The sequence below is a fragment of the Athene cunicularia genome, assembly GCF_003259725.1.
Source record: "Athene cunicularia isolate RWA chromosome 1 unlocalized genomic scaffold, athCun1 chr1_part1, whole genome shotgun sequence".
Taxonomy (NCBI): domain Eukaryota; kingdom Metazoa; phylum Chordata; class Aves; order Strigiformes; family Strigidae; genus Athene; species Athene cunicularia.
This window is the reverse complement of record NW_020799091.1, coordinates 55,688,235-55,748,132: the sequence shown is the minus strand read 5'-3', so window position 1 is coordinate 55,748,132 and position 59,898 is coordinate 55,688,235. Positions and strand designations below refer to the sequence as shown.

The following is a 59,898-nucleotide window of genomic DNA, read 5'->3' as shown; positions in this document are numbered from 1 at the left end:
CCCCCGCCACACCTACCCGGAGCCGCCCTCCGCTCCCCCAGCTGCGAGGCTGCAGCCTGCCTTAACCCTTCCCTTCCGCCGCGGCCACCTGGGCGCTGCTCGCCCCTTCTGGTGCCCGGGAGGAGGAGGAGGAGAAGGGCGGGTGTCTGGACCCCCCCCAGCACCGCGGCGGCGCAGGGCGGTGGTCGCTGCCCCTCCTTCCCTCCCCCGGACGGGCTGCCGGGTACCTGCGGCCGGGCGGCGCCGCCGAGGCGGGCACCTCGCTTGAGGGTTGTCCCCTGCTGCCCTTGGAGAAGGAGCTGGTTCCCTGGCCGGCAGCTGGGAGGCTGTGAAACTAGGTGGCTAGGTCGGGAGGAACCAGAGCATTGCCTGAGGGGGTCTGGGCAAACCCATTATTAATACCCCAGCTTTTCTGCTTTAGGGGGAGGCTCCAGGAATTAACGGCGAACAGATCGATGCTTGGTTTACCGAGAGGTAGCCCTCCACGCTCAAGTGTTTGCCCTAGAGGCCAAAGGACTAGGTGTATGGGTAGCATATTCACATTTACGATTATTAGTTTGTAACCTGTATTTTCTTCCTAGTTAGACAACCACAGCACTAAAATTTAACAAGTAGTAGCAATCTGGGCTTCAAGGGCATACTCTCCAGTATGTAAGTAGAAAGGAGACCACCAGGCAAAGGCGGGGGCTGGGGCTGCGCCTTTTCCAGAGACCCTGTACATTGCCTCAGAGAAGATTTGGAGCTATAGCAAAAAGGCTGTCACACCTAGCACCAGCATAGCTGCCTGCATACAGCAGCACCTAAAACACCACTGTCTATTTGCATAACTGAAGTGTTGATGTGTGCATCTCTTCGAGCCTTTTCCAGTCTTTTACCCAATGTTTTCTTCAGGAAGAAGGCTGGGCGGTGCACACAAATAAGTGACGCAGGGGAGACACTTCAGATCTTTGAAGTTCTCTCAGTGACCCAGGAGGGAGCAGTAAACTAAGTGTGTATTTATCAAGTAACCCTTCTGAGCACCTAGCATTTAAATACCATTTAAGGAGTCCAATTACTATCTCTAGTTTTTAATCACTGGAGGAAAAAGAAATTACATGTGAACGCTATAAATATTTTTTTGTCTAAGCCTTGGCCTTGCTTAATCCCCAAAAGACAAATTCCTGTGCTGTCAACAGCAGTGCCTCTGTGCACAAACACCTCGCTACAAATACCTCAATGTATATGCCAACCAACCTTGTGAGATCATTTATTTGGTCAGCCCTGAAACGTTAATATACATTACTGACTGAAAGGCTGCAAATTGCCTTTAGCTGTCAATACTTGGTAAGATAGTAATTATGGTTATTTTCCCCCAGACATTTTCCATACAAAATGTATGGTCTGTCTGTAGAAGATCAAGAAGAAATATTACATTCTCGTTCTGAAAACAGAATAGAATTAGAATAGAATATTGCAGTTGGAAGGGACCTACAACAACCATTTAGTCCAGCAGCCTGACCATATGAACTGTGGTTAAAAACACCAACATAATAAAAAAGATTGCCTTTTTCCAAATACATGTTCTGTCAGCAGCTCTAACTCACTTAAGGTGCAGTTAGGGTAAGAGCAGCACTGTGTCAATCATAGCATTTAGAATTTCCCGGTGCTTTTTATGTACAGTTCCAGATCATTCACATGTAACAAAAGAGTTGTAATCTACATCAAGTGAGTGAGGTCATCTTCAATGCCTTCCAAGTTTGAGTGACCTTGAAGCATTTCTCAGTACTGAACAGAAGTAACAGGTTGCCCTGCAGCTACTGGTCTTTTATTACCGAGCAGCTCCAAAAAGCAACAGTGAAATACTATCTTGAATGGTATACTTACTGAAGCATCAGAGATGATGATATGTTGGTCATTTCTCCAGGAGCCACAGACAAGCTTGCATGTGTTTATTGTGTTAACTCTTCAGTTCTTGAATCTTCTGAAGGCATCAAGGACAATTAGGGACTGACATCTAAAAAGACTTCTTTACTGTCTCTTGATGTTTATCTAGTTGGTCATAAAGTCATCTTTCACCCATCCATTCCCACTGATGCTCTCTACAATTGTTAAGCAGCAGTTTTTCTCTAAAATGGATTTCTCTCTTGTAAATTACAGATGGCAGCAACTTGCACTCCTCTGATGTGATTGCTAAGAAAAGCACTCATCGCTGCTGTTAGTTACCTGTAGTGTACAGGGTTACATTTCTTCCCTGTTGAATGAGATGTGGAATTTGTTGAGACATCAAATAAACAGGAGAATTGGAGAGAAACAGCATTTGTTTTTGAAAAGTCGCTGAAATTAGAAAAATGGTCATAGTTCATGTTTCTGAAAGAAAACAGATAAGCTTTGTCTGCATCCACTGACAAAGAAGAGAAGAGCTGGAACTGGATTTCAGATTAAGCAAGACAAAGGTGGCATGATCATTCATTTCTGCCTTACCTGATAAGACAAAACCCAAGGGAAAGGAAGGGAAGGAGAAAAATATGTTAAAAGGGTTCTGTCGTCTTGGGAGACTGCCTCTCTGTGCCTTCTGGCTTCTTCCCTGTTAGGAAAGAAATGGCAACAGCTATGATGGAATGCTGATATGGATCTCTGGAAAGCCCTCACTTTTTACAGTTCTTGTAAACTGGGATGATTCGCAGTTATTTTTTCATCGATATTTTCTCATATTTGTTGTGAGGCTCTAGAAGGTATCCATGTATGCAGGTAGTTATGGCAGAGTACCTGCAAATTCGCATTTTCACCTGCCATGTGGTAACTTGTTTGCCTATCTGTGTGCTTCATCAAATTATTGGGCTCAAAACCCAAGTACATGGATTAAGTTTTTTGACCTGGTTTATACTAAGGTCAGACTAGATTCTTCACTGGTTCTTCTGGCTTAAAAATCTATGCCTCCTTTGTAAACTACTTTAAAATATGTTAGCTCAAATGTGTTTTTTTTGAGTTTTATTAAGGCGAAAAGCTAAGATGCTGCACTAATCAAAATCTGTGTATTTCAACTATGTCTTTTGTCTAGTAATTCTTTTTCATAAAACATTCCACAGATGTTTTCCCTGGAGCCTGAAATTTTGTTCAAAAGACCCTTTCAGCAAATACTTTCATGCTAGATTTATCAGTGTGTTCTTGTATAAATGTGTTTCGGGGCTCAATCTTGCAAACCTACAGCATTTGATTAGTCAGTTTTAGGTTCTCTCTCATATGTCTTATGTTAACTTGTGTTAACTCATCTGTTTTTGCTAATTTCAGTGCAAGAGCATGACAGAATTATCCATCCAGTTCTTTCAGGATCATTTCACCATTATTTTTATTACACGTTTCGTAGCACACATGCCTCCCACCATTTCAGTGGCTCTTGCTTGCAATATATTTTTATCCATGTCTTCTCAAAATATTATTACAGTAAGCAGTTGTTAAGATTATCATATCACTAGCTCTTCCTTTAAGGTTACTATTGTTGAACTAATTTTTGTCTTTCTTGCTTCCACATCAGAATGCAATGTCAGATAATAGCTAGAAACAGTGGTAATTAACAATTTTCCTAATAGTGTGTAATTCTGGCAGTAGACCATGTCTTAACTTTTGAGGGAAAAAAAAAAAAAAGAAAGAAAAAAACAAATAAATATTTAGCCAGTTAGCAAAGGAGTCCATTTCCATTCTTAAACTTCAGGATTTCCATATGAAAGAAATACTCAACTATTGAAAAGAAGCCATTTAAGTGCTTAGAGCCAGCTAATTAACAGATTTTGTTTACTGCCTGCTCAGAGTGTATAATGTCATGAATTAAAAGAGCCTTTTAATGGTATATGCAAAAGTTTCCCAAGTCCTTAAGAATTTATATAGAGAGCTTTTGCATATCAAGCTGTTGGAACAAGCCTCTCTCCCTAACCTCAGTATTAATACCATAAAAAGTCATCTGTTACATTTCATCATATTTACCTTGTGTTGTCCAATGTATTTGCCTCTTTCAGGATTAATTTATTTGTTAGCTGCATATTTCTGCTAAGATGATCAGCAGTGCAATCATTAATAGATGAATCATCCTCGAAGCTTCAGACCTAAAAAGTTAACTTGAAATTCACGAACAATTTATACTCCTTAAAACTACATAGATCGCATTGGTTTATAGTTGCTTCATGCTTGGGTTTTTTTTCATTCTGCAAACCCAAGGAGAAAAAAAAGTCTCATTTTTTAAATGACACTGAGGATTCCAAAGTATTCCTTAATGGACAAAATTGTCAACTTCAGTGAAAATGAAAATATTAATATTAATTTATTAAAATTATCTATAAAATAATAATTTCTCAAATGACAAATATCAGAACCTTCAGGAAAAGAGAAGCCAAGGAAAAATACAGAGGTTTGTAAAAAAATCCCCAAACATCCTTTTGCCGTTCATATATATGCAGGTTTCCTCTCCTACAATCCATTTTCACATTTTCTCCCAAAACAAGGCCAAAAGAACACTGAATATCAGGACAAAATATATATTCTGTGCCAGTATTTCCATCAGAAACAATGTACCTCTTCTGTCATGGTGAGAAGAGACAAGTGATAATGGAAAATCTTTGCAGATATGAAAAGATTTCACATGTTGAGTAACAAATAAAAATAATACTAAAAAAGAGCTGCTCCTTCATCAAGTGCCATTGAGCCTGCTGTGCAAGATGCAGTGTGTTGGGCAGGAATGAAAGCTCATCATCTCTTGAACGTGGCTTTTAGAAAACAACCAACCAACCAAGTTAATCTTTCAACATTACTTTTGAGAAGAAAATCGAATGTGTTGTTTGAAATAGAAATGTGCCCTTAGAACTCAGAGTGTAGGGTAGAACTCCCAGCACCATAGCTCATTCTCTTCCAGTGCTTTTGTCATTTTGGACAAAGCAAACTGTTTATCTGTTAAAAAAAAAAAAAAAAAAAAAAAAAAAAAGCAATACTTTCCAGGAGGACAGTGCAACTAAATTCATTAAATTATTTTGAGACCATTTAACACTGTGATGAAGAACCATTTAAGTACCTGGACTGATATAAGCAAATATGGTTCTAAAACAGAAAAAAAATGCTGTTCTGCAGCTCCTCAGAATTTATACCGTGAATAAACACAGTGGAAAAGAGTCCCCTGGCAAATATGAAAATGAGAAGAATATAGAACATTATACATGGCTTTTAGCATTATCAGACTTAAAAGATTTCCATTAAAATAATAACTCTCTTGCTCTCTTCTCCCCCACCCCCCCTGCCAATATTTTTGCTGTGACCTCCTGTAAGGAAATACACCTGGAACATGTCAGTGTGTCTGAACAAATCCTGTTGGGTTAAATCCCACTTTAAAGTGAGTGTGTGGGAACCTTATCTAGTGCCCTGTTGCATTCAGGATCTCCTACGGGTCCTTTCTAACTTCACACTGGATGATAGTAATTTTATTTTTACAACGGCTAGTTACAACTGGTGGCTTAATTACTGTCTTCTCCATTGTCACATTCTTTTGTTTTAGTTTTTAGATTATCTAAATCTGCCTGGAGGGAGCAACTGTAAAACTGTCAAAGCAAACATCAATTCAGCATATGATTTTGCTGTTTCAGAATGTAGCCTCTGAAATTAGCCTATTCCTAAATGTCAGACTAGAAGCCAGGTCTTCTAAGGGTGGTAATTTATTTGCTTCCCATTGAGAAACATAGCAGAGTGAAGAGGAAACTAGACCATCTATTTTCTGTCTTGGTATAATATCACTAATGAAATTCCTTTTTCAAAAGGGATCTGCAAAACTTTCTGTTCAGAAAGTGAAAGGTGTTAAATAATTTACAGAAATAATATTTCACAGTAGAAAGCTTAGCAAGATCTGCATAATTTACATTTAATAAAATCAAATAATCAAATGATTAGAGACTTGAAAAGTATTTATTTTCCTGCTTATTATCTTTTATCCACTGCAGTTATTTTACTTAGAAATAAAATTCCAATGAAGGAAAACAATAACTGCTCTAAAAGGTAGAATTTAGACTAAAAAAATATGGAGTATCATTTCCATCTTACTGATTAGAAAAATCATATGCAATGACATCATTTACTTTCTGCTATAGTCTACTTTCAAAATCAGGAACAAAAATTTTCCTTAAAGATCAGGTAGATTAAGTGTATGCTTTTTTGTCCCATCAGCTCCCATCAACTTGCTGACAACATTACTCAGAACTGTTGGTCCTGTTCTTCCCCATGCAACCACGTTAGCTGGTCTGTCACTATCAAAGATCCTATTTAACCTGTTCTATGTCTGTAGCAACTTGGGCTCTGCCTGTGAGTTTCAAGTGTGAGTGATGAATGCTCTCCCGTTTCCCCGGTTAGGTTCTGATGCTGAAAGATGGATGGAAAACAGCTTTTGTTTACAGTCTCTTAATTTGCTGAGGTGCAGGGTACAGGCAAAGGTAGCATGAGTTTTTCCCATGCCTAGTTTTTTCCACCTAACATAATCATTCATAATTCATTACCACTGCTTCTTATTAGATAATTTCCCCACTTTTAATTAAGAGAAGAAAATTCCCTTATGTCTGTTGTTACTAGTATTTTTTTCGGTTTCCTCAGTTAATCGTCTGCATGTCATGTATGTCTGCATTCCCTTCAGCATTATGGTGTTACATAGTCTTTAAGTTTATTGTACAGTGTTCCACTTTATAAATATTTTACATGTGAGATTCCCTGTTTGCTCTGACAATGAAACACAGAAAACAATCATTTGTCCTTTAAAAATATCTTAATTTTCTGTAGTGATTATTTGCTATTTGCAATAGAAACAACAAAACAAGGAAAATCTTATTTTTTAAATATTAGATTTCAAAATGAACATAAGCTTAATATAAATGGATTGAATTCACTCTGCTGAAATAGGACAGGCTTAACTAGAATAGTTCCCAGGAAATATTTTAAAGCTCTAGGAGTTTTAATAATAATCTGTACTAAATTTAACCAGCTCTTCATATAAAGATACCTAGCATCTCGTACTTTTACATTCTGAAAAGCATTATTTTCTTTGATATTTCCAATTGCTTCACCATTGCCTGTTTATTTTGTTGCCTCGGCAGTCTCTGCAGTTGTTGACAACACTGGGTATTGCACATCTGTACTGTGTTGTATCTCCCTCTGGCACTGGGGAGGAAATCTTAATCCCTATTTCCTGCTGTAATCTATCCTTCTAAAGAGACAGATCAGTTACAAAGGAGCTGCAGTTCTCATAAAACTGCCTGAATATTAAAATGGTTTAATCTTCTACTAGAGAAAGCCAGAATGTCTCACCATGTGCCTTACTTTCTACTGCACTTTGATCCTTTGTGTAAATTACTAAAATTCAGCATTTCAGCCCCATCACATTTGAATGCATGAAAAATCCATTAGGTCTTTCAAAATGGTATAAGGAAAAAAGTATAGAATATTTTATTATGCTTTTATTTGTTATACATTTCTCCTTTGTCTTTTATTAGAATCCACGTAATGCTCAACAGTGTCAAGATAACATTTTTTCCTTCTCAGGCCCCAGAGCAAGTGAGCATTAGCACTGAGATATGTTTTATATGAAGTGATTCCTGTTCTAGTTGATCCTGTATGACCTGGGTGAAGAGTTATTTGTATCTCACAAAGTCCCACACCAACATAGCGAGGAGATTCTGATCTGTATAAACAAAACCAGGAAGGTAAAGTGAGGAGAAGAGTGCTGCAATGAAGGATGTGTACAAATGGCCACATGAAGCCTGATCAGAGAACCGGGTGTCTAACAGGAGCTACAGTAACAGAGCCTGAGGGAAAGAATACAAGAAATGGGACAAATAGAGTGATCCTTTCTCTAGCTTACTCTCCCAGCTTCTGACAGCCAACGATTTATGGACTTCTTCAGCAAGTAGTTTCCTCTGGAGCACCTTGCTTATTAACCATTCATACACCCTTAAATAACTGGTCCAATTCTTTTTCGGACTTCCAGACACATCCATGAGAAATCAGTTTCAAACTTTAATTGCAGTGTATGAAAAAATATTTCTTGTTGGTTTTAAAGATCCTAATAGTTTATTTGGGTAGCATTTGACCTTGTGTTATGAGAAACAGTGAATTGTTCCCTATTCACCTACTCCCCTATATTCACAACTGTGTAGATATGTATCCTATTCCCTCGAGGTATCACCTTTTTCCAATCTGAAGAACCCTAACCTCTTCAGTTTTACCTCAGATAGCTTCACTGCAGACCTCTTAAACTTCTCACCTCTTTTTCAACCTTTCCAGTTCTGCTCTATCCTTTTGGCCCTGGCATCAGGACTGCATGCAAAGTCAAGGTAGATGTGCGCAGATGTTTACACAGAGCAGCCCTGGCAGTGGCAACTGCAGCACTTGCTGCTCAACTACCTCCTTAGGAAGGAAGAGGAATTCTTACAAGGAAAACCAGCCTAAAGTAATTCAGCTTTGCCCTTTTTCTAACAAAAGCAATAATTCTCTTCCACCATAATTACAGTAGTGCCAGAGAAATCTAGGATTTTGGGGAAAATTGATTATGATTCTTTTTTAGATGATCTAATAGAAGCTTTCTTGCATTTTTGAGGTTAGGACAGGTGTTACAGCACAAGGGCAAGGGAAAATATTTAGGTGTCCAACATGCATAGCTTAGACACAAAGTCCAGGTGATTTCTTGTCAAGAAGTTAATTTTTTGTGAAGTTGTTTGAATTCTCATTGTCCTTTTTGTAAGGAAAAACATTGGTGCCTGAGTCAAAGAAGAAAAATAGGCCTACAAAATGCACCAACTGAAACAGACCATCTTTTCTACAGGACCAAAGATTCCAGATTTGTGTTCCAGCAAACCAAACACTACAGACAAGATGGCTGAAAAATGAGGCAGGACAAAAATTATCTACTGCACTTATGTTAGGACCTTTAGAACATTATTAAATGTTTATTTAGAAAACAGAGGTTACAGCAGACAACTACTCAAGAGTTCTGTTTTATGCTCAGGCATAAGTGATGAGAGGAGTCCAATTCCAGCAACTTGGAGGCATGGGCTAGGCCATTTTATATGTAGTTTGTTTGGGTTGTGGGGTTTGTTTGTTTTCCCCAAGGGTAATAAATATTATGTGACAAGATTTTAATAACAATGAGAGCAAAAGAATACTCCATCTTCTCAGATGTCATAACTTTATTTTTTTCAGTTAAGCCTTTTTAACTTTCCACTTGAAATGTATTTTCTTGTTCCACTCTGCCACCTCCAGCAATAACTTTTAAGCTTTTACTAATTTTTAGGGACAGGAATACGCACTTTTTAACATTACAGAGCCTCAGGAGCTCATCCACAAAGTTGCCCTTCTTTTTCACTTGCTCTCAGAGACTGACAGGCAACCCCAAATGAAACTAATTTCCTCCGTACCCTGTGGGTAAGGAGAGGTGGCAGGTTCCAAAGACAGAGTTTGCCTTCATAGTGGCAAGGAAAAAGTTGCTATGGCTGTCTCATTTTACAATGAGGCCTTTATTTACATGCATGTACTTTATTCAGGCTTTTTAATGATAGGAGAAACAGGGATAGGGAGAAGACCTGGTTAAACCTGTATTGATTTAACACTCCCCCTTTCTCCTTGTTTTCTTTCTCTGGGGTTATAATAGGCTGTTCTTGAGACAAACTACCTACTCTGTGCACGGGTTTCCAGTAAAGAGAAGTTATAGTTTAACACTCCGCCTATAAAATGGTCCTAATAAGAAGCACCCTTCCAAAAAAATAGGGACTGTAAAGTAGCAAACTTCCCCAGAACAACTGTATGGCCCTCTAATATTCAAATTGTATCATCTCCACCTACTGGCCAGATGAAACGAGCCGGAGCACAGAACTGGTGAAATATCACTGCATCCACACACTTCTTCATGCTAACTATTGGCAAAAATTAGAATTTTTGGGGGGGTTGTTTTTTGGGGGGTTTTCTTCCAGGAATAGAAACTTCTAAACAGACAAAATTCCACGGTAAAAACATCTCTTGGCATTTTATTCTCAAATATTTAAAAATGGCGATGTTGCATAATTTTACTTAATCAGGCAAGGTTTGCTTCCCTGATTCAAGATCCTGTGTTACGACCATATTTTTCACCAGTCTGAATCCAAACCACGAATTTTATATCAAGTTTTTTTTTTTGGTTGGAAGTTTAACATTAGTTTTTAAGATAGTATATGAACTGAATATGAAATCTTTTAATCAATTTACATAAAAACCTGACACTTCAAGATGGGACAGTGCAGTTATTATAATGTCTAACATTTTTTTACCAGCACATATGACATGAAAAAACATACTTCAGCTATATTTGAAATATAATTTTCTGTTGTTACTTAGAAAAAAAGCAGTCACACATTAATGCAGAAATAGTAAGTTGAAGAAATATCCTCTTTCTTTTTGCCTCATTCCTTGCTTTCAAAAGACACTGGCCACCCACAAAAGGTAGGAAGCAGATGTAATGGTGTTGGTAAAATGAGAGACGTTACAACCTTCTGAGCAAAACTGATTGAAGTTATATTTGTGATGCCCACCAGTCACCACTAACTTGGGAATACTTCACTATTTACCCTTAGGGGGCATCTGCCAACATGAATCCTTCCTGCTTTTCTGGAAGAAAACTTCAAAATTCCATTCTAGCAACCAGTATTGCTCATCTAGTACCTCAGGAGAGCTTTGAACCTCCTCTGCTAGCAGCAACATATACCACATCCTCCAAAAAACCCAACCCTTAAGGCATTCACTGCTTACTGTTAATTTTCAGTATCTATTGCTAAATAAGTGAAACTCCACTACAAATACTTGTGTGCATCTAGTGTTATATTAGCTCAAGTTATTCTTAAACCAAGAGTGGTACCAACACTAAACTCAGAAGACATTTTGATTTCACGGTTTAGCAGCAAAATCCCCTGTACCTGAAGTGAGGTCATGGGCAGCCTCTGGAGTGAGAAAGCAAAATCATAAAAATCAAAACTGACATGAACATATTATGTCCTACCTTACCTTCTTGAAAACTGAGAAAATGACATCACTGGTCTGAACCAGAATGATAGGAAAAGATCTCTCAGAGATTGTAGAAACAGCCTCCCCAGAGCATAAATTGCTGTTCCTTGTCTCCAAACAGAAGAGGTGAATTTCAGACTAACTCCAGCCTTGCAAGAACACTTGGAGCTCATCATCCCAGGCTGCCACTCCCAGGCTGATTTTCTAAATAGAAGAGCTGAGAGGCTATGGGGTTTCTTCTCTATCAGGTAATTAGAAAGATCAGAGTCAATTCTGCCAGCAAAATCTGTGAACTTCCAACCAATGTAAAGACCAAATACTTGGGCTGTGAAGGAACAAGACAGCACCTTTGAAAAGCAAATACTCTGATACAGAAAAGTGTTCTGAAACTTGGGAGACAAACCCAGATTTCTACTGGAATAACCATATTGTTACTGAGCTTAGTATTCAAAAATCACAAAACATACAACTGTCTCATGTCCTGAACGGGCCTCCATTCCTCACATACCTTTTGTGTCAGAGAAGATACATTGGAAACCTTTTCCTGAACTAAAAGCAAACCAAATTTATGGCTTCTAGGGCTATAGCAGTGGGTAATGTCTCCTGAATGAGGCTCCTGTGAAAGAGGAAAATTAATTTGCTAGTGGCAGAGGCACTAACTTGTTATTATACATGTTAATAGCATGTAATTAGTATATTAGTCTGAGGCATAAACCAGAGAGAAATCTGTCTAAATAGATGACAAACAGGGGTATTGATGGAGGCAGCTTACACCCTCCAGAAACAGAAGCATCTTCTAAATCACACCTTTGAATGGGGAATAGCAGGTAGGTTAACTGTCAATGTGAAACACCTCAAGAGTTAGTGAAATCTCCTTGAGAGCTGATATGAGAAGGCAGTAGGGGTTGGACTTTTACAGAAAGGATTTTTTTTTTAATTGATTGATTCTAAGAGTAGGAAAAGAATAAATTCCAGGAAATCAAAGTGTTTGAGTAGTTGTATTATAGAACTAGTACTGAGGCTATTCAGTGAGCCATTAAACTGCCAATAATGAACACCATCCCAAGAACCACCAGAGATACTAACTATTTCTCATCTATCAGCACCAACTCAGATAGTAGTCCCCTTTAGTGTCAAACACTCCCTTATGCAAAATATATCATCTAGTCACACCTGTTTTCCTCCACTGAATAGGGCTGCAGACAATTATTTATATCAAACTGCTACAGATATCCAGTATCGGGTGAGACAAATCCCGTGACTTTTATCCAATATTGAGCCCGTATCTCTGAAGTCTCAACAGATGGGGTAAGCTGTCCTGAGAGATGTTTTTTCCTGCAGCAATACAAACACCTTCATGATAATCAAAAAATGGGAAAGGGCCTCCACTAGACAGAAGATTAGATCCTGTTTACTGCTTCTTGGAAGACAACAAATGCATTTCTTTGAATTTAAAGGACCATCAAGCCCCATACAAGTAAGTACAATTGGCTAAGTTAGCAAAATAAGAGAGGAATGAATGATTAAACAGCAAAGGCTAAAACTGCTCCCCAATGATGCACAGTGAAATACTTCAAAGTTGAAAAAAACATGGGGTAGCAAATACTTGACTTTCATATTAATACCACCCTCATTGTATTTGGAGGACTCAGTGTATGCATGTACCCCTATAGATACCATGAAGGCGAAAATAAAGCTCCAGTTCAAGAGCTCAAGGCAGCTGCATACCCAGTACATATATGCATACAGAGTCATCAGGAAATTCACCTTCCTCAGTTCTTTATTTCATCAAAAATTCCAACTGTGCAACACGTCTTACTCTCACACGTGTACTCCATACATGAGACTAAGTTCTAGATGTGTAGAGAACAACAGACAACTGGCCTAATAACAACTGCTCTATGCTGGGGAATACGAGCCCCTGCACTCAGCATTACTTTGAGGTCTCTGCAGAGAAAAAGCAATTACAGAATGCCACAGCAGTACACCCGTGTTGAAAAGATGCAGTCTACAAGTCACTTTCCTACAGGTTCTGCACTGGATTCTCAGGGAGATCTTGTAGACAAAGCCAGGCAAAGGAGACTAGACATTTATCTGCATTAGTATCTTCCATGAATAACCTAGAGCTGCAAACAAAAAGCAAGCAGTTTCACCTTCACAACAGTAAGAACAGATGAGAGTTTAGATGGAAACTCACCTAAGCTTCAGATGAGCTACTTCCAAAAGCAACGCTCACAAATACTAGTTACTATTATATGCTTAAATTAGCTAATGAAACTGCAGTACTGGAACACTGTCCAAAGCACGGGGAGTTTTCTAGTTGTGTTTTGTTGTTATCAAGTACAGCTTTGAACACTTTTGCTTGGACAGATTGGGTGGATTCAGTACCTCTTTGTTCTGACAAATCAGGGCACTGCTATTGTTTGCAACATTAGGTACACCTCTTACCAAATGCACTGGCTGAGCTTTTTGATAAAGCATGATTGGAGTTACACTCAGGAAACAGTACCAGTTAGATTGCTTCATCTCCTTCCTAATATGACTTTTCATTCTTTGATAGCTGCAGATAAAGCTACTGTTCCACTGTACTTTGGTCAACAGTACTTCAGTACTGTGGAAGATGAAGATTGGTTGCTAAAAAATTCTGTACTGCAGTCATCACTTAATGAACCTGAAAGGCTAAGATTGATTCAGACAGCTTTTAAATAGGTGGAAAGCAAGTACAGAATTTTTAAAGCTTGCATGAGTTGAGAGAATGCTACAGGAGCTTTTGAATCAACCCTGACAAGTTCAGTGGGGACAGGCAAGATGAGATCTCCCGCTACTCTCTGGAACTGACCTAGCTGTCAGACTGGCACAGTGACTCACTCAGTGCCCTTTTCTTTGATAAAACAATTAACAAGGTAGAAGCAATTGCACAAAGTTACTCTGTGCTGGCTCTGGCACACAAAAGCAACCCCATCTCCTAGTTTTATATGTTCTCATTCACATGGACTGAAAGGAAGGAAAGAAGATTAAAGTGGGTCCATTAGGAGAGCAATTCAAATACTACTCTCTTACAGGGAGCCAAAGTTGATGCTGTTTTGGGAAAATACTAACTGTGCTACTATTTTGTCTACAAAGTGGTAGTCCAAAGAAGAGAAAATTAAAAAAAATTAATCCTGAAGTTTTAAGAAAAAGGACAAAGAGCAAGATGCAGGGGAAAATGTAAATGCTGAGGGGAAATAAAAATAAAAAATACTTAAAAAAAACCAACACAAAAAACAAACACGCAAAGAGGATGGATATGATACATCACAGTTTTTGTAGTTGGGACCAGCATTGAGATAACTGATCTGACCTACAAGTTCTCTCACAGTACTGGTATCTAATCCTTACCAGTTCATTTTCCAGGTGTATGAATGGTTGAATTTCTGTAAATACAAGATTAATAATATTTAACAAATGAGACACTGGACCAGTAGATACTTTATTACACTTTCAGCTGCCTCTAAACAAACTACAGTGTCAACCCTTATGGTTATGGCAGTTTTGTGTCACAAACATTTGGATATAATGGTCCTGGGCTGGTTTTGGTACACCTCATCCTGTACTGGTTTTTGGTTTTAAACATTTCCAAGGGCAAAACTAAGTTTATTCTTTAGTAAGAGAGCAACTTACTACACATGAAGTTATACCTTTTCTTGTTATAATGGAAGAAAACTTACAACCTCTGTGAAAATATTTGTATGTTTTTAGAGACTACCAAGATTGACTCGAAGAATAATTCAGTAAACTGAAGTTTTTTAAGATCAATGCCTCTACTAACATCTTCAAAGTAATAGAGTGCAAAAGCATCACTCACCTTTGTTAGAAATCAGATGCTCTATGCTTGTTTGCTGCTATGTTAGCTGGTAAATGATGTATTTATTGCTCTTCCAGTACCAAAAAAAAAAAAAAAAAAGTTTTTTGGTTCTTTCAGGTCAGGCTATCAACTATATGATTATTTTAAACAAAACGGAGACTACCATAACAGTATCACTGGCTGACAGATCATGTTGCACATTTGCAGCTGGAACACTATATTTTAAAAGTTATGAAATGCAACTGCATCTGAGCATGAAAAACATTAAGTCAAGATACGTAAACTTACTGTCATAAAAGGAATGCCATTAAGTTTCCATTCTACACACTCAGGCAAAAAGTTTGTTGAAAAGTCAAGAAATAAAAATGCATAAAATCTCTAATAGGCAACAACGTACAAAGTTTCAAATATAAAATCATGACTTGTAGAGCTTGTATACTTGCATCTTTTCACCAGAGGAAATTAAAAGAACCACACATCACTGAACTTCTACACAAGCTTCTTGTGTTTCAATGTCATTTATTGAGGAGTGAATGAGATACTGTCAGACATGCCAAAGAGACTTCACATTCAAGGGCTGGAAGCTGAACAGCTTTCCTCATTGAGTCACTGTACAAGTTGTTTTCGGGAATCTGAAAGTGCGATCAATGAGGTCTTCATGCTCGATGTTTGTCTTCAGTTTTTCATCTTTTGATCTACTAACTTGCTGGGCAGAAGGACACTTTCTACCCTACAAAGACTCACACTCCAATTAATACAATTAACACTAGATGTAGAGAAACGTTTATCTGTTATAACGTACATCTACTGCTGAAGGTCTTAAAGCTGTTTCTTAATTCATTATGTCTAATGAGAAAATTCAACTTGTTTCCCTTTCACCATCGTATGGATGGCTTATACCATTAGAAAAATACTCTTCAGTGCTATTGTAGGGTTTACAGGAAACTTCTTCTGTGTTGTGGGATAAAAACCATTTTAAACACCGTTCTGAAAGAATGCTTCTTCCTGCTGCCACTGCCTGTAGGTTGCAGAAGAATGGCCTACACGCACTACAGTTCTGGTTTTACTCAAAAAAGAAACAAAAGAAACCTAAACAATAGGGTAAACGTTTATTTGGAGTTAGTTTTCTTGCAGATGATAATTAAGGCCCTTCAAGCAGAGTTCAGGAGCTCCTGTATGGCTGCCTGTTGATCTGCATTGAGCTGTGATATGCATTCTGTCCACAGTCCTCCAGATGTCTAGAAAACAAACGAGAAGTTGTCTTTATGCAAGCTGACAAGCTTCTAAGGCACATGCTAAACTTTCGTATGTTTACAAAGCTCAGCATTCACTGGGCTTATTCCTGTAATATATGCTAAAGAGAACAGACTGAAATCTTCGGTTATATACAGTCCTACATAGGTTCAACTACAGATGCTCCAAAATGCAGAGTCAAGCTCTCATTAAATAGCAGCAAAGTAATTAATCTGAAACTCCCGGGAACCTCCTGTAACTAAGCAGGTCAAATGACAATTGACGCTTTTCAGTTAACCATAGCCAAAAATATTTGCTAAAGTTCAAAGATCAATGTTTAGACAAAACTGAATCATGCCTAAATGCGAGAGTATCTTCTGGGCACTGGTGCTCCAGTGACACATTCAGGAAGGGAACACTGTGATTGCAGCATGACATGCTACATATACTGTGCGTCTACTTGCAAAACTCTGATGCCAACACAGCATTACTCTTTAATGAAAGGAATTAATTACTTCCCAGAGAGAACAACATGTATGCAGCATCTAGCTGGGTAAACAGCAACTCACACTTTCCTGCCCTTCAGTGTACCTCATCTGTGTTACCACAGCCCTTGGCCGAGACATTAGCTTTTAAAGTCACCATCAGTAGGGTCTGGTTCTAATAGTACCAGAAAATGCTTAAAATTCAAAAAGGTTGGGAAAAAGTATTTATTGACTTAACAATAGAAGCTGGAAGCAACTGGCACCCTGCTTTCTTTAAAAGGGCCATGATAGGGAAAAAAAAAAATGGCAGGTGACTGGCTGTAGGTCTTTAGATTGGCTTTTGCAATTGCAGTATACTTAAAGTAAATTTTTTAAATATGTTTTAATTTATATTTGGTATATTTTATGTTCAGCTCTATTATAATGCCCTTTTCTCACACATTTTTTAAAAAAAATCAAATAAAAATGGATTCACATAATTTGAAAGAATTTGAAAACAGTCCTCAAGTTGAGTTTGGGTTTGTGTTTTTAGTTTTAAGTAATTAGACATTTTAGACTCTCAATGTATAGTGGAATATTGCAGAATGAAATGTGCTCTTCCAGCATTCCTCACACACGTTTAAATTGATACTCTACACTGAAATGAGAATACCTAAGCATAAGGAAAAAGGTTTAATTCCAACTATGACCATAATGTTGCTCATGTTATATACTGGCAGTGGAAGAGCTTACTGAGATCATAAAAAATCCAAACAAACAGTTTTTCTCCTGGAATCTGGGAAGCAGCAAGCAGACTGTTAGCAACTACACAGCCTTTAAAGTTCCTACCATGGTATAAAACATTTACAGTGCTTTAATAAAGTCAGAGTACTATGTGTGAAGAGAGATAAGACTAGTAGCAGCATGCTAAAATTGTATCTTTAAAAAACCATGACCTTTTAAGATTTTTTTCCCCACAGTCTGAAGGTAAATAATTTAACCAATGCAGAAATCGTTGCCACATTAATGCTATCATTCCTGGCCAAAGCAAGACTTTGATATACACAACTAATCTATAAATGTATGTGCCATTGTATTGTTAAAAACAAAATTAAACTAACATTGAGCATTTAAGATAAAGCAAACAAATGCATCAGCATATCCTAAATATAGAGATCCATACCCAGACTTTTAAGTATTAACAGCAAGGATTCGTATCTGCCAGCCAGAATCTAGAACAGCCACTCATACCATTTTCACTTTGAAACTTTGCTTGATTTCATTCTTTATATGCTTTTGGAGTTTTAACAGGTAATTTTCTAACAGACATAATGGATCTTGCAGGCCAATAACACTCATCCAAGTGAATCCTTTCCAAAATCAAATATTCCTAAAATTTTTGAACCTGGGTTTTGCCAAAGCACACCAGGTAGAATGGATGGTAATTGAACAGCTGCTGCTCCAAATCCTCTACACATTTTTATAAGCTATGTCCTTGCCAGGCACACTACTTTCTATCATTAGATGCTGCAACTGTCAAGTACGTCCACCTCATAACATTTGGCCCCAGATCAGATCTGACCTATGAGCACTGTCACAACATTGTAGAGAGGCACAGCTTAAATACTTGGACATCCCCAGTGCCCAGCACCATTAAGTACCCATTATGGCATAAGAGAAATAAACCTTGAGGCAGTTCCCCAAAGGTAGGGAAAACATTGAACAGCTACCTATATTTGCACTGCATTAAAGCGGGCACTAGTAAAATTACTTGTGCTTTGCAACCATTCTCTAGCAAAGATCCCAAGCCTCTGCTACATCAGTGAGCCACTACAGGGTGCCAGGGACTCTTAGAGGAACCACATGTTGGATCAAATCCTGCAGTACAGTTCACTGATACAAAGACAGTCAGATTCCTCTCCAGATTTTAATTTCTGGCTCAGAAAAAAAACCCAACATAAACAACTAATACTGGCTAGCATGTTACTCATTCAGCTGCATATATCTTAAAGCTTTTTTTTAAAAAAAAATAAATTAATAAGCTTCTGAAGTTTGTCAAAGGAGACAGACTTTATTCAAGTGCAAATGTTACCAAGTTTTATCATTAATGGTGCAAGGAATGTGCAAGGAATGCGCAAGGATCCCCAAGATCACTGGTTGAAGCATTATTCTCTAAGGAGACAAGCCTCTCAAAATTGGTTTAACAGTTTTGTTACTTCTGGAAGTAGATTCTAAACGTTCCCTTTATACCTAATCAAGCATTTATTTACCTGCACTTGGCGAACAACATTAGCCAACCGCTTGGTACATGGATCTTCATGTTTAATAGCTTCATGAATTTCACCATCCGCTATTATACAAAATATTCTGGGCAGGTTAGAGTTGTTGGGACCAAGGACAACTGGGTTGTTGCTGTTACAATCAAAATACATAATACAAATAAATTAATGTTTAGCTAAAAAAGTAAAAGTAATGCAAGAGTTTTACATGTAAGTTGAGTGATTTACATCTAAGTTTTACTCAGCTGAATAAGTATGCATAGCTTTGTTGCCTGCTGACAGAATGTTCCCTCTCCAGTTAATATTTAACCAGCTGATTCTTCAATCAGCCTACACTTTATCAGGAAGAAGATCTGAACTTTACAGAACAGTTGAGTTCCATGCAAATTCAACTGTAAACAGTGTGACAGAAATACCCTTACTAAAAGGGCTTATTCCTCTTGGAGGAGGTTGTGTTACCGGCGTCAGGAGCACCAGTGACTTAGCTCTCTGCCAGCACTCACCAACACAGCAAGTAAACAGTTCTGCTCCCTCTTTCCCAGCCAAGTGCTGGGGTAGGGGAGTATTGGCAACCAGTGAGATGGGTGGAAAACATGATCTACTTCCAGCCCTGCCACCTACCACTGCTGGAATGCAGAGGCTGTGAATGTCGGACTGACAGAAAAATACATAGCAAGGCTGAGCCACCTGCACAGAGCTGGGTTCAAAACTGATTGTAATTCCTGATTTCTGTACACATGCGTGTACGCATATGTGTCAGTATTACTATGATGTCTCTACACAACCGCACCATTATCAGTCTAGGGACCTCAGTTGCCACCACCCATTTTAAGACCCTGCCTTAATAAAGCACCAAGAGATACAAGGTATTCACACAGTAGAGAAGACTGTAGGAAATCTAAATAATCTCCTTGCTGGTTTTCTACTAAGATATAATACAGTGTCAGCCAGAAGATAGCTACTACATGTTTCAGAAGCTGACATTCTTCCACTCAGTTATGAAGTTCAACTTGCACCCACAATAGAATTATTATCTTTTTTCTCTCCATTAACCTATGGGAGGAAGCGCAAATCTAATGAACAAGCTGTGGGACAAGATTATTTCAATAATAACTGAAATAATTACTAAAAATTTATTAAGGGAGATAGCACCGTACCATGAATTTATTAGTATTGTTTCTCTACTTCATACTTTGTTTTGTTGATACTCAAGCTCTTGGAAAGCAAAAAGGTGCAAAGCTACTTTAAAAGGTTATGAAAAGAAGACTGCAAGGGCATGTGTGTTGCTCTTAAGTAAAAAGACCTCATCAATTATTAATGCTGATATGTAAGCAGAGGATCAAAAATTTTCCTGAAATTTTCTGCAGAAGTTCCCAGCTGATCCTTTCCCATCATATACATCTAAAGCAGCCAGAAATTGTTTCAAGGCATTAGTTAGGATGAGAACACTCACTGTTTAAGAAAACAGCAATAACATCATGGAAGGCTCAGTTCTGACATTCCAAATTATCTTCTCTAAAGCAAATACAGATTAACCCGTCAGTTTCTCAGTTTTGGAAAATGAATGCGAGGAATGAACCTGCAAACAGGTTTACTTTGTGCATTAAATGTCAAGATTTTGTCTTACCTCTCAATTAAGTCACATAGATAATTGAAAGTATGAACAGCTTCTTCTTTATCTTCATGAAGTGGAAGCCATGATAACCAGTGTGGCAGGACTTCTTCAACATTTACACAGTCAGGCTTGAACTTCATTATTTTTCCTACAGCTGAAATGCAGTTCTCTGTTGCATTGACATTCTCTTTGGTTTTGGCATCTGGTGACTGAATGACTCTCACCAGCAGTGGAAGTGCCTCTAATTGGTAAACAACACAAGAATAAAGTTTAATGCACAATCAAGTTATATTTCATTAACATCACAAATTCTACATGGGACTACTGCATGTATTAAAAATGGGATTTTTTTTGTGGCTCAAGCACCAAAATCCAGTCATCCCAATGTCCTCCTGCTTCTAGGTTCTTCTCTGCTCAATAGTCATCATATGAAAAACGAACAGATAAATAAAGCTATGCAAGGAAACATGAGAAAACAGCTACTGCAAATGTCTGGATTTGCTTGATAAGTTCAGAAGGAAAAAAACCCCTTCTTTTGTCTTTCAATTGTAGTTATGCAATCTACAATATACAAAACATTGTCATGTATAGTAAAAACACAGATAATAAGCATTATCTTTTAAATCTAATAGGTTCTATAAACACGAGATGAAGAAAAGCACCAATACAGTGACATTCACATTAACTTGGACTGTAGTGCATGTCTACAGTGTATGCCTGCTGTACATCATCTATTGCTTCTGCACACATATAGATATATACACATACACATCTCCCACCACTAAAAGGTGCACTAGGAAGAGCTCATAGGAGTAATATCATCTGGTGAATCCATCTGGCATGGTTTAAGATCATAACAAACATCAAGGAAAAATGCCAATTTTCTTGCTATGTTAATAGCTTTTTTCTTTTTTAAGTCACATGGATAATGACATGCACATTTCTAAATGAACATTAATGTCACATTTTTAGTTACTAGTGTCCATGCAGATTTCAGAGCATTCTACATGCATGCAGGAACAATTGTCCTTGTGTTCTTCTGCTAAAAACAGAATGCTAAAGCTGTGAAATTCTGTATCAGCACAGAAAACAGGTTGTGAAGCTGTGCAGAATGCACACTTAAGAATAACTCCAATTACTAAGCAAGAGCAAGATCTCACACTACTTCATTCTGATGAGTAAGTAGCAGCTTTGCAGTTAAGAAATACACAATGACACTTGCTACATTAACTTCACTGAATTAGATTTTTGAAGAATTTAGCAGCTACGGAAGAATATGATTAACCCTAAGCTAGACAAGAATACTTTTACGGGGCTGATAAACACTGGTCATCAGACCCACTAGCTTGTGTATTGAATGCAGGATAACAATGCCAGACTTTGCAAAGCAGAATTTGTTTCATGGAAGTCTATAGTGTCCAGGCAAACTGAGTCTGCATCTTATACCTCAGGTTCTCATGACTGCTGAAGATAAATCTCATCCATGTTTCCTCATACTCCTTAATACTAACAGATGACTCTGTAGGTATGTGTGTCCTTGCAGCCATAAGATTAGGAGGGCCTCAAAATGGATCAGCATAGTCTCCTCCCTACAGTTTAGCAGACAGGTTTTCTTCTTGTCTAGAAAACAGATCTATTCTCACATAGATGTTGTGGCAGAGAATCCCTAAAAAAGCCTCTTTTGACTATAAAAGACCATATTCTATAATAACAATAATAGGGTTTTTTTTCTAAGAACTGACTGCTCTGACATGCTGCACCACCAAAAGTTGAGGTCATGGATATTATTTAGGAAGAAACACATGCAGTTCATTAATACAGTGCACACAGAGCATAGCTGATTATATTCTTACACTAACATAAGAAACAGAGGTAAAGTTTGCAGTCACATAAACCATAAGCCCACTTAGAAAATTACTTGATTTGCTGTAGTTGTTCCTTCAATCTTCATTCTTTACTAATTCTATTTTTAATTATTTTTCTCATCATAATGTAGCTCTTGTGCCATTTACAAGTTCTCCCTGTATTCCTGTATTTTTTCAGCAAACCCACTCACGTTAATATATCTGCTTTTTCTTAATATTCTTGAGTCTTTACATACTGCTCCAAACTTGCACTAGAACAATAAGCCAGTGCTATATATTAATCCGCAAAGAAACTACATTACAAATAAAAGCTCACAAACATGATGTTTTCAGAGAAGGCAGTAAAACCTATGGGGTAGAAAAGCTTCTCATGACATATTTACTTTGTTTGTAATCACAACACATTTTCATCTATTAAAACACAAAGTTTTTTTATTTACATACAAAAGTACTTAGAATACTGCCTGCTAATAAGCTGTATGCTGTAAAGTAAAAAAGTTATTTTATCTAAACATCCAACTAAAGGAGAAGCCAAGTGTCTGGGTTTAATCAAGAATTATCTATCCAAACACAAAGAAAAGGATGAAAGTTGTTACAAATTTTAAGTGGGTCAAGATATCAAGTCTAACAAATCAAAAATAAAATTAAGACTTCAACAGATGCTAAAACCCCCCAAAACTCCAAAATCAGAACTGTCTTGACAGTCTCCTCGCCTCCAGTCTTGGGACAAGATGTAAAACAACTTATGAAATAGTTCGCAAAAAACAAAAATCTTTTTATAAAGTATTTTTCTAGACAAATTAGAATTTTAGTGCTCTTAATGTTCCACTGCAAGGTTTATCCCATGCTTTTTCTTTTTTTTTTTTTTTTAAAAAAGACACCTCATCTCGACTGTCACTATGTGACAGTCACATTTACATTAACAGTGAAAATTACCTCTATTGATATAAGACTTGTGTCAAAGCCCTAATTTAACCCTATCACATGGTTCTTAGTTTCTTACATCATTTAATTCAGCTTTCATTTAAGATTCATGTAAAATACATATTTGAAACAGATGACTAAATATTTTCTCAAAAAAGGAAAAAAAAATCACCTCCCATAAGGGCTGCTATTTAGTATGCAAAATTAACTTTGTTGACTGGCAAGAAGAGTGCCAGCAGACAATTTCTTTAAATTCAAGACACATTTGAAGTTTTAAAGAAACTCGAGGCATTCAGAAAGCAAGCAGATGAAGTGTTTCTGATAGGCATTATCATACTCATTTCATTTCTTAGTCACAGAAATCAGGCTCCTTCTTTTTATGTTACAGAAAAGCAGAAAGCCACATTAGTTGTATTCTAGGCTACTCAATCCAAGTTACTTGTATAATTTTTCCAGACATCCAGAGGGTTTTGCATTAATAAAATGCAACCACATTAGTATTAATAAAAAGCAACTGAGACAGGTGTGTACCAGAAAACTATTTTTTACAAAATCAACATTTGCATGTCAGATCATATTTTTAAAAAAAGACATAAGTTTGCTAAGCAGTAAGTGCTGCAACAGAAATGCTACTAAGCAAAACATCATTAAAAGCCCAAGGAATTCAGGTACTTTACTAATCATCACCAGTCTGCCACACAGGTTATACTGGCAATTTATTTCACTGCCAAAGGGAAGAAACATCACTAACCAAAAGGTGAGCAATTTTAACATTTTTTTCCCCTCAGCATCACACAAATAGTTTTATCAGATGCATGTACGTACCTGTGCAAAAAGGGCGATAGCTGTCCCCACCAAATTGTGCCATAACTCCAACACCATAGGCAGCTGCTTGCCTAACCTCTGGGCTGTTGTCACATATTGACTGTAGCATTGGCCTCAGGAAGTATTCAGCATACTTGAATGAGGATGGGCTGCAGTGTTCCACAATATCATCAAAAATGCATAGTCCCCACTGCCTGTCTGGCCATGGCCTATGTGGACACTGCATCAAAACAGGTAACATTTAAGCCACCTTAAAATTGTAAGGTTTTGTACAGTCAGTGATTATACCAACAGAACAATCATAGCAACAGAGGTCTAGTGTTTCTGTTAAAATCTTCCTGGCTTAAATTTCAACCCACAAATATATAGTTTTCTGTAGTGATAACTTGCAGCAATACCATAAACAAAACAAAATCCAGATGATTATCTCAGCTAATTAAAATAATAATGATTTTATCCTTAAAATCCTTTACCTCTATTTCACACTGTTACCTATTTCAGTCTCAATTTTCCTCACTAGTCTGCAGCACTTTTCCAGCCCTCTTCTTGAAATCCATTTTAGAGATCACTGGAGAGTCCCAGGTAAATTAAATTTCTCAAAATACTCGTGTGCCTCAATGATCCTGGGTCTTGCAACACAAAAATCAGAAGTAGCACAGCAGTGCAACTGTTCAAAAAGCAGACTATCAACTTCATACTTGATGCAGGATAAACCTTCAGCTGCCTCTGTTTTGTAAAACATTGGCTCTACAATGGGATGGCATGTACAGTGGATGGCTCTACATTCTACCTACCAAGACCTCCAAGATTCCAGCATGGAAGACCCATTAACACATCAGAAAAAAACATAATAAAAATCAAATTAAAAGAAAGCAAGTTACTTACAATTAGGTTGACAATTAGTGGAAGCAGCCTTTCAAACCATGGCAGTACCTTCTCCTTATAACTGCTGAATATTGAGTGCAAAATGTCTGATACTTTAGTCAAAATATAAACGTCACTGTCATCCTGATAGGAAAAGGAGACAAATCACATTAAGACTAATGATCTTTAAAATAGTGGAAGTCACATGAAATGCTAAGGTCTCTAAAGTAATGGAATAAAGTCTTTGTAAAACCAATCTTTTTAAGTCCACTATTTTTCAACTCTTGGTCTAATCACAGAATGATAGAATCAGAGAATGATTTGAGTTGGAAGGGACCTTGAAAGATCACATAGTTCCAACTCCCCTGCCACATGCAGGGACACCTTCCACTGGATCAGGTTGATCCAAGCTCTGTCCAGCCTGGCCTTGAACACTGCCAGGGAGGGGGCAGCCACAGCTTCTGTGGGCAACCTCTTCCAAAGTGTCTCACCACCCTCAGCATAAAAAAATTCTTACTGATGTTCAATCTAAACCTCCCGTCTTTTAGTTAAAACTGTTGCCCCATGTCCTGTCACTACGGGCCCTGATAAAAAAAATCTCTCTCCCTCTTTCATGTAAGCCATCTTTATATATTGAAAGGCCACAGTAAGGTCTCCCCAGAGCCTTCTCTTCCCCAGGCTGAACAACTCTAACTCTCTCAGCCTTTCCTTGTAGGAGAGGTGTTCCTTCCCTCTGATAATTTCTGTGGCTGTCCTCTGGACCCAATCCAACAGGTCTGTGTCTTTCTTGTACTGTGGCCCCCAGAACTGCATGTTCAGTGGGGTCCCACCAGAGTAGAGGGAAAAATCACCTTCCTTGACCTGCTGGACATACTTCTTTTTATGCAGCCCAGGATACAATTGGTTTCCTGGGCTGTGAGCACACATTGCTGGCTCATGTCCAGCTTTTCATCCACCAGTACCCCCAAGTCCTTCTCCACAGGGCTGCTCTAAATCCATTCACACCCTAGTCTGTACTGATATTGGAGAATGTCCTGACCCATGTGCAAGACCTTGCACTTGGCCTTGTTGAACTTCATGACATTTGCCCAGGCCCACCTCTCAAGCCTGTCCACGTCCCTCTGGATGGCACATCTCTTTCCTCGAGTACATCAACTGCACCCTTCAGCTTGGTGTCATTTGCAAACTTGCTGAGGGTGCACTAACTACCTATGTTGTTAACAGAGATACTGAACAGTACCGGTCCCAATAGAGCCCCAAGGGACACTCCTTGTTACTGATCTTCATTTCTATGTTGAGCCATTGAATGCAACACTTTGGACATGGCCATCCAGCCAATTCCTTATCCACCAAACAGTCCACCCATCAAATCCATACCTCTCCAATTTAGTGACAAAGCTGTTGTGTGGGACTGTGTCAAAGACCTTACAGAAGTCAAGATAGATGACATCAGTTGCTCTTCCTTAATCCACCAAAGCAGCCACTCCCATCACAGAAGGCACCAAATTAGTCAGGCATGATTTGACCTCTGTGAAGACACATCAGCTGCCTCTAATCAGCCTCCTGTCTTCCACATGCCTTGACACAGCTTCCAGGAAAATCTATTCCATGATCTTACAAGGCACAGAGTGAGACTGACTGGTTGGTAGTTTCCAGAGTCCTCCTTTTTAAAAATTTAAGTCAGATGCTAGTACTCAGTTGCCTAGGCCTTGAAGGTTTGTTTCAGGGACAGAAAAATTTATCAAGACAAACAGCCTTGTGCAAATTTACTGCTTCAATGGATTCCCTTTACAAAATCAGAGAATCAGGTAGGTTGGAAAGAACCTTGAAGATCATCCAGTCCAACCGTTAACCTAGTACTGACAGTTCCCAACCACACCATATCCCTCAGCGCTATGTCAACTCTACTCAAACACCTCCAGGGATGGGGACTCCACCACCTCCTGGGAAGCTTTCTGTACCTTACAGATACTGTAACAAGCTTTTATTGAAACGTAAATGCCTTTGTGACAGAAGATTGTGGCAAAAATATACAGAGTATCAATTCTCTCCTCTCACTGCTTAACTTCATTTTTCACCTTGCCCAATTAATGCATCAAGCTGGAGAAGTAAAGATCCTTAGCTCAGATCCAGCTACCAATTCATGTTGTATCTGAAAGGAATAATCATTCCCTGGATACACTTGTGTTGGGAAAACCCTTTAACTTTGTTTTAAAGAAGGCTCTGTTGTACTGAGGATGGTTCCTTTAATCAATTTATACTTTAACAGGCAGGAAAAACAGAATACAGCTAGCTTCTGGTCCCTAGTGAGAAACTAGAAAGTATTTCTCATGCAGAAGACAGCTTCCCACAACTGGATATTTAAACCTTCCCTGGTTAGACAACTTCTGCATTTTTAAGGAATAATTCATCCAATAACTCCAGAAAACATGCACAAATGAAAACGGAGGCAAAGAACTGCTGCAACACAACACAAGGTCCACCTCACTTGGTATTGACTGTTTACTAATAGCCGGTACCACATGTTCATGGGGAGAGCATAACACTTGCTTAGTGTATGCCTTCTACCCTCTATCAAATCAACAGTCACTGCCTAAGCTAGGGCTGTATCTGGATACCTTACCAAAAGTACTGTTCGAATATCTTTCATGACTTCTGTACTCCCTTATATTTCTGCTGCCTTGAGGTAAGGGCTACATAAACATATTTGGGACCAAAGATGCATATCCAAATGCCACTCATTACTGTAAGTTAATTCTGTCCATATGGCAAGTGACATTCTGGTCCCACTGCTACTTTCACAGGGTGATGCAGATAAAAGTCTTTCTTGCAGTCTAAAAAAAAAGTCAGCAAGGTCAAATATAAATTAAAACACTTTTTAAAATGCCTTGCAACTCTGCAGAGTATGGATTCAGCTTTTCTCAAACTGCTGTTTGCTAGCATTTTCTCTCATTATCAGTACAGAGTGACACATAAGAAAAAAAGATAACAAACCACCTATCTCACTGTCTGCAAGAATGAACATTAAACATTGCAAGTAAGAAAGGGAGAAAAATCAGGAAAGGCTCTTGGCTCAGAAATTTGAGTTTTACTATTTTTTGATCCCAAGCAGTATGTAGGAACCAGAAACTTATCCTTTTGAATGCTGGCCTAACGTTCCCAAAGGAGAGGGGCTCAAGAACTGCACTGTTGTTTAAGAAAATATTTACATATGAGTGCATGATCTGTTAAGATACATTCTGGAGTTGGCATACAGGTGAAACTCATATGAACAAGCTTCACAATTCAACTCGTAAGCTTCACACTCTCACTGTGTGGCAAAAAAATTTCCTAGTTCTTAAAATTTACTGAGTATCCTTTATGTCTCATGTTATATGCAGCAATGGTTTATTATTTTTTATTACTCTCTCCATACCAATGATGATTTAATAGAACTATCGTTTCTCTTCTATAGTCACCTCTCCTTCAAACTAAAAACTCAGTTCATTATCTTAGCAGCTAAAGTCACTCTGGTATTCTCTCAAACACACACAATAGCTTGCAAACACATTATGCCAGCTATTCATTCTGCTGTCCTCCTTTGATACTTTTAGGTCTATTCTTTTTGAGACAGGCTCCTGACCTCACACGTCAGAGGTCTAGGTATCAGAGGTATGCTCAAGGTTAAGAGCCGTCTAGGTCATAAGGCGCAAAGCAACAGCAAGTCAGCAGGGCTAGGCTTTAGATTACCACTGATACAGCACTTGACAGCAGACTATTTAAAGTCGTCTAAGAATCATTTGGGAGGATGAAGAAAATGAAGAGCTATAACCAGAACTTACTCCTTCAGTATACTGGACAAGAAAACCTTTTGTATTTTCCTAATTCACACATGTAGGTGTGACCCATTTCTTAGTGGAAGTTTTGAAGGAATATGTTAACAGAACATTCTTCCAGGAAGAAATCATTCTGAGGATGCACTATGCTTTAATTGAGTAGCATAGCATATCTGCGTAATATATTTCCATCCTGGTGCTTTATGAGTGGAAAAATTCCCCAAATCAACTTACTTCATCTTGTAATGACTCTTCAACTTGTTCATCATAGTCTTCATCTTGTCTTTTCACTAAATTAAAAAATAAATATTAAACCATTACATTTCTACAAGTGTATTTTCCCTGTGAAACGAAAAAAAATCATGCAGAAACAAATTTAGAAAATAGGAAATAGCAGCTTAAGAGGCAACAGGAATTTTTTGTCTTTAAGAAGCTTCAAAGAGCTTTCACAGAAAAACAAGTAGTATAATGAGACAGCTCAATTTAAGAACGTGTAAAAGTGCATGAAATAGAAATAAACGCACCAGCTTGCGCATGAGGACAAAAGTGCACAGAAATAAGAAGCTACTATTGCTTTAAGAAAACTGTAAAGACTTCAGATTAAAAAAAACCCACAGAAATGACGACAGCACAGACATGTGCACTGTCAAGTAAATCTGTCCATCAACTTTGATTAAACGACAGTCTTTCTGCAAGTGATGCCATCTTAATCCTCCAAAAGTTTACAAATATAACTCATGGATTCTGTTGTTTCAAATCCCAGTTACCTTATACAAATATGTAAATCAAAGAAATCCAAACTAAACTTTTTTTGTGTCTTCAGAAATTATTAGGAATTCTGCTTTAAAGAACAGCCATTATCATATGTTAACAGGAATTTGCGTTAACTTACCCTGTCTTAATTCTTGATTTTTAAAGTGCTCTTCTAGTTTTCCTTTCAATATTCCTCCAAGTTCTTCAAAGTGTTCATTGTTAAGGCATCCGTCTCCCATTACCTCAATGCACTAGTGAAACAAAATGATCAGTTTTTCAGCTTTAAGTTACATGAGCAGTCTCAATGAAATCTAAGCACACAGAGAATATTAATATATGCTCTGCTTTAAATGATCACTAGCAGAAGTAATACTAGTAGAACATTCATAATGTAATCAATGCTCAAATTACGCAAGTGGCATAGCACCACTGTATATTTCATGCACATAGCTTTGGTGGTTTGCAGTTAAAATGAACAAATCTGGCAATTATTTTAGGTTAATACTTTGGTATTTTGGTTCTTGCAAAAAAGTAAATGTAAGTTTTTCAATCAGCTCTAACAACATTTAGTCAAGCCAAAATTCAGGAAGCCTTGCATTTCTTCCAGCCATTTAAATAAACATCAAACACACATCCTTTCCTACCATAAAAAGCTCCAAACAGCAATGCCACAAGATTTGTAAGGAAGAAAGTTACCTTTGCAAAAGAATGCATTATTTCTGAAAGAACATCTGAATCTGGTTCTGTCCCAATGGCTTTGATGAGGGCATCACACATGAAATGCCACATCTGTGTGAGGTACTCTGGCCCACGAACTCTAGCACATTCAAGAAGGAGGGGCATTGACTCTGCTGCTGCCACTCGAACACGTTTCATTATTAAGGAAATAAGAGGCCAACATAAAGTGCTTACAATTTAGAGCACCTACCACCATAATGAAGTTACTAGTTGTCTCCCTGAAATCTACATTTTTTTAATTACAGTTCAGTGCATTTGATTTCTTAATTAGATACAGATTAAGATCATAGGAAAATTAAACTGTTTGCTATTTAAAAGTTGTTTCAAGCCTGTTTCAGGCCATGACAGAACAGCTACACAAGTTCTCCTTCACTTTGCTGTCACAAACATCACTTTCTCTTCTGTTTGCTTTTAACATTATAGACATGCTTATTTAAAAAGAAACTAGGAGAAAAAGTAGGATACATTGCCTAAAATAGTGTGTGAAACAACGTTCTCAGAAACAATTTCTACTATAAAGCAACAGAATATTTTAACACTAACACTTTCAATTCATTTAGGAAAACAGTAAGCACAACTCTGATTCTTCCAAACTAAGTTTCCATTTTCACAGTAGAATTCGTTAATAGGATATCATCATGGAAATAGAACTTCAACAAGGGAACCATCAGCTTTACAACTTGCTCTGTGTACTCCACGAAACCTTCTTTTAGCTCTTTTGCATAGCAAACCTGAAACACAAAGCATGGAAATACCACCTTTAAGGGAAAATACTGTTACTAATATTTTTCATGTAGTGATGAGAAAGACTGTTAAAAGTTTAAAGTTTTAAAGTTTATTTTACAAAACACGCAATAATCTATTTACATACTTACTCCATTATAGTATTTTAAGAAACTCTGATAGCATGAGCTCTTACTCTTAGTACATGCATGTATTTTTCAAACCAAATTCAGAAACATCAATATTTGCAAAAAGGAACTACTCTAACATCAAAAATTCCTTAAAAGTTTTGCTAGCAAAGGAAAACTATCTGTTCATCTTAAACATTGAAGCTTCAAACTGAAGAAACTGTTTTTTAATCAAGAAGCCACATGCAATGAAGCATCTGAAATCCAAACTTAACACTATCATCCTACGAAAACCAGAACTATTTCATTTGATACTATAAAGAATATTTTTGTTACAGATTTTGGCTTCAGATGATTGTCCAGCAATACACAGATCACCAAAACTCTCCTATTACTCACCAGCATCTGGCATGCCGTTGCTTTTTCTTCAAGGCCTGCAGTTTTAATTCCAAAACTTTGCTGATCTCCTAGATTTACAAATTCCCAACCATCATCATCACTCATATTCTCCATATCTTGTGCTGTTATACAGAGGGGAGGGAAAAAAAGTAATCTGAAAGTGCTACAAAATCATTTATTCCAGTACTCTTCCAAGCAAAACATCTTAAACCTACTGTCTAAAAGAGCTACTTCAGGTTTAATGGATGCAGTCTTCATTAGAGGTCCCATGACAACAGGAAGGTACTGCTGAAATTCCTTTCCAAGAATTTTACACATTCTGGCCCATGCTGAGATCATGTAAGAAATCTACAAAAGAGAACAGAGTCAGAATTTTCATGTCCCACATTTTATTTTAATGCTTACTTAAAAGAAAAACATAAAGGAAGAATGTTACACAATAGGACTTTTTAAAAGAATTTGTCAGCAGTGCATAAAACTTATTTCAAAGAGCAGAACTCATCCAACATGCATTCCATATAAAAATGCATCTTCAAAAGATCTGTCCCAAGTCTTTATTTGGAACAAAGTATTGACACTACCTCTGATCAAAGTTGCTATACATGTAAAAATGTGACAGTGTAAAATGTACTTATAATGCAATCACAACTGTATTGAAAAGTAAATTCCTTTCTGAAATGAATAATTTCCTGAATTTAAATTATACTATTGACCCACGTTCCTGAAAACAGCAAACAGAGCAAAAAAAAAAAGTGCAGTACACTGTTTTCAGAGGAGTATTTGTTTTCAGCTACACAAGTCAAAATAGCTCTCCACTCATTAGAACAGCTGTCTAACAAGTCTTGTTGAACTATTTATAAGAAGGTGACAGCAAGTGAATAGGTCATACAATGCCAAACAAAGTAGTTACTAATAGACAAGGAACGATTACCCACACACTGACATTTCTTCAGCAAATATAGGTCCTGAAAGTCTAATTTACTAATCATACTTCTGTGGAACATTCTAAGGCCATCTTAGGGCAATCAATCTCAACATTTGTAAGACATGCTGAACAATTAATCTGAAGGTGTAATTACATGGAGTGGGGGCACAGAAAGGTTACATGTACAAAGAACACGTTTAACACTAACCAATGAGCTATGCACAATTTTAACATACCTGTGGATCATCATCTTCTAGATCACTGAAGTCTGTTTGTGTCTTCAACAACAGCTGCATTACATCTGATGCATCCTGCATAAACTAGATATAGGAAACAACTATGTTTTTAAACGCAAGGGTACTTTTCAGAGATTTAAATGCTCACTTAAACTGTTTGGTGTTGAGTCCAATGTATTATCAAGACATAAGCTAAAGCTGGAAACAGACTGAAATTAGGATAGAAGTGAAAACGCAAATTGTTCTTCTGGAAACATCAAGTCATTTTTGTTTTAAGCTTCACTGTACCTCTGTTCACATACTTAAAAGTAGAGGACTATTTAAATAAAACACTACATAAGTAAATACTAATACTCACAATTCTGACTCACTGACAATTCTAACTTTCCCAGATACCTCCTTACAATTTTGACTCCCTTCTGGAACTAGGATAAAAGCTGACAGCAAAAGCCACTAAGTCATGATCTAGTAACATTTTAGGTCATATCAGATGTCCCTGTGATGTTATACTTACTTTCTTTTCACTGATCATGTTCCCAGTAGTCCTCCAAGAATGATTTATTAAGCATTAGTTATGTTTAAAATGCGTTTAAAATTTGGTTGCATGAATGTTAAGTCTACTACTGGTAGTCCTTCCAAGTCAAAGGAAAGGGCTGGTAATTTTGAGGGGGACTATTAGTATTTTCATACTGGTTAAATCACATTATTTTACTTTGAAGTGAGATTTTTCTGTTTTGTTTACTCAAAATTAAAATCTGTAAAATGCAATGCGAACTGGCTATCAGAACACTTAGACTCTTACATCATCCTTCACAATTGTTTCTCCATGCTTTTAACGACGTTTTAACCAACTTATCAAAAAAACAACCCCTGTCAAATACATCAATACATCAAATACATCATCATGATGAACAAGTACTTAAGATCTATACAAGCACATTTAAACCTTTTCAGGCATCTGCATACTAAAACTGTGCTGTTTCATTTGAACCATTTTCCCACCATTCTGACACTGCCTAAATGAGATGCTCCAAGATTTCTCTTAAGGCAAAAAAACCCAAATGAAGAAAAAAATGTTTGATTTCAACATTGTTCAGTGTGACAAGAATAACTTAAGCTGTAATAGTTTCGTAAGATTCTATTGTGAATTTATGAATCTAAACAGCAAGACAGTCACCTCAGAAATGAAAACAGGAAGACAAACAGAAGTCAGCAATAAGGCTCTATGTTTAACAAGTAAATATATTAACTGTGTTAACACTACAAAAAACAAAGGCATGTTAAAATATATTTAGACCATTAGATAAGACCTAAGCTTACCTTTTCTTTACCAACAGCAAGACCAATTAGGCTGATGCATTCAATAGTCTTTCCTCGTAAAAGTCTTAATTCCTTCTGAACAGCATTCTCAACAATGTGTTTTAAAGAGGGCATAAATAAATCATAGTAGGGAACAAACTTCTCCTCTGCTGTATCTGCAACTGATGCAATTGAAGTCACAACTTGCTCCAAAACTAGCTTAGTGCCTTTCTGTATCAACTTGGAAAGAGGAAGAATAAAGTGTTATATTTCTAAAGCACATACTTTACTTAAAAGCAAGCCAAATGTAAAAATCTGCTCTTGTATGTATCCTAATTCTTATAAGTTTAGACCCACATCAGCAGATATATATACTGGCTTATTCAGAGGTCTTGGTTCAGCTATACTTAATTCTGCATGTGTTACAAGGTTACCCATCATGAAATAATTTGTTTGGTATATTATACCTCTTGCAATTTTATCACCATAGTGGAATGAAGATGCTTCACTAGATTATCCAAATATGGAATAAGCAGTGACTTGGGACAATCTTCAGTGAAGTTTATGAGTGCTGCAGCTGCATGGGCTTGAACACGCTGGTTGCCTTGATCCTCCATGGTTTGCAGAAGAGCTGCTATTACCTGAAAAAGAAATGTTTATTTTCAGAAGAACCAGTTTCTGAAGAGGACATAGTTTTACCACAATTTTTTTTTTTTTTTTTTTTTTTTACACTATTCTACTACTTGCCTTCTCATGAAATTTCTTTTGAAAACCAGGTGCGAAGTCAGTTGCCATTTGTCCAATAGCATTACAAGCGGCGTATCTTACCCTTGGATGCTGAAAAAGTATTTCCCTCAAATAGTTAACAATAGTCATGAGAGCAGAAATTAAAACATTTTGAAATAATTAACAGAATTATACTCACAGGATCCTGAAGGAATAGCAAAACAAAATTAACTATCTCATTTAAAATTCCCTCCATCTGTTGGTGACAACCTTCTCCAATGGCTGAGAGAGCCATCAAGCCAGCATGCCTATATTTCCAGTCAGCTACAGAAGAGAAAAATAAAAATAAATATGTTATTGTGGAAACTAAAAAGCACAACAAAGACAAGTCACCTTTCTTGGAGCTACAGGAGGAAAAGGAGTAGAAAATAGGAGATGGAAGGGAAACTGATGCATCTACTTGATTTGTTAAATACTTTTCACTTTTCCTCATACATCCAGAGATGCACGAAAATTTGACTATCTAATCCAGGCGAAATCCAGACCTAGAAAAAAGAATTCTTAACTGCTGATACAAGGATATACATAGTACTAAAACCTGGGAACAGCATTTTAATTAAATGAGCTAACCAGGGAAACATCAGGACAGTGCTTCTTTTTTCCCCTCTCCTCCATCTTTTTTTTTTTTTTTTTTTTTTTTTAATAGTATCAGAAAGTCTATACCTTCCTCTTTAGGTCAAGAGGGGAAAAAGGTCTAGTGACTCAAACAATATCAAGGTTTAAAACAAAGAAATAATTAGTACTAAACTTTTCAGTGATCTCCCCAAGACTGTTTAAGAGCAGTAACATTACATTTAGGGATGTAAGGCTTTCTCTTCTGCCTCTAAGTCCTGTTAGCCTATTCTCAGGCTAGTGGGTATTGTTGAAATGGATCTTTCATGTCCCTCTCCTTTTTCTTTAGGCAAGGGAAACATGAGAAACTTCAATTTCTTTATTTTTTTGTTTTACAAAATCTTTCTCTGTGCTAGAAACCATGGGATTACAGAAAAGAAAAAGAGCACAGCTTTATCAAACGACCTGTGGGAAAGACATGCAACAGAACTTCTTTCCCAAAATACTGCAAGATTTCATTACTGCTGGTAATGTATTAAATTCCTGGAATGAAGAACACTGCAGTTCAGAGCACTGGAATCCTGACACTCAAGCTTCTGTTTGATCAGAATGAGATGAATATCAACTTGACAGAAGCTACAGTGAAGAAGCAGTTTATTTTGCACTATTCATTGGATGTTCCTAGTTAAGCCTGCACCTCTTGTTATTCTCACTGTATTACTATTAGCATGCATTCCAGACTTAAAATTAATGATACTACAAAATGAAACACAATCATGTTTGCACCATCTGGCTACCCAATCCAAATCCAGAAGTTTTAAATTATTATTTCAATAAACATTTGTGAGAACAGCAGTGGGGAGAAGGGAAAATTTGATTTCTGAGACTACTGATGATGTTTTAATTTAAATAACTTCATCTTTCCTCCCAACTCCCTACCAGTGAAAGCCTCTGAACCAAACAATATCTAACTGCATTTCCCTTTTCCAAAGAGTACTAATTGTTATGGAAAGCTCTGACCCAGCAGAAAGCAAGCAGCATCCATCAACGGCATGACTTCTCCCCTTCACAGGAGTCAGGTCTTACAGCCATGAGACTACACCTTTCTGTGGGTACTACAAAATTAGGCGTTTGCTAGCTTTGAAGCTATTAATACTGGAAGAGTCAGGTTAATCCATTTCCTTAATAAAACTTCCTTTATGGAAAAACTTTAATTCCAAACTGTCTTTATAAGTGTTCACACTCTACAGGTGGTACCTTGAGTAGCTGTATGTTCCGTATCCAATATGGTAACAGTCTTTTTTGGACTTGGTTTTAAATCATGAAGGTAGGAAAAATACCCAGAATTTTGCATTATCTTCGATTTCAAAAGTTCAAAACACAGGTCAAGTGGAAGTGCATGTAACAAATGCACAGTATTTTTTTGAATGACTGCCTGAGCAAGCATTACAGGTATTTTAAGAGGAAAAGCAGCACACAAAGCAACTGATGAGAAATATGGAACCACCTCAGGAACAAGTATTAAAATCACCATATCAAAAACCAGCCAGCCTACCACAGACAGGGAAAAAAAAGAAAGATAAGTTTTCCTCTATGAACTGTAACGTGTTAAAATTTCACTTAAATGCAGCACTTCTGAAGCAGAAAAAAAATTGAGCTACAGAATAAAAGGTGGCAGTTTAGGCATATTTGAGGTACTGTGAGGCACTCTGTAGGGATTTAAAACGAATATTCTAAAGTAAAGAGTCTTCCCTTATTTATATTTAATTCAAAGTGAGTTTAAAAATAAAATGTAGTTTTGTTTTTGACACCTCTGTTTAGCTGTCCATGTTCCAGAAAAATGTTGTAATGCACTGTATATAAGTTTAATAAATCACAATCCAAGAAAGGTATAAACTTCCAAGTTCACAGCATTTACAGTTTTTGCTGCTGAAATCAAAAGTGGAAGCGTATAAAAATATATCAAGTAGCTAAACACAAAGATTTAAGAGGTAAAGTTCCCAGAAAGGATAGAATTGTAAAAGAAAAGAAAATGCAGTTACTTACGATTCTGAAGCATTTGCATAATATGTTCTTTAATCATAGGTAAAACAAGTTTTCCTCCAAGGCCACATGCCATCCTGTCCAGTGCACTCTCACCAGCAACTGCATTGCTAAACATCAGTTACAGAAATATCAGTAGTTTGATCTCTACAATAAAACAAACAGTCCAACAGGGCACGGAAGTGCCCTTTCCTGCAGTTCTAGTCTCCAAACTTCTGCCATCTGAATACACATGAGCCTCCATAAGTAATTAAAGCATACCCAAACCTAAAAGCACACACACACCAACCACAAAGTAATTATTTACCCTCCACCTAAACATTTATTATCTGTAGCCCACTGATTAAGTTATTACCAAAGAAACTTGGGCCCTACTAGCACAGAAGGTATAAACAATTTCACAACAATTACACATACCTAGAAAGCTGAAACTAAATTTGCAATGAATTACGCAGTAACACTGGCTATCATCCTGTCATGAGAACACAAACCAGTTCAGACTTGCTATGAATCAGGTGAACCAGCCGAATTCAAGCTTTGGTACCCAAGAGCCCCTTCTTGCATGGTTGCAGTACCAGTAGTCTAGTAGCATGTTCTCTTGACAATGACGCAGGCAGAAAATATTCTGCCCAGGTGAGGAATCTGTGACTCTCAGCCAGTTCCAGAACTCAGAACAGCCAAACATTATCTGTGTAAAGTGATTTGTTCCACCCAATAGAATTATTCCCTACACAAAAGCAAAAAACTTCCCAGGACACAGATAACTACTGTTACAGTCTGGGTACGGCTTGCACTGTAATAACTCAACATTATTACAGTCCATCCTAGACACCCAGGCTGATGGAAAAGCTGAATAATGGTTCAGAAAGGGATGAACCTCCCTTTTCTTTGAAGCAGCAGTCAGCTGGGTCAGAAATAGAGGTCTTGAACTATTATGCTTGAATCCCCAATTTTCATTATAAACTATCTAGAAACTCACATGCTATGAACAAAGGTGTTTGCACAAATATATTGACAGCATTGTATTTGTTCTTCAGATTAGTCATGTTTAAATAAACAGACACATCACCAGCAGGACAACAGAGCATGGGTGCATAGGTTTAGATGGGAGCAAACTCACTAAAGTTAATGGCAGTTTTTGTCTCAAGTTATGCTCTTTGAGTTATTTCCTCCCACCATTAATTCATACCTTTAGTTTGAGGAAATAAAGATAGTTTAACTTAGAAAAATGACCACACACCTTCCTGCAATGTTCGCAAGGCTTTTGCCAGGAAAAGAGGAAGTTGGATTGACCTTTTCCTCCTTTAGAATTTGTGCTCTATGAAGTCAGAGCAACAAAAAACTGGAAATGCTAAAATATTTCCCGCTGCTTTTGCATAGGCTGACTCACATCCCCCTTAGTCAGATCTGAACACACCCTAACTAGGTTACAGCCTGATGATCATTAGCCCGTTTCTTGGACTGCACAGAATTCCAGTATGAAGCCACAAAGACTCAGGCACCAAAAGAGATTAGGATGCACATCAGCTGAACAACTCTCCACAAAGGTGAACATCAGTGGTGGGAAACACATAACATGAGTGAACCTGCTAAAAGAAAAAACTATAACACCACGCACAGTCACAAGAGACTAGCTGATGTCCAGTATTTTGTGTCTAATCCTCAAGCTCTCCTATTACTTTGAGGACCAAATGAGCTACATCTCCCCTTTAGGCTTAGGTTGCCGAGCATGATTTGTTTTCTGATCTTTGCTCACTCTACTTGTGACTTGTAACAAAAAAAGGGAAAAATTTCACTCTAAAATCCATAGGCAACTAACTTGTTTTTAGAAGAACAAAGTTACTCTGCTGAAAATAAAGAGAAATTGGCATGCCTTAAGTGGATGATTCAGCATACTTAGTAAAGCTGTCTAAAGCAGGCCATCTGAAAAAACTTCCACACCCTGAAAGGCTTGATGAGAATTTGAACTTTAATACTCTATTTCCCCTTGAAATTTAGCTGAATGAAAAGATTCAAATACTTGACAAATCTGAGTGCAGTGGTGTTTGACAGTTCTACCTGTATGGCAAAATTTCAAAGTTGATGAAACAAAGCAAGTTAAAAGGGTCCGGTCTACCATGTGAGAAGAGGAAGAAAGGATAGCTTACTTTCAATTCCATAATCAAGGGAAACATAAAAAAGTATTCTAAGTCAAGCAGATATTAAACAGGTTCTTCCATAAATTCCTACACATCTATCTAGTAGAAGTTGCTATACAGTTCAATAGTAAACAAACATCTCTTCTCTTGCCTACCTTCCTGTGAAGATTTCAAAGTGTTCTGTGACAAATTGTTTCGAAACCCTAATTAAATCTGAGTCTTGAAGAAGATGTCAGATGTGGCAAAAGCGTCTAGACTAGTAAATGAACACCTGTGTCTTCACAGAATTCTGAAGATATTTATCTCCTACATATATCTCTGCTTTCTTCTACTCCATTCTAACTATATTTGGACAAGAGCAGATGTAACAAGATACTGTAGACAAACCACTGTCATTTTAGTGAAAATTTGGAGCAAGCTACAAACCACACAGGAATAAGCAAAACAGAAAGACTGGACATCTTTATTAGATCTTTCTTGCCCAAGACACAACAAAATAAGCTACTACTAGCCATACCAAGAGATTTAAAATAAAAGCAAAATCATAGTAATTTTAGCAAGATGAAATCCAGCAGGGAATTCCACTATGCATTCTGATGTCCTTTCAGAATGTAGGCAGCTTTTCTTCTTTAACACCACCTTTTCAGGGGCACAGATACAGAAAAATATGAAGAGATTGGTTGTAGATGATTGAACAGGTCAGCATCCTTCAGCTTTGGCTCCAACTAACTACAGGATAAGTCCTCAGTTCAAAAGGTTACAAAGCACTGACTTCTGAACCAAGTAACATAAATGACGGAAGGAAAAAGTTTGGAAAGCTAAAACAGTGCAAAAGAGAAGACAAAAGGACATGCAACTTGTAGAAGTAAATTACAGCAGTACACAAATAGTGAAAGAATTTACTTACTTGCTGAACAGTACCTAAATAACCTACATATGAACAGAGAAGAGTCATATATACCGCTCATGACCAAGGGAACAAAATTAGAAAGGTTACTTGCATAAAGAAGAAGTAATGCACTGCAGTCACTTGCATCCTACACTTAAAATCTGCCTTTAGCCACACAGTCTTGATAATATATTGAAACAACAAGTTTCAAAATTACCTGTCAAAATCATCATCTTCAAGCTCATCTGCATTTGCCCAGTCTTCATCTTCTTCCAAGTCAACCATCATTGCTAACATTTGAGGAACTGAAAAATAAGTTTTAAACTCAGGTGGCTTTCTTAAAATAGATCCTCAAATAACAAGTAAAAATTTTAAGTTCTCTCCTTTCAAAAAAGTCACCAAAGAAAAATGACTCTTCTTCCAATAGCACATAGCCAAGTCTGTCAAACTGCATCGGCCAATAATTCACAACAGATTTTCAGGAAAGTATTTTCAGAATATTCAAATTGAAAGTAAAAAGAAGTTGAGTGTATTTCTTACCAGGACTAATAACACAATGCAAGGTTTTTTAAAATTATGGAGATTGTAAAAAGTAAATTCCTTAATAAAATTCCTTGAAAGTATTAAAAATAGTATACATGCTTTAAGAACTCTGACATCATCCTTTGAAAATTTACTGATGAAAGAGACAATATTAATTATGGAAAAACAACACTCAACCCTTGGTTTTACTACTGTGGTAACTTTTGTTAACTATATGTACAGTGGTCACAGCATAAAGATTTACAGTAAGGTAATGATTTAGAACTTGAAACTTCTCCCCATTTAATGTAAATTTTTGGCTTGTATCATGAAAATATCTTGTACATAATAATCACCAGTTTTCTACTTCTACCTCCATAGATTGATTCTGTCTGCTCTTCTCAGTGTAACTCTTTACAGAGGCTATTATTACACATGCTTTATATCATAATGCACAACTACTATGTAATAAGCAACACCTATTCTTCTGAGGTGTTCTCACCGGAGGAATGAGTGCACGGATTTGTCTATTGTGAGCCTGCCTGTTCCTGTGCACTTCAGAAGCTCAAGGGGTGAAAAGTATACCTTGCACATTCAGAGCAAAATAAGGTGCTCTAAAGTATTCTTTACCTTGTAGTACACTAACCACTCAGAGCAGTTGTTTGAATTCACAACAATTTATGCAGAAAAGCTTTACTTTGCCTTGGAAACAGAAGTTTTTGGTCAAATACTCAACCTTTGAGGTTTAAGAATCTTTTTAGGACAGTCTACCACATATCTTGAAGACAGGCATCATCATTAACTGACCTTTACAGCAACCGACCTCAAAACCTAGTAGGCATTCAGTAGCCCATGCTGCTGCTGAGACTTACTGCAACTGGTGAATTTTGTAATTTACTTACACTACTGCAAATCTACAACAGAGGCACAACCCTAAGCAAACTCACCTCACCATACATCTGGACAGATGAGAAACTTCTGGTCAACTGATGACGGAAGAAAAATATTGCTCACTGACAGCATTGTGGGGCAAGTATCAAGAAAAGATCAAATTATGGATTGATTTGCTTGACATGGCTACATATCTTCAGCCAGAGATTATACCATGGCTGCAAAAACCTTCAGAGAGCTTTTATAAACATATCAAGAAAACTTAATGGACACTATGAACACTCTAGCATGGTGCCCACATGTTAGAATTCTATATACTTACTAGTCACTGAAAAGAATTTCCTCCAAAAAAAGTATTATAAGCCCAGAAGCTTTTCAGACACAGAGACTAGTAAGCACAGACATGAAAACAATGTATCATCTCATCTCTGAACCAGGGAAGTCAACCATTATCTGCTACAAATGCTAGGCAGGTCCAAAAACTGATGTCACAGCATTTGTTGCTACTAAGAAGCAAGGCTGAGAACCAACTGTCATCCAAAGCTGTCTGGCCATCATTATATCTAGAACCTGCAAAAGCTTGTAAACATGCTGTTTCCTCTTAGGTTTAATATGAATGTGGTTGCCAGGAAGTATAGTTTCACTGAGAATTTTTTTTAAATGTAGAGTTGCACATTAAAGCTTCAACATTGTCCCAACAAACCCTCAAAATTTAATTATTGCCAATATATAGACTGTTTACAAACAGTTAAGGATGACCCCACTAAGCCTGCTTGTCAGAACAAGCTATGACTCCATTTTCTGGAGACTGAACAAAACTACAGCCAAAGATAGGCTGCAGCTCCAATTTATAGGGAAAAAGCAATAAACCACTCTGCTATCTTGAATTCTAAGCTCAAGGAGGGAAGTCAGAACCCAAATGGAATTCCTAAGCAGATAACTGGTACACAGAACACAGATTCACTCCTAAATCAGTATCATGTACAGTAAAACCAGCATAAGATGACAGTTTTGCCTAAGACCCAGTTCTAGTTGGGAGGATCAAGTGATTTAGCAACTTCTTAGTGAAAACAGAAAGCCTTTTAAACTAAGGCACAAAAGCAAGACAAAAGCAATCCTTTGCGGCTACTTTTTTAGCATTCTCTGAACATAACTGCTTTACTAGGGCTGCAAAATAAATGTCTTTCACCTTAGTGATTCATTAAGAGCAATTTTACAACAGGTTGCAAACCAAAGGCATTTCATTCCTTCATGGTGCCTTATCTTAATGCAATATCTTAATACAAATATTTCATTCCTGAACAACAGCTAGCAACCCAATATAAAAGTAATACATTCTAAAAAGTTAGAAGGTACTTCTCCACTATGCTGCCTGACCAGATAAGAAGCCTGTAATGATTTGGGGGACAGCAAGTGGCAAGTGTTAATATTCCCAACAACCTACAGGATAAAGTGAAAATGCAGCATTCTAAATATTTTCAAATTTCAAAATATATTCTAAAAGAATCTGTTCTTTAAAAAAACCTGTTCTACAAGTAAGCAAATATTCTACTCTAGTCAATAAACACTGAAGCCAAGCAGATCCAGTGCACATTTTCCAGAAGTTTTATGATTAACTTAGTGACATGCATATACACAACTTTCTCCAGCTAAGCACAGAAGTAAAAAGATTGCCTTTATGTAAGTTTCAGAAAACAAGCAAGAATCTAGACACATACAAATGTAACAAGTTGGGAAAAGAATCCTTCCAAAAAGAGGGCTACACCACTGTCTCAGTGCCCTGATCTAGTCACAAAAAGGGTTTAAAAGGCAGAGAAATAGCAGTGCATACAGTATTACTGCTGGGGCTGTCCAGAAGACAGTTAATTTTAGGATCTCATAATAATGCATGATTAAAAAAGTGCCTCTCCAAAGAATTTACAATCCACATGTTAAACAGACTAATTAGACTCTCTCTAAGTATTTATATAAGCATCTGATTTTTAATTCACAGCTTTAACCCAACACCAAAGCTCAACATGCATGCTGAATTCCTGCAGTCTTCAGTTGCCAGCACCACAGAATATCTGGCCTACATACCAAACTTCAAACGTAGAACTTCAGAACTAAATGCATCATTTTTATTTTATTTTTTTTTACAGTACAAACTTCCAAAGCCAGCAGAAAAGCATGAAAGGAGTATTTTCCTTGGAAGCACCTAATGAAGAGTCTATTGTATTTTTATTCACATTGTTGGTGTGAATAAAATATCTGCATAAGCACAGATTAATTTATGAAAAGTCATAATAAGAAAGGGTTTTCTCCATAAAAAACCTCAATTCAGTGTCACCTAAAGTTATCAAACTCTGAGTTAGACACAGTGTTGCCACTGACCACCTGCAAAGTCAGTTTAACACTGTAAAGGAAGACAAATTGTTTCAACAAAGAAAATTAGTGAAATACTTACTGGCTTGTGCAACAATGTTTGTATGCCTCCTCAGCATAGCAGCTGCAGTTTCTGACAAGGTCACAATTACTTCAAGTGCCAACTGACGCTGCATATTACTGAGACTGGCATCTGCACACAACTACAATCCAGATTAGAGTAAACAGTTAGAACAGCAATTTGGGGGCAGAAATTGATTTTTTTTTTTCTTAACAATTCCTAGCTTTACCTTCAGACTTAGCTGCAACGTAGGTTCCAAATGTGGTCGTAAATACTTGGGAACAGAATCTGCAATTTCTACAAGGGATTTCAGGACAGAATCATCGTTTTGGTAGCAGGAATCATTTACAGCCTATAAAGGAGATAAGAAGAATATTAAATAAAAACAAGTAATACTATGAATGAGACCACTGTTATAGAAGAAATTTATTATCTGCATTCTTGTCTTCCTGAATAGTCTCGTTTAGCATTAGTGGCTTATTATTAGCAGCTAAAGCAGTTGAAGCCTTAGGCTGCAAAAACTGGCCAAGTAAACTTTTTGATAAAACTAATGCTGCTGACAAAGAACTAGCTGGATCTGGCAGATAGGAGTGGGATGAAGAAGGACCAAGATGACAGTATCAAGAGAATGAAGTAACTTCAGAAGAAGGCCAGCTCAGCAACAGTGAAAACCCAGTAAGAAATCAAGAGACCACAGACCAGAATTAAGTGATTGGACTTGGAGATCAGGTGATGGGTGGTGTGAGTATAATCAAGAGGAGTGAACTGGGTTGAGGGTCTGTCTCTGGAGGCATCCAGTTCAAACTGTAACCAGAGAACTACTAAAAGACTAATGGGAAGCCTTCGCTCAGACTCTGCATTTTCATCAGCAGGATCTTACAGTCAGACCCTGCTATGGTGGCCAGCATGCGTCAATCTAACAACTACAAACAGTTAACATGCAGGGTCCAAAACTATATGTTTTCTACAAGTTATGGCTTGCAATGTCATATGCCATCAATATTGACCATTATTAGTTTAAATCTAATGCAGTAGACAGACACTCAGATAAAATTAAGGTTACACATCAGAGGCACCAACATGCAAAAAATACACACTGTTTTGACAAGCACAACTTCAAAATCCATTTTAAATAAAGAAAAACTCAAAGTAATTCTGCCCAAAAGAAGGAAAATGAGCCTAATTCCTTTCTTTCCTGTTACACGATAGCATCTTAAACTAGCTTACACTTACAAACACCAGGAACTTCAAGATTAAATAATTTCTTTTTTTTCCCAGACAATTCTGGAGAGGGACCAAATTAGAGCAGACCTGAAAGGCCTTAATTAAAGCCTTCAGTCAGAAGATGTAGGAAAAAGGAAAAAAAAATTTTTTTTTTAAATCAAGCTTTTTGCAAGTATCTTTCCTACCCAATAGCTACATTCTGAAAAGTAATTTAAAACTTACTTTTAGCTGATCAAGTTGATACTCTAGTACCAAAACTGCACACAGTTATTCAATGGTGTTAAAACTCTTCAAGTAGGACACAAAACCCCAAATAGCCACAGAAAAAACAGTCTTTAAATATAATTTGGGGGTTTTGAAAGGAATTTGCCTTAGCAATGTATCTGATGTCTTCCTAACGTAGAAACATTCTTTAAAAGTGAACACTTAGGTGGTTTTTAATACTTAAGTCTAGAATCCAACAGTTTTGATAATTCCACTCAACAACTCACACTTTTAACATAGAAGCAGCATCTTCTAGTATCAGAAGTGTTCTGGAAAAAGTCTGTCTTGGTTAAGGCCTTTTGGACTAATAGCTATCACAATAATTAGCACTCATCCTCTGATTCTAGCACAGGGTAATGTAATATTTACTGCTAGTTTCTGTAAAACTGTATATTTTATACTCCTTGCAACTTTGACACTTCTTTAAAGCAAGACTAGGTTTCTGAAGAAAGAAGTTCAAAAGTGTACAATGAGCCCTAAAAGCCTGAGGCGCTTTTCTGTAGTACTGAACACTTAACAACCACAGAAGTCAGTTGAAGGTCCAAGCTGCTTTTACCTCCACTGAAGGATAAATCTCTTGGATAGAAGTTTCAACTATTAGTTCTGAAAGTTCAACTTCCAGCATAACCATTATAGATACTGTACTTAGAAAGACTGAACTACTAAGTCAGAATTTTATTTTTAGCTTTTTTACCATGCCAATATTTCAACAAAATGAACTTTAACAGCAACAAAAAAAGCATCCAACTGTCACCAAAGGTCACTCACCACTATTCTAACACATCACATCTCCTATTTATAAACTCAGATCTTCATAGCCATCTTGTGTTACTGCAGCCAGAAAATCTAGTCCTTCTCACAATAAGTACTTTACAAAGATAGATTTCAAAACATAGTTCTGTGCTTTATATTTGCAATATAAAGCTTGAAAATGCAAACCAAGTACATGTGTTTTCACAGCCTAAAATAGTAGCATTGAAACTTATATCACAAAATGGGCTATTAGTCTGAAGTTTAAAAACAGCATACTATTTAATTACCAAACATCAAGACAAATGGCATGCCCACCCCAAATCCTGCCTCACTCCCACTCATGCAGTACTCAGCAGACACGATCCTCTGAGCCAGTTACAATCTTTGAACAATACAATTGTTATTGTCAGAGTCACAGACAGGGACTAACCACCCGATAGTGACCTCAATATCAAAATACTCATCTTGTATACACTAGAACCCATTTTCAAGTTCGGTTGATTTTAAAAAATTTTCTCTCAGTTTCCATTTAAGATCAAGCAGAACTCCATTGGTTGCAGAAGACAGTAAATTTGGCACAATTTTTCTTCAGTTTGCCACAAAGCAGACACAGACAAGGTTTATAGCTTACACTATCAACAGGAACCCGCTGTACTGACTGCAGCAAGAAGTCAGTATTTAACCTAAATTTTGCCTAATTTAAAATTGCCAAGAGTGCACTACCACCACCACCACAGGTACTTAGTTATTTCCACTTTTTCTTGATATAGAAAGGGAACTGAAATGTGAAATTTTTGTCCTTCAGAGCTCAAACCATTTTTGTCTCTGGTTTGGTTTACAACAGGCTTCCGTCCAAAAGTAAAGTCTCTTCTATTAGAATTCCAACTTTTGCTCAAATTCAACCATCCTAAGAGAGATCTAGCCCAGACTCAGAGATTAAATGAAGTTTAAAAATTAATTTTTTGTTTGCAAGTTTCTAATTTATCAAACAATAAAGATCATTTATCCAGACTGTTGTTCCTACTCTGAGAATCTTTGTTCAGAATAATTCCTAACTTTCCTCTAAACTGGAGATACAGGATATCATAGGTCAATGAATTTCCCAATTACTGATTACTTGAAATCTCAGAATAGCCCATTATTTCAATATCATGGTTAATTTAAAACCCGTATGATACCTCACAAAGAATTTTACCTCACTTATCTAGGTAACACTGTATAAATTAATCAGCATTGAACTATTTTCTTTAAAACCCTAGCAATTACCTTGTGTTTACAAAATTCCTTATCAGTTTCCACTGTATTTTGCTGGTGACTGATGTCACGCTAAAATGTAGTTAATCTAAGTGTCAGCAAAAACTCCTATGTTACACAAATTTGCAGACCAATAATTTATGTTTGGATACAGTCAATACAGGAAGTAATGGCACATTAAGTGTTACTTGTGTGGTTTCTTACCTGCAAGATTCCAGGTAGCAAGTCTGCAAAATGTTTAAGAAGGGGAAGATTGTGCTCATTAGCAAGCACAAATGCAGCTGCAGCTCTAGCAGATAGAGTCTTGATCTAGAAAGACAGGCAGGATTGGAGAAAAAAAGCATGAAGAAATGGTAACAAAACATGTTTTTGTTTTCTATTAAAATGAGGCCTATTATGAGACTACATTTTGTATTATCATCTCCCTTTTACATTTTCCTAATAGATACAGCAATTAGTTTTTAACGTGGGATTTTAAATCTCACTTCAAATTAAAGCAATAATGAAGTTCTTCAACATCTATGTCCTCCATGATACAAAAAAAGTTTATCATATTACAAGGTGGCAAGTATTCCCTAGTTTTGTTTTAGCTTGTTTTTTGTTTTGGTGTTCTGGGTTTGTTTTTTATTTTTAATGAAAGAAAAAAGAAAAACACTATTGTTTTCAACTTCCATCCCAATTTCAAATGTGCATGCAAGCGTCAAAGTCCCATTTTTCAAAAAGTGTGATCTCAGTGTTTAAAACATGCTTTTTTAAAGGCATGACTTGTGGTACTTTAGAAAATGTTACTCAGTTGACTTTCAAAGGTCAGAAAAAGTAATCCATGGGGGAGCAGCAAACTGAACCCATATACCACAGCAGGGTTTCCTATCCTTGCCCAGCATTTTTTCACAAGAGAAATATTTTCAAAGTACAATTCTCTGCACAAATCAATAAATGTGAAGCCTTCCAGAAAAACAAGGCTTGCTAACATGCCCTTAAACAAAGCATGCACAAACAGTTCAAGGAGCTGTCGTGTATGCAGTTTTGAGACATACTGTGTACAGATATTATGTGTAGAGATACTATGTATCGATACTGTTAAACACAAGGGCCAGAAAGGGAGCTTAGCAAGGAGTTTCTAACCCTCAGGATGCTGGCTAAAAGCCCTGGCTCTGCTTTGGGCCACTACAACAAGGTTTCTCCAAGCATAACTACTAAGCAAGAGTTTGGACCTAAGCCATGCAAATATGCCAGTCAGCTTTAGGACCATGAAAGGGTTCGACCCTTTTGTTTACAGTACGCACCGTCAAAACTCCAAGTGTACATCAGTAATACACAAGTAACGTGTTTTAATCAGTTTTAAGTAATGCAGTTCTCTGGTTGGAATCTACAGTTCAGCCTTTACGTTTGAGACTACTACACTAAGTTTCTATTCTCAGGACTTAATAATTTTAAAAAAAGAACATAAAAGTCTTACTGATGGATGCTCTTGATCTTGCATACACTGAACCAGCATTCTCTTAATGACCTCCAAATAGTGTTGCTGCTGATTCCCAAAAATCCCAGGAAAATTCCTAAGGTTGAGAAAGACCAAAACATTAATAAGAATTCACACAGTTAAACCTTAACTGTTATTTCACATTTATCCATTGTTTAAGCTACACTGTACATGTAAGAGTTAAGTAAATCGCCATACAACAGAATAAATGAAATATATATGATTGCCTGTTAATTAAGTTCTGAGAATTTTCCCTTACATTTTTTATAGACATGATTTGGCTAAACTGCAAAAACACAGCAAAGTCTGAAAGCTTACCAGAAAATATGTAGAGCAGCCTCACGCAGTCCCACATTCTGAGAGCTGACAGAATCAAATAAGAATTTCAGAACTTCTGGCCACTGGTTGTTACCATCTTCATCTAGATTAAACACAACAAAGTTTTCGGATAAGCAAACTTAAGAGTGGTTAGATTTCATTTGTGCAGGGCAACCAGTCATGACTACTAAACTGAAGATGTGTCCAAGTTGCAGTGTAAAATATGGCTGAAGTGTCAATTCTAAAGGCACTCTGGAACACAAGATGATCAATATTTACTGCTGCATAACAGCACTCGAAAAAGAAACTGATGCAGATGTTCAGCATAACATTCATGAGAATTTAAACAAAATTGGATTTCTAAAACTTAATACTGTATCATTTAAACTCAAGCAATTTAAAAAGCAGAGTTAAAGAATCTTATTTTTATCTGATTAAGAATAATGCAAATAAATACTAAGTTTTGTTTTAAACCATGAAATCAGTCAGTATATCATGTGCAAATGCCTACACAAGAGAACAAGAGATAAAAATACAACTACTATCAATACATAAACATTTTACTACAGTATCAGCTTATATAAAGTACCTATTAAGTTCCTGGCCAATTCAGCAACGATGTCACAGATTTTTTTCCTCATACTGGACTGTGTTTCCAACTGAATAATCAACAGCAATCCACTTTTGATAGAGGTCTGATCATCAGGTGAAAGAGCTGGATAAACTTCTTCAAAAGCAGAAGACAAAAGTCGTCGTAAAAGGACAGCTGCCATTTGTCTAGCCTATTGAGTAAGAAAGTATGTATGTTAAAGTGTTTCGTTATGATATTCATGTTCTTATGAAGAAAGATAACTGACATTACACTTCTGAATGATCAGTTCTCACTGTGTAGACTTGGTGAATGGAATACCTCTCAAGCAACAGATGACAATTCCGATAGTAAGTAAAAACATAGCAAAGTAACACCAGTTTACAACTATGTTTCTGATAATTACAGCTCTTCAAAGAGATAATAATGAAATCCACTAAGTATTCAGTTTTTTTCTAGAGCTGAACCTTGGACATATTTTGTGGCAAGTTAAAGACTTAGCTGCATTACTGAAAGATGTTTAAAGCATGTCTTCTTTCTATTTTAAACAGCCTGCCGAGATAATTATAATCCAGACAGGGTTTTTTGGATTAACAAGTGACTTAATGGGACAACTTTGTCAGACAATTAATCTGTAAACCCTCCTTCTCTAACAACCAAACGCCACCCTGAAGATTCAGGAACCCAGAATTAGATTTTGGCAAATAAAACTCCACTCTGAACAAAAAATAACCCCAAAGCCTTCAGCTTTTCACAGACCTAGGATGAAATGTTTTTCTTTAAATTTGAATTTGAGCATAGGAACCTCAATACCACCTGTTACAATCTTCTATGCTTCCTGCTTGCATACAGTAATTCTACAACAGGATCATTTACATATCTGTATTTATTTACAATTATACAAGAACTAGAAGCAAAAAATATGGCCGAGTAATTCAAAATTAATAGAACAACACATGCAGTAAAGGCAAAAAGACACATGAAGCACTCTGAATAACTTACTAAATAGGATGTTCACTAACCAGTGTTTCTGGAAGGACAAACAGTAATTAAAAAACACCCCCCAAACTTCTAAATTTTAACATGTATAACAAAAGCTTAAACATGTTGAATCCCCACAAAAAACAATCCAATGCAACGTGTACTCAGTTTCTTTTCCTAAGATATTATTATATAACATGTACTTGAATGATAAATAGTTTCACTTGTAACAGCCTTTGGAATTCAAGAACATTCAATAAGCAGCAGAACTAATGACATCCAATTTCCAAAAGATCTCTCAACTACACTGCGCAACCTATAGGTGAGAAACGCAAGCTGCTGCGAAGTCTCAACTTCTAATGTACCTGTAAAAATCAGCTATTGTTAGAACGTCACCCAAAATACTACTCCTGTTATGTTCTGCAGTCTCTAGGCACACCATGCCTTTTCACAATCTACCCATCTCTCTTCTATACAGCTAAACAGTAGCGTACACAAAATCTCTATACTTGCACAAAGAAAGGACTAGAATTGGACCTTACTTCAGAACATTCCTTATCTCCTCTCCTTAACAGTTCTAGTGTGGACCAAAGCTACCACGTATGCAGGATTAGCAGATCTTCCCTAGTAGATCTAAGGAAGACAGCAGGTGCCCACCTGTGCTGTAAGCCAAGGCTCTCCAGCAATAAGTCACCACACAGGGAGTATGAGTGAGGAAGGAGAAAGACTCTTTCTTTGCTGCCTCTGGGAATCCCACTAGCAATGTGTCCAACAACTTTAATGGCACCACAACATAATGGTATCTTTCCTTCTCCCATCCAATATTGTTAAAGATTAAATTTCTCCTCCTTAGTATGGTGAACTTATATAGGATAAGCCTTGACTAGGCAGCAAGTTTGCTGGGACTAAACAAGGCACACACCAATGCAATGTCTTCCCTCACTCAGGGCATCATGTTTCCGTGCATATTCTCTAACATCTGATAATGACTGAACTCACATTATATTAATTCCTTTCCTGAAGTAATAATAGGTGGCCAGATAGGGAAGAGAGCTTGTTTTCATAAAGCACATAGTTTCAAAGATAAGAACTTCTACTTCTGAAGAATTTAAAATAGAAGATTAACAAACACAGACAGACTGCAAAGTAAGAACACCAGTAACAAGCCATACAGAAAGACTCAAGATCAGCACTACATGATTTAGTGCCTGTTTATTGTTACTTGCTTAAAAAAAAAATATCCCAAAGTCCCTAAAGCAAATTCAAATGTTTGAAGGAGTAACAAAGAAGCAATTGACTTCTAATAATAAATGGCATATTTTCCTCAGCAGATATCCACCTATGTACGAAAATTACCATTGTCAATTTAATTATGACCAACATGGCTGGATTAATGGTAGCTCTGGGGCTGTTTCTTATGCTTTAAGGAAGGAAGTATGTATTTTTCACACATCCCAAATACTCTTTTATATTTAAGTATTACAAAACATGTACATAAACAAGCATTTTAAAATCTTGCAACTTAGCAGCTATAGCTTTTAATGAGAACAGGAGCAATATAAAGTGTACCTCCCCAAAGAAAAACCTCCATCTACCAATGAAATATAAAACAAGCAGATTTCTCTCCTAGCATTGGATTCTTCTCCATGTCTAAATTACTGAGATGCTCACATACAATTAGAATTTCAAAGGTATTAACATAAAAAGCCATCACAATACTCAGATTTCAATATACTGCTTCTTATGAATAGCATTTACAGAGCTTTAAAAATGTTCTAGGAGTTTACAGATGATGGAACCAAGGCACAAGAAGAACACGAACTTGCTCCTCAAGGAGAAAAACATGCATGGATGGAAGCAATTAATATTTAGGACATGGTCCAAAGATGGACTTGCACAATCTCCTTCAGGAACCCAGCCCCATGTGGAATTAAAAGCGTGCAGTGCCTAAGGTCTGCATACAACTCAAAGGCAGATGTGGTGCATCAGAAGTCCATGGGCTGCCTTCCTTCCCCTCCAAATGCTGAACAGGAAGCTCTCCAGAGAAGTAGTTTTCAGACTAAGAAATGTAACCCCTTCATTCGACAATATGGAGAGGGGGAAGGAAAAGGTCAGAGCCCTCAAAGAGGGCTGTTAGTACAGCAGAAACAGTTTTACACAGCATTTGTTACTGTATTTCTCAGGGCTTGAAATTAGTCACTGTAAATTAGGACACGATTGACAACTGCCAGTCAGGAGTTAACCAGGAAGAACACAAATGCAGGAGAAAATGCAGAGCTTCTGTTCCTCTCCAAGAGGTGGTAAATCAAAACTGCAATGGAACAGCCTCTAACAGCTGAGACACATCCTGAGGAAAAAAAATCATCAGATAAACTGTGAAAACATACCACTTTCTGTTCAAACCTTTAAAATGCAGTTTCATAGGAAGAAGTAGAGTCCTAACTTCATAGCAGTGAGACTACATGTTCAGGAAGTTGGGAGACCTGGGTTCAAGCCCCTCCTCAACCTGAGGTGTACAAATTCACATTATCATCTGGCATAGAAGTGTTCTATCAGCTAAGTCAGACTCTTCTCTCCACTTCCGTGAACAGTGTTACTCTGTTATCGGGAAAGTATGAAATGAGAACAGAGGGAAAAGGTGATTATTTCCACAGTTTAGGCATTTGGTTAGGAGAAAACCTGTTAAACAGTTTTTTAAAGAGTTATTTCTGATCTAGCTTAATTTTTTTTTCCATGCCAAATGCATGGGGTCCTGGAAGCAGGACCTGAATCCCTGTTTCTCCATTCAAATGCCCAAACTACTAGGTTGCGGCATCAGGATTCCCCCAAACACTGTCCAAATAGTCCTATGAATCTTGTATTCTCTACAGCACAGCAGCACAGCTCCTGAAAACAGGATGGAGTATTTTCTTCGGCCTAGTTTTCCTGGGAGGAGGTAAACCAATACAGAGGCTTCAGGATGAAGAGGGATCTAAACCTAGCTTTCCCATAGCCTGGGAAAGGCATCCTTAAAGTTCTAAGGCTTCCTCCAGCAGCCTGTATTCAGCGATGCCAGTACATTCAACATGCTCAGAAGACACGCATCAGGCCCAAAGCCCTATCTGCACCATCCTGTCGAACACGTGGTTCTATGTAAAACCTATGCAGGCACAAAATGCCTAGCTGTTGATACCAGCACCATACTGAACACGCACAAAATGCTTTCCTGCATGTTTATATGCAATGTTTAGATCAAGCATGGGGATGATTTCATTTAGGCTCTAATTAGGCTACTATGTATTTGGATTTTCAGGGAAGATAAGTTGTTCTCAAGTTTTATTAACCAGAATTTTTGAGTTCAGCACCTAACATCTACTTAAGTTATGAGCTAACATTTAAACCTGTCTTTGATTTATCCATTGGTAGAGTTAAACGTCAAGTTATTCTACAAATGTTAACCTCTGATGTCTTTGGTAAGAGTAACTTCTACAGGTGTAAAGTTTCTTTGCACTTGAGTAAGTTGGAAGCCAAGTCATTGGCAAGATTTTGAATAAATTTCAGACTGGGCTATTTCCTTAGCTGATGTAAAGGGAATAAAATCAATATATACAAGCAGCAAGTATTTATTTACGCAAGCATGACTCTGTAGCCGTCAACTCAAGACTTCTCAAATGTATGCAAAACAAGCATGTGCAATGCAGCTATGACTTCTAGGGCACAGTATTATCCAACTATTCTGATCATTTTCTATGATGCTGTTCTGATAAAGGGGCAGAGGTAGATCCTATTTTTCATGGCAATTTTAAATACAGGAGAGACTGCTCTACATCTTTCTATCATTTGAAACATCTCAGAGAGTCAGGAGAGAAAACTACATAGCTCTTATGCAACCACTTGCTAGAATAATATTGAAGGATTCTGTCAGAATACTGCCTTCTAAGTAGATAAGCATCGGTATTAGTAAGCTGATACTTACTGAGCATTAAAAAGCACAAATAGCATCTATCTCTAAATCAAATACAATCTACCAGGAAAGATCATTATCCAGAAAGAAACTGCACACTTATACTTATTATAATATTGTTCAGAAATTCTACATGCTACATCTTTCCATTGTTCAGTGAAACTCTAGATTTGAAAAAAATAAGTCAAACATTTTTACTTTTAAGTGACTCTGAAGTTTGTAGTATCTTGAAAGCTTAGTAGTTCCTTACTCTGCATATTCAAGTGAATAATAGTTTTACCAGTACTATACCTGATTGCTAAAGCATGTGAGCCTTTACAAAACTAAAGAATAACTAACAGGCACACTTATTGTATGCCCACAGAAAAATTTTATATAATGCTTAGACTGCTCTCCATTCATTCTGTAACACTGCTAGATGACTTAATGAGCATATCCTCTACAAATAGGACAAAATACAAAAGCCATCTGCATAAAACATGCAAAAGAAATGCTACCTTATCTCCCCCCAATTCCGATTTGAGAAACATGTGAAGTTTCAGATGATACATAAGTTTAACACATTTAGGCACAGGACCCCAAAACAGAAAGCATTTCTCAGCTGTAACTTGAAGGAACATCACAGTAACAGTCATCTATTAGTTACACATTTTAAGGAAAGAATCCATTCATTAAGCAAAAGACACAACCAGAAAACAATGGAGATATAAACAGTCACTTATGAAAGACTACTTTTGAAACTAAATATCCTACATGAAAAAGTCTAAGCCAGCGAACTTGACACAAGCAAACTAGATGAGTGGTCCCTCTACAAATGTGCGGTAAATTAAGATTATTCAGTTAATACACAACTTGTTCATTTATCCCAAAATGACTAGCACCGATTTCCTCCCCCCTTCTCCAAGTTCCCTTGAAAAATCTGAAGAATTCAAAGATTACTAAGACGTACCTCCTCAGCAGCAGCAGTATTCCTGATTGCTTGTAGAAGGAACGTGATCTTAGATTGGCCTGGAATATTCTCATACGTCTCCTGCATAAAAAGTGATGTGGTTTAGTGTAAACAATTACTAGAAAGCATGTGTTAAGCATTAATATGAACTGACTTTCCTTTTAAAACAACATCAGTATCCTCCAGTTAATAGAAAATAACAGAAAAAAAAAAAAACCATGTCAAAATAAAAATTTCTGACTTATTTTAAAATCATGAGTAAAGTCTTAGTTACAATAAGACCTGCTGTATTGGAATGACCTACATATGCATTACTGGCCACTTATGAGTTAAGAAATACAACATAAACAGAACACATATCCTCCTATACATACAACATATATGGAACATGTATCCTCCTGGGAATCCATCATAGCTTGCATCACATCAAAGCATTAAGAACTCTGGAAGCCTGATCAACAATATAATAACTGACAAATGCATAGTCCAAAAACTTGTTCAGTTCTTTTTCTGAACCTTTTTGAAGCCTTTACAATGTCACATTGCAGTCACACATCTCAACTACACATTCTGAATATGAACTTTTCATTTTTAAACTCGTGTCTGAATTTCAGCAAGACACACTATTTAGTCTCCCTCTTAGGGAAACTCTCTTAATAAAATGGAAACTCTGAAAGAGTTATTTTTTGTGGACACAATCCTGAAGATAAATTACTCCACCCTTTCCAAATATTCACACTCTCATCCTGAACTCAATGAACAAGCCTACAACACAGAGCCCAGGTTCATTTTGATCAGTTCCCTGCGTGCCTACTTCCCATTCTTACCATTGCAGCATCTCTAACACTCCACTAAATTTACTCATGCTCATATATACTCACAGTCAACGAGACTCTGAATCCCCAATGAATCCCTGCATTTAATCTAATCGTTTCATGGAGACTGCAAAATTAAATGAGGTTTAGGGTCAGACTTCTCAGATTAACCATTTCTATAAATGTATACATTTATATTGCACTATTATCTACAAATATAAAGACAAACAGAGAAACAAGGGGGTTCCCTAAACACAGGCCCAGCATGGACCTGAAGCTGTGCTTTCATGGACAGCCAAAGCACTGTAAAAGCTGCCTTCCCTCATGCCTCTTCTGACAATAAACTCTATTTTGAGCTGTTTAAACTCACTAGAAATGCAGCAACCTATCCAGTTGTTCACTGGCATAATTCTGTCAACTGAGTAAACTGGATTCAGAGGATGCTAAGGAGCACCAGAGCAAGGTAGCAAGAGGAACATACGGCCAAACCCAGAACCTTCCCCCTGTACTGGTGGAGGACAACTTTGATGGCTTCCTGCATCCTGCTACATCTTCACTATAATATTTCACTGTGTTCTTCCAGATCATGACTAGTTTCCCAGCTACCTTATCCAGATGTATAAGGGGGGGCCACAAAGATGATCAGGAGGCTGGAGCACCTCCTTTATGCGAACAGGCTCAAATAGTTGGGGTTGTTCGGCCTGGAGAAGAGAAGACCTTACAGTGGCCTTCAAGTACTTAAAGCGGTCCTACAGGGAAGATGGGAAGGGACTCTGTATTGGGGAATGCAGTGATAGGACAAGGGGTAAGGGTTTTAAACTGAAAGAGGGCAGAATTATATCAGATATAAAGAAGAAATTCTTTACTGAGACACTGTTGAGACACTGGAACCAGTTGCCCAGAGAAGTTGTGGACACCCCCTCCCTGGCAGTGTTCAAGGCCAGGATGGATAGGGCTTGAGCAACCTGGGCTAGTGGAAAGTCCATGGCAGGGGGTTTGGAATCAGACGATCTTTAAAGTTCCTTTTAACCCAAACCATTCTAGGATTCTATGACATTTCTCACATGGCAAGAATAAGTTTCAGAATACATGCAAGCAAATATCTATTGTCTACGCTTAGTACTCATGTTCTTCCAAACCCAAGAAACATATGTTAAAAAAAGAGCATAAAATTACCAAGACAAAGCCAATAAAAGTTTCTCTATCAGAAGACAGACACACAAATAAGAGAAAGACAGGCTTTCATAGTCAACAGACAACATTCCAGTGATTTTTAACGGCAGATAAAATGAATAAACCATGTTTCAGCAAACTGGTCAGAGTGTGCTAGCACATAGATTCATATAAAACACTTAAATAAAAACAGGTTTTAGGTGATTAGGTTTTCCTCCCCCCATCTGTTTTTTACAGCTTTCACTACACCCCCATCCAAACAGGGTATAACTCTACATCTCCATCAAGTCTAGTCTCTAATGTAACACACTCCATCCTAATTTCAATGACCAGACCTATTAGAAATAATGCAAGTCTGTCTCCTTCAGTTCCCTGACAATCCATTTAGCATCCTCACTGGTTTTCATTGGGCTCTAATAAAAACCTGCTATTCAATTTACCTGCAGTTATGTGAATCCCTGCAGCATTTAACATTGCCTTTCAACAGTATGTACACTTTAAAAAAAAACCTGACAGGACTATGTAGATGTTTAAGATCAAATATGAGTCCTATATGATTTTAGTAAACAGATAATTCTAAAGGCTATGCAATACTTTCATCCAAAGAAATCTTACTTGAAGAAACAGACCCCCCAAAAAAGTCAATCTAGCTACACGGTAGAGAGACAGATTTGTGTTTCTAGGTACAAGTGCACTAAGCCACCACAAGGAAGACTGAGAGACAACAGGCATAAATTGAAAAAAGGAGGTTCAGACTGGATAGAGGTCCAGACCTCTTTGCTCTAATGAGGACAGTCAAGCAGGAGCGGGTTGCTCAGATTGCTTGTGCAGTCTCCATTCTTGAAAGTTTTCAAGACTCCATAGGACAAAGCCCTGAGTGACCTGGTCTGACCTGATAGCAGACACTGTTTTGAGCAGGAGATTGCACTACTGAGGACGGACCTCCTGAGGACCTTTCAACTCTGAATGTTCTTAAATCCTAAAAATACCTTGGAAATATCCAGAAACCAATGCTAGATTCAATGCAGTTAAATAAGTAAAAGTTATACTACTCAGTTGTATTAGTATATGAAACTAACAGACTTGAAAAGCTCGGTAACCTAGCATGACAATATTTCTTATTCTGATTGACCACAGTGCTTACATATCTATGACGATTAAAAAAACTCCAACTCGGGTCTAAGAAAGTTTCTAACAGAATATGGCAGTTCTAAAAAAATCTAAGTTTTAGACTTATTTTCCAATAATGTTTTATTTCACAAGCATTACGACACAGCTGTCCAATAAATTTGCTTTGTTACAATTTTAATAAAGTTCAGAAAATTGTGAGAAATGTTCTTATGTTACATGCAGGCAGTTGAGAAGAGAAAGAAATTCAGATCCCAGGGAATGGCCTAAATTCCAGTCCTATGTTCCAGAAAGTGGGAATAATTCTTGCTGCTTCTGTAGAAAGTGTTTGCAGTAACCAATACTGAACTTTGCCAGCTTCCTAAAAAAAAGTATGTCTCCCCTCCTTCTCATTCCCGAATTATATTTTATGAATTTTCACTGCAGCATCAGGCACAATAATACTTTTTATTCTTTGCCAAACAATGCGCTGAACTCTGCTGACCGCTGAAGTGATGAGAGTGATAAAAGACCCGATGCAGCCATGCAGTGGGAATTCATGCTAAACCTAGACGCTAGTATTTAATTCAATGGGAGAGATTCCCCACCAGGCTTGACAATGGATTCTTAAGCATGACAGAGAGAAAGAATTAACGTGGCTTAGCCATCACAAAGAATTTTAGCTGAAATAACACATCTGAAAAGTTTTTGCTGATAACGGAGAAACTTGGTATATTGAAAATGCTTCTTTTAGTGAAATGTTTCTTAGCTGACGAAACACTTGAATACACAGCCCGTTGCGAAGTTAAAAAGCAAACTACACTGCAGCATCAGAAGAGGACCTGGGCGGG

The 59,898-nt window shown here is 37.3% G+C and overlaps 1 protein-coding gene across 1 annotated transcript; it reads right to left on the bottom strand.

Annotated features, from left to right (window-relative positions):
- Positions 1-14,478: 14,478 nt before the first annotated feature.
- On the bottom strand, positions 14,479-56,039 carry IPO5 (importin 5). The gene is made up of 25 exons (XM_026848018.1): positions 55,953-56,039; positions 50,080-50,272; positions 49,491-49,593; positions 49,152-49,248; positions 47,897-48,001; positions 44,427-44,549; positions 44,219-44,339; positions 40,577-40,664; positions 37,336-37,442; positions 34,877-35,001; positions 34,699-34,788; positions 34,419-34,592; positions 33,973-34,191; positions 32,653-32,736; positions 31,707-31,839; positions 31,492-31,613; positions 30,876-30,972; positions 30,200-30,372; positions 29,643-29,754; positions 28,985-29,040; positions 24,957-25,079; positions 24,072-24,291; positions 20,470-20,698; positions 18,834-18,975; positions 14,479-16,104 (listed from the first exon to the last, which is right to left on the bottom strand). The coding sequence occupies exons 1-25, from the start codon at positions 56,037-56,039 to the stop codon at positions 16,018-16,020; spliced, it is 3,210 nt and encodes a 1,069-aa protein (XP_026703819.1). The 3' UTR covers positions 14,479-16,017.
- Between the last annotated feature and the right edge of the window lie 3,859 nt (positions 56,040-59,898).

Excerpts from the sequence above, each read along its gene's own strand:
- IPO5 (XM_026848018.1), bottom strand. The coding sequence starts at position 56,039 with ATGCAGGAGACGTATGAGAATATTCCAGGCCAATCTAAGATCACGTTC. Across the intron at positions 44,340-44,426 it reads CGTTGCAGCTAAGTCTGAAG|TTGTGTGCAGATGCCAGTCT; the intron begins GTAAAGCTAGGA and ends TCTGGATTGTAG. Across the intron at positions 31,614-31,706 it reads TGAAGTAGCTCTTTTAGACA|CACAAGATATGGAGAATATG; the intron begins GTAGGTTTAAGA and ends TCTGTATAACAG.